This window comes from Aegilops tauschii, chromosome 3, assembly GCF_002575655.3.
Source record: "Aegilops tauschii subsp. strangulata cultivar AL8/78 chromosome 3, Aet v6.0, whole genome shotgun sequence".
NCBI classification, from domain to species: Eukaryota; Viridiplantae; Streptophyta; class Magnoliopsida; order Poales; family Poaceae; genus Aegilops; species Aegilops tauschii.
In genome coordinates, this window is record NC_053037.3 from 525,023,140 (window position 1) to 525,093,889 (window position 70,750).

The window sequence follows — 70,750 nt, forward strand, 5'->3', positions numbered from 1 at the left end:
GTTTATGTGGATGTCAACATCCCTCTGATTCGCTTTGTACACATTACTTTGAAGGAACGGAAGAAATATAGTGTGTACTATGAGAAGCTTCCTGATTTTTGCTATGCATGTGGACTGATGGGACACCTTGCTGATGAATGCGGTGATGGAGTTCATGATCCAAGTACCTTTGAATGGGGCGATTGGCTGTTATGGGAGCCAGAGATGCCTGCTACTCGGCCCTTTGGGGGTGGAGGGAGAGGAGCGGGAGGGGGAAGGGGAAGAGGCCGGACGGCAGGTGGAGAAGATAGAGGAGCGTGGGGAGGTAGAGGACCGGTGGGAGGAAGAGGAAGGAATGAGGGAGGAGAAGGAGTTTTTCACGCCCCGCATCAGATGGATGTGGATGAACGGGGCGCTCTGGTCGAGAGGGGAGGTGAGAAGGGGGCGAGGAAGAGGCTGGTGACTGCGGATGGAACGCTTCACATTGGGGGGCAACAGTTGAAGAACCTGTCGGGCAAGGTTGCGGATACGGTGATGATGATCGAAGGAACTACTCCATCAACTGGCCCATCTGCGGTGGTTACTACGCCAGAGAAAAATCACACCATAAAGAAGCGTCGTCAAGGAGGGGAAATAGGAGAAAGTTCGGAGCAAAACAGTGAGGCGGCCTCCCTTGAGGAGGGCCGCCAGTCAAGATGAGAACCCTATGCCGGAACTGTCGTGGGATTGGCGACCCCGCGACAGTACGTGAGCTCCGCGTTCTTGTGGAGGCTAGTGCGCCGTCGGTGCTTTGTATAGTGGAGACACAGATAGCAAAGAACCGAGTGGAGGGTTTGGCGGCTTCGTTAGGTTTTGATAGTAGCTTTGCAGTAGCAAGTAGTGGAAGGAGTGGAGGACTATGTATTTTCTGGAAATCAACTATTGATCTTGCAATAAAAAACTTTTCTCAATACCACATTGACTCATGGGTTTCTGAACCAGGCGCCGTGCAATGGCGTTTGACATGTTTCTATGGGGAGGCAAATAGGAGCCTGAGATATAAAACTTGGGACACGATGAGGAGATTGCGAGGAGAGAGTACCCTGCCTTGGGTTTGCATCGGCGACTTTAATGAGATTTTGCGCCAAGAAGAGCAGATGGGCCCAAACACCCGAGACAGCTCGCAGATCGCTGGGTTCCGGGAGGCTGTTGATGTTTTGGCTTGTCGGACCTGGGTTATAAGGGTTTGGATTGGACATTTGAGAAGCGGGTGACGGGTGGACAATATTGTAGGGTCAGGCTGGATAGAGCATTGGAAACATCTAGCTGGTCGAGCTTGTTTCCATTTGCTAGCGTGGAGCACCTGACAGCGGCGAAGATTGATCATAGTCCCATCCGATTGTTGAATGACTTGGAGGTTGGGAACCAGAGAATGAACATAAATAAACCATTTCGCTATGAGTGCGCGTGGGAGACAGATAGCCGCTTTGCAGCAACTGTGGAAGCTGCATGGAATGAAGATGGCCCTGCGGGTTCGGTGTCCGAGCTGGCAAACAAGCTGCATTATGTTTCTTCGGCCATGACGCGATGGGGGCCGCACACTTTTGGTTCTGTTCGTATGGAGCTGCGTTCTCTTCGCCGCCAACTAGCTTTGCTGCAAGAGGAACCGACACGCACGGGTCCCAGCCGGGAAGAGAAAGCTATCGAGGATCGAATGATAGAACTAGCCTATCGGAAGGAGATAATGGCGAGGCAGCGATCCCGCATCACCTGGCTTTCTGAAGGTGATCGGAATACATAATTTTTTCAGCGGAAAGCTAGCGCGAGAAGGTCTAAGAACAGAATAACACAGTTGAACCGGGAGGATGGCTCCGTTTGTACGGACAGGGATGAGCTGGCCAACATGGCAACGAAATTTTATGCAAACCTGTATACATCGGAGGGCACTATTGGCATGGAAGAGGTGCTATCACATATACCAGTGCGGGTGGATGGCACAATGAACTCAAGGTTGAATGAAACTTACAGCAAAGAGGAAGTAAAGGAAGCCCTCTTCCAAATGTTTTCGACCAAAGCACCGGGCCCGGACGGTTTCCCCGCCCACTTCTTTCAGAAGCATTGGGAACTTTGTGGGGATGAGGTAACAAGAATGATCATTCGAGTGCTCGATGGAGTAGATTCACCGGAGGAGATTAACAACACGTTCATTGTTTTAATTCCCAAGATAGCGAGCCCAAAAGTTTTAGGACAGTTTCGGCCGATAAGCCTTTGTAACGTGATCTACAAGATCGCCTCAAATGTCTTAGCAAACCGGCTGAAATCCATTCTCCCCGATATCATCTCTGAAGAGCAGTCGGCTTTCGTTCCTGGACGCCTTATAACGGATAACTTCATAACAGCCTACGAGTGCTTGCATTACATGAAAACCAGGAGGGTCAAAGGTAACAGATATTGTGCTCTAAAATTGGATATGATGAAGGCATACGATCGTTTGGAGTGGCCATATCTCGAGGCAGTGATGACCAAGATGGGATTCAGCCCTAGGTTCATTGCTACTGTGGTGAGGTGTGTGTCCTCGGTCTCTTTCTCTATTCTCTTTAATGGAGGGAGCTTGGATGTTTTCAGGCCTTCCCGGGGCTTGCGGCAAGGAGACCCTATATCGCCTTACCTGTTCTTGCTAGCGGCCGAGGGTTTATCGTGTTTATTGAAGGCGCAAGGGGCAGTGTGTGGGATAGAGGTTGCTCCAAATGCTCCTATAGTTAACCACTTGCTTTTTGTCGACGACAGTTTGCTATTTTTTGAGGCCTCCGATGAGAGTGCTACAAGAGTCAGAGATATACTAACAACATATTGCAACGCCTCTGGCCAAAGGATAAATCAGGAAAAGTCTTCCATCTTCTTCAGTAAAGGAGTGCCTGTTTGACAAAAGAGTCGATCAAGCAAACTTTGAATGTTCATAATGAATCTTTATCAGAGAAATACCTAGGCTTACCTTCGGATGTGGGTAGAGCAAAGGAAGGATCCTTTAGATATCTCAAGGACAGAATCTGGAAGCGAGTTCAAGGGTGGATGGAGAAGTGCTTATCAGCGGGGGGTAAAGAAGTGCTCATTAAATCCGTGGCGCAATCCATCCCTACATATTCGATGGCGTGTTTCAAATTACCACGGGGTCTCTGTGAGCATATCAATGGCATAATTCGGAAATTCTGGTGGGGAAGTAAGAATGGAGAGAGGAAAACAGCGTGGGTCTCATGGAGTACAATGACTAAACCGAAATACATGGGAGGTTTAGGCTTTCGAGACATCGAATTGTTCAACCAGGCATTGCTTGCTCGCCAAGCCTGGAGGCTATTACAGAAGCCTGAGACGTTGAGCGCAAGAGTTCTTCGAGCCCGCTATTACCCCAATGCAAATATCCTTGACGCTACCCTGGGTCTGGCCCCGTCTTAGGTTTGGCGATCGATTTTGGAAGGGAGGGATGTGCTGTCTTTAGGGCTGATCAAGAGAATAGGTGATGGTTCGACTACCCGGATTTGGTCTGACAACTGGATACCGAGGGACTATAAACTACGACCGATCTGCGCTTTAACAGCTAACCCACCAACTTCGGTGGTGGAGCTTATCAATCCCGTGACTCGCTCTTGGGATAGGCAAATGCTCTCGGATAATTTCATAGCACCAGACATTGAGGTGATTATCAATATACCCATCGGTAACCGCGTGCAAGATGACTTCTGGGCGTGGCACTATGATCGGCGTGGTGTTTTTTCAGTTCGTTCAGCGTACCGGATGATTACGGCTATCAAAGCTCAACGAGAAGATTGGCTAGAGCACCGATCTGGACACTCAAACGTTGCAGCTGACAGGAGCTCATGGACACAGTTATCGAAGGTGAAAGTGCCATCCAAAATTCGTGTTTTCGTGTGGCGACTCGCTCACACTTTGCTTCCCACGGGTCTGGTCCGGCACCAGAGGAAGATGGCAGACAATCCTATCTGCTCTATATGCAATGCAACGGAGGACTCATGGAGGCATTCACTTTTAAGCTGTACAATGGCCAGGTGCGTGTGGGCGCTGGGAGACGATGAGTTGCTCGAGCATGTGATATCGAACCAAAATGAGGATGCCAGGCTCTGGCTTTTCTGGCTCTTCGAGACCACAAACCAACATGACCTTGCTCGTGTTCTGGTGACCATGTGGGCGATATGGTGGGCTCGGAGAAAGGCTATCCATGACAATGAATTTCAGAGTCCGTTATCAACGATGTGCTTCATCAAGAGATATTTAGATGACCTTGAGATTGCAGATGTCAGGACATCAAGACCATTTTTAGGGAGGGCGGATCGGCCCCGTGCTAAAGCATGGTTACCACCTACGGGAGAGGCGACAAAACTAAATTTTGACGGAGCTCTTTCCACCTTGGGAGAAAGGGGAGCTGCTGCAGCGGTATATAGGGACAAGGCAGGAATCTATCTGGGAGCATCAGTAGTGGTGTATGATGGCATGATTGACCCAGCGAGCCTGGGGGCGCTAGCTTGTAGCGAAGCCCTCGCCCTTGCTCGGGATTTAAACTTGCAAGACTTGGAGATAGCCTCAGACTGTCAGGAGGTGATATCGCACATCAGAGATGGAGGGGCGCCGATCTATGCTCCTATCCTTAGGGAAATTCAATTTAGTAGGAATGATTTTACTTCTGTTACTTTCCGTTTTGAATATAGGAAGAATGATTTTGAGGCCGACTCGCTAGCTAAAGGAGTTGCGTCTCTTGCGGTGGGTCGCCATGTGTGGCTAGGGGTTTTGCCCGACATTGCTTGTATTCCTCAGATTTTGAGTCCTGAATAAAGCCCCTAGTTTACTCTCAAAAAAAAGGAGTGTGTGTGGTGTTTTTTTAGCAATGATGTGTGCAAACCATCGAGTAACTAAAAGATAACCCACGCGTTGCAGCGGATGCTAAATTTGGTACGTACATGGATAAAGATGGCTTGAGTGTCCAGCAGCCGGTCGTTGCTCAGAAGGAAGCCCACCTTCCTGTGGGGGTTGTAGACGAGATAACTTACGTTAATCTCGGTGCAGAGGTGATCGAGTCCGCCGACGAATCAAACGTCGAGCGACACTTGGTGCGGCCACAACGCCGACTCCTTGGGCTGGTACACGTTGATAAATATGTGATTTGAGGTGTAATCGGAGAGTGAGGGCTTTTGGTGGCCGGGCTACAGGCAGGCCGCAATCTGGGTCGTTCGTTTGGGCTTTGGGATTGTGTATCAGTCATTTCACAACATGTGTGTGGCAGGCCTAGTCTGGGAAATACGGTCCGTGATACATGTAGGGGTGACTCCTCGGCCTGGACCGACAATTTGGTACAGGACCGAGATTCCGAAACAGCACATGTTTATGGGCCCAGTCAGGCATGTGGAGCAGGTAGATCCACGCGTCTGTGTTTCCTCGTCATTACCCTCTCTTCTACACAAAGCTCGCATCCAGGGCTGCTCTGTTCTTTCACACGGGCGCGCTGCGACAGCGATTCCCCACCGGCGAGATGTCGACGGACGGTCTGGAGCTTAACGGGTAGGTTATTGTTCCTTCAAGTTATTTCTCATCCTAGCCAGCCCCGCCCCCCGGTAGGATTTCTCTTTTTTGCAAATCCATTCGCTGACGGCGCTAGGTTTGACTGCAGTAACTTTGGAGCCAACATCGCCGGATTGGAGTTTGATGTGTTCCCGGTGGAATCCTAGGATTCCATGAGTGCTCCACCCATAGAGCTCGAGAAGAACGAAGAATCAGGGCTGATCAAAGATGGGCAGAGATTCGAGGTGTGCTCTGAAGCTACAAGCGGCTGGACGAGGAGGTGCGTTCTTTTCCCCCCACAAATCATGCTCCATTTCGCATCTGTTTAGCTTGCCATAGCCTGTGTGTACACCCGGGTGATAGATTTGTTGGTAGTCCAAATGAAGTAGTTATTTTTCTGATACGTCTTGTTTGATTCATCTCAGTCGTAGTGAGAGGCAAGGTGCAATGGTTTCAGATTGAACATTTATCTGGTTCGTTTGTTGGATTATAGGGATTACTGAGACGAACCTAGGATGCGCACACAATATATGTGCTGATTGGATTATAGGATGGTCTTGTGGGCCTGAGCAGCTATCATCGGATTCTAGGAAATGGGTGTTTTGTGGATTTAGGAGGCTGGAAAAATTGTAGAAAAGGTTATGCTGGACTTGAGCGTGGATTTTTTGAATTGCATATCATGCTTTCTGACGGTGTCGTATAGAATGCAGTTGGGTAGACAGAAGTCAACTATGTGCTTGGTGAGTTTAAACATGGCGTCCTATGATTAGGCAAAAGTGGGACAGGTAGCTATGCGTATGTGGGCAAAACAGTTTTGTTTTTCTTGTTCTATGATGTTCTGCTGAAAAACTATAGAGAAAAATGCTGAATGTGTATGTAAACATGTAAACACCTGCTAGAGCAGATAGGAACCAATTGGACTGATTGTGGTTGTGTGGTTTGGCTTGCGTACGTAGAGCTGGGTTTTGGTGGTGACGGCAAAATTGCTATTGCAGCAGGCAGACGGTGCCCTATTTTGTATGTCATTTCCATTGCGTGGCTTTGTCTCTATGCATGCAGTGGCCCTTGTCGATATATGTTTTTTTAAGTGTCTAATGCTAGTATGTATGCTGACTCTTGTGAATTTTACCGGGTCGCAGAGTGAGGCTAGGGAAGGTACCTGATGAGAGGGGCATGAACCCGGACAGGAAGACGGCACTTGAGCTGTCTATCCGTGCTTTTGCCGAAAAAGGTGAAGGGCATGTCGTGAGTCCAAAAATTGGCACGGAGTTTGACTCGCTGGACGAGGCGTATCAGTTCTACAACGTATATTCATGGGAAATAGGGTTCGGTATACGGCTGGCAAATAGCAGGCTGAACGTGGAAAGAACAAGATGTATGCAAGAGATTGTCTGTGCGTGTGCGGTACGTCTATGAAAAAAAAGCCATTCTTATTATGCATCCAAGTATCGATCATTTCATTGAGGTTGACAAACATCTTCTTTTCATTTTCAGGGGTCCCCGTTGAAGGAGAACAGCCGTTCTTCGAGGTGTGGTTGCAGTGCAATGATAAGGCTGCTCCGATCAAAGGATGGCGGTTGGTACATATCAGAGCACAAAGCAGGGCACAACCATCCGCTTTCCATTACATGTGGACAGAAAATGCATTGGAAGTCGCATAGGCATATAGATAGATACACCAAGGATCTTGTGAAACAGCTCAGGGATAATAATGTTGGCCTCGGAAAGGTTTTCAGCATTATTGGTAGCTTATTTGGTGTCACGGAGAATGTGCCTTTTACAAAGAGGTCGTTGAAGACATTATGCAAGAAGCTCAACAAGGAGCAGTCGGATTTTGATGCTGTCAAGACTATGAACCTGCTTGGGGAGATGAAAGCTAACGATCCAGATTTCAACTACACCGTGCAGGTCGACGAGGAGAGCCGCATAAAGACACTTATGTGGGTGACTAGTAGGGGGTGCGATCAGTACAGGTGTTTCGGAGATGCAATAACATTTGACACAACCTACAGGACAAACTTGTATGATATGCCATTTGGTCTCTTTGTCGGCGTCAACAACCACTTCCAGAGCATAATTTTCGGGGGAGCGATGATGAGAGACAAGAAAGAGGAAACATTCAAGTGGATCTTCAGGGAGTTTGTCCGTATGGTGGGTGGGAAACACCCGCAGACAATACTTACAGGTTGGTGTGCCGGAAACTGAGTTTTGTTTCCATATCAGCATTAATCATGCCATTATTCACTGCACAGTTATGATTGTCTGATCCTTTCCCCATTTTGGTTTGTTGGGTTACAAATGCAGATCAGGCACGCTCCATGGAGCTGGCAATCGAAGTAGAGCTGGCAATCGAAGTAGAGCTGCCTAATACCGTCCACCGTTGGTGCAAATGGCACGTTTTGAAAAAATCTAAGGAGTCCATGGGTGTTCTTTGGAGCAAGAACAACGAATTCAAACTGGAATTTCACAAGCTTGTCCATCACATGATCACGGAAGAAGAGTTTGAGGAGGGCTGGAGACAGATGTTGGAGAAATACTCTTTGAAGAAACATCCTTTCTTGACGCAGATATATGAGGTCAGGCATAAATGGGCGAAGCCGTACTTTAGAGGGGTGTTCTGTGCCAGGATGACAAGCACTCAACGGAGCGAGAGCGCCAACCATCTGTTGAAAGGTTACGTGCCGCCAGGGTGCCCAATGCATCTATTTCTTAAGCAGTTTCAGAAACTGCAATTTGACAGAGAGGCGGAGGAGAGTTTCCAGGAGAAGAGGACGTCCCTGGTGAGTGTGTTGCGCTTTTTTCAATAACAAAGTTTATCTTGCTTCCTTACCATGATAATCACCTCGGCTTGTGTTTCGGATCGCAGAGCGGTGTGTGCCTCCGGGTCAATCTTCCAATTGAGAGGCATGCTAGCAAAGTTTACACAAGAGCTATGTTCGAAAAGTTTGGTGAAGAATTGTATAAGTGTGGGGCGCATGTGTTGGATGAGGTGGTGCCTAGGAGGGTTTATAAGTCGACCCATGTAGAAGCGGAAAAAAGGGAGAAATGGAGCAAAGTTGAATTCAAGATAGAAGTGGATGAAGACGAGAGTTTTTTCAGTTGCGAGTGCGGTTATTTTGAACATGCTAGGATAGTGTGTTGCCATGCATTGCAGGTGTGTCTTGGTGATCAACGTACCAGTTTAATTATGTTCCATTTGCCTTGTTTGCTAGCCGAGATGCAAATCTTACAAACATCCTTTCTGTCCCCCTGTTACAGGTGATGGTGCACTTCCGATTGCAGAAAATACCACAGAAGCATATACTTAAACGATGGACGAGAGAGGCGCGTGACATTCTTCCTGATCATTTGGTGAGGTATCAGAGAGACAGAGGACCGCCAGCTAGTGACACATTCAGACACCACACAATGTACATGAAAGCGCTTGAATGTGTCGTGCTTGGAGACAGCAATATTAAGTGCTATGATGAAAGAGGTACATGCGACTATGCTTCCGCTAAGCATTGATAAAGATGGAATGGGGCTTGCAGAGAGAGAAAAACAGAAGCAGAATGCAGTGCAGAAGGGCCATGCACCAACGGAGGGCGATACTGTGATGCAAAAACTTACAGGAGACGGTGAATCCAGTTGCTCTGTTGTTGGCCTGAATGAGAAGAAGAGGCGGAGGGGGAGGCCGACAAACTGCGGGGACAAGGCTCCGTATGAGCAGCAAGTTAAGAGGTCGCGGTTTTGCACTATCTGCAGAGAGCAGGGGCACAAGTGTACAACTTGTCCCCAGCGAGGCAATTTGCCGAAAGCTCCAAGGAAGTCGCCGAAATTCACGAACTGTGGTGTCGTTGGACATTGGCGCAATACTTGCGGCACTAAGAAAACAGGCCCATTTGAGCCGAACTTCCTGTAGGCGGTCTGATTTGCCTGCATCTGTTCTGTTGATTTATCATCTGTTTTTCCGATGTTTTTCAGACTCTATGTCATGTATGCTTGAAGTGAACTCTATGATATGTGACCAGCATTACTTATTGCTGAATGTATCGTTTAGTAAATCGGCTGGTGATGATGTATGTTCAAGAAAACAACATGCGCCGTCATGGTGACTTGATTTTTCCATCTGTGTTTGGTAGAACACAAGACTAACATGGGCACAGCTAATGGCATCTCTTGCTGGTGGAGGTGGTGAGAACATGATTGTGCAATTGGATATTGCACGTGATCAGTTGGTGATTTTTGAAGGCGGAGATGGAAACAGCCGAGTTATTCTCCAATTTGCTTTGCTTTAATATTGCTTGAGTCAACAAAATGTGCAAAGAAGGCGGCGCTGTTGTCATGTTTTGATGTGACAAAAAGGCTATAGTAGGTAGTTTGCGATAGGCTGCTCCATTGCACTCTGTCACCAGGCCACAGTGGTGAGCACGCGGGCGCTGCCTTGCACATGTGTGCCCGATGTATCGAACAGGCATTCATAGCTTGCATCAGGGCGACGTGGGTGGGGGTGAGTTCAAGGCCCCATTACAAGGCATGGGCATAGAGCTGGCTTGCTTTCTTGTGGAGAAAAAAATGTTTGATGAACGGATTTAAGAGTTGAGATCTCTATTGTTGAGATAAAAAGGCAAGAAAAAAAGTGTTTATGCGATAAGAATAATCTTTTCATAATCTATGTGCGTAGTTGGACGTGGGTGATGAATTTTTGCCCAACACTTTGCCCACACCGTGTGGTCTCTCTTTCTAGCGTTGTGGGTAGTAGCGCGAGCACGCATGCATCGGCAGGCGCCTGATTTGACTGGTGATGGAAGCGCTGCCCCCGAAACATTTTTCCCTTGAACTGATCTCGCTGGTTCATCACCGCGCCACCCGGGGCAGTGGTTGACAAGATCCATGGACAGGTGCACCACGCCGCCCATCTGTGCTGCACTTAATGGACGGGACATAACGTACTAGCTCTCGGTATAGGGGGTAGAGAACGTATGCGGGCTGCGTGGTTGATCCGGTGCCACCGAATTCAAACTCGCAACTATAGGTGATACGTAGACGATATTGTTCGAAATTTGAAATTCCTGTTTGGGAGGGAAACGAAAATTTTCGGTCCTCTATTTAAGGACGTGGCGCGGACACATGGGAAATCATTCAAGCAGCGAGGCAGGAGATGGTGCCCAACACTGACCACAACAGCGAGCACTCGCCAGCTTCCCAACTGACGGATGCAACGGGCTCAAGCTTGACAGTTGGGGGGGGGGGCAGGTTAGATCATTGATCTCACACTTGCACCATTTCCGTCCCTACGCATGCTTTTATCTTCTAACGTGTTCTTCCCATGCATGACCAGGTCCTTAGTGACGCTGTAGGGCTCGATGCTATCGTGTTCCATGATCCACCGTCGAACATAGAAGTAGCCAGTGATGAGGTTATTGGTTCATGCACAAACTTTTCATAAAAAAATGGTAATTCCGTGCGTGTGAAAAATGGTTGTAAACTGAATCGTGATGCTTTTTTGCAGGCTAGCATTATGGGGCAGGGCCCTCCGATCTCGATGGGTCAGCAAATAAATGAAGAGCTCGTAGGAAATGTGAGTGGTGTTTTCGTTAGCAATTTGGTTCTACCATAAGAATTTTGCTTGTGCCCCCGCAATGCAAGAAAGTTAACTGGAAAATGGAACTGTTTTTTAGCAGGTTGATCTCACCATCGAGCTGCCGTTTTGCTTCTGGGAAGAGGAGTCAGCAGACTACGGTCCTTGCATGGCACATGCAAAGCAAAGCGTTGCATGCGAGCTGGCTGATGGGGGCCACTTGTCAGCTACTGGCCCTGGCGATGATGGTGATGAAGATGATGACGCTGAGAGCCCTCCATGCAAACGTGCCAAGATGTAGATTAGTCTGAGAGTGAACATGTACCAGTTAGCCATTCTAAAAGTGATGTACGTGTGCGTTGTTAGTGTTTAGTTGATAATCATGTATTTATGGCATGATTTCATGTATCCAAGTTGTCAAGTGGTCCAGATTGAACACTTTTTTCTGGCTAGCTAAGTGTGCACTTGACATAAAAAAATTGCAATCTACCTTCCATCGTTGTGAGATTAGCTTACGATGATTAGTGGGGATGTTAATCACATGCGCTGCCGTGAGGTGTCTCTTTCTTATTTGTTGAGTGCATCTCGAGTGAATGAAAAAATCGGGCAACCCGCTTTGTGGCCGTGGATTGATGCAATCGTGGACACAATGGTGGCCACTTGGTTAGAAATCGTTTCGAGGCACATGGTGCTGTGAGACCGGGCAGGTCTATATATGTACTGCCAGGAGCGGGAATGCATTAAACAAAAGCATAGCACATCTCCCGGAGTTGGACAGAGGAGGAGGAACCCAAGGCTAGCACAGGTACTACTTGTTCGTCTTCCACCTCTTTCTCATTCCTCCATGGCTGCATTCTGATGTTCTGCTTGTTCTTATGATTTTGGTGTTCTTGGAACAGGTTGGGTGTGGAGATGGGCCGGAGACCAAGGTACTACTCGCCTGCGCCACCGCCTGATGTGCCGTCTTCCTCGACCATGGTGCCTACGAAGAAGGTGCCCGTCCTCAACACAGCCTACCACAGTGGTATGCTCCAATCGATCGCGGGGGACTGGAATCCCAACATGAAGGGTGTGTTTAGGGGAGCGGGAATGTACGAGTTGTGCAAAATCAAGATGCTAGGAAATAATAACCGCATCTTCTCCATGTCTCTCCTAGCACGCATAGACCCCAAAACCATGAAGATGGACATGGGGGACGGTAACTTTGTAGAGATAAATGGTAGAGAGGTTTCCAAATGCCTCGGACTAGACCCTTGTGGTAGGAAGATAGATATCCCCGGTGGTGCTTGCTTGGCAGACCGGGGAGCATTGCTAGCAAGATTGCATGAAATCCTAGACACAAAAATGCACAAGGCGTGCAAGATCCCCATTGTGAAAGTTAAGAATATAGTGCAAAATGCAAGCAAGGTAGCAATAGTTGGCGCCGAGAAAGAGCAGATGATGGCGGCGTGTACTGTCATTGCCGCGTCAACTTTTCTTGTTCCTAGAGGAGCCCATCCCAAAATATCGAATGAGCTGCTGCCCGTGCTTGCTGATCCAAATCACATATCGGACTACGATTTCTGTGATTATGTGGTCGAGGGGTTGAGAGAGGCTGCAACCAAGCTGAGGGAGGATCTTCTCCATGACCCTTCTCAGCTAATCCTTCAGGGATATCTACTCATACCGCAGGTTGGTTTTAGTGGTTGTTGCTTTTTTTCATTTTTCATTTTGTGAGCATTTGTTGTGCCCCCGCTAGCAATGACACGTTTTTGCTTGTTGTTCTTTGCGAAAAATGAAAACACAGATGATTTTCTGCGACTACCACGAGCATGGGATGCAAGGGCGTGAGGGTCTGCCGCTGCCTAGGCTGGCTCACTACTCGGACACGTTAATGAGGCTACTGATCAAGAAGCATGCAGCGAGGAACGGGGTGGACGCTGGATTTGAGGTGACAGAACCAAAAAAAATTATGTTCTTTGATTGCAAATTCTAACATTTAATGCAGTTGAAACTGCATGTTCATTAATTCATTACGATTGTTCGTCTGCAGGCTTCGGATGTGCCAAGATCTCCTGCATTTAATGTAGCTTCCGGGAGTGCAGCTCCAGCCCAAGCCTTGAACACACCAAGCCCTGGTGTGCATGCGCCGGCTGGTGGATTTGGCGTGGCCCATGTAAGGGTGGTGGATCCGCAGGTGTGTGCCAACTATCTTTTCTGTAACAGTTGTAAGGTCTAGCAGCTTTTGTCGAACCTTCCTTGAAAGTGTACTGACTTGTCTCCGGGTGTGCACGTGTAGATTCTAGCGGCGCTAAGGGAAGCAGTGGAGCACCAGTTCAGGAAACGTGAAGATGCATTTGTCAAGATGGTCGACGAGGCGAAAGAAAAGGTGTTGGAAGAAATACGAACAAAGATGGCTGCCAAACGACAGAGAGATCTAGAAGAAACTCTTGATGATTTCATGGAAAGGGTTAAGAGGCAAGCTCCGGTGGCTGCGGCATTCCCTAATATCGGCCAGTCATCGACTGTTCCAAGAAGCATGACAGGTACGCGTCTAAGCAAGCGTATTCCATGATTAGTTGTAGTATTGGTCTGTTTTGTTTAGAGGGTGGGGGCTCTGTGAAAAGTGTGCCATGCATGCAGCCTAGAGGAGGAGGGGGTGTCTGGGTGACCAGTTTGCATGGGTGTGGGCCAGGCATTTGCATGCACCAGAAAAACTAGTACGTCGGGAGCTCTGATTAGGCACTTGATGATAAATCGATTTGTTTTCTTTGGGACAGATATTGTGACGGATCTGGCGGCAACATCACGTGAGGCAGCACGGTCTCTCATGGCCGTTGTGGTCCGTAACGAGGGGGCGAGTGGACAATCTGGTGCGTTTGGTCCGGATTAAGGAAGCATGTTCTCCATTTTGTTTTACATACATTGAAAAAATCTAATTGTTAATTCTTGTTCCAGTGCCCGAAGCGGGCGCAGTTCCTGATCACGGCGCTAAAAAAGCAACGAATGTCTCTGCATGTGGCAAAGGTGGGTGCCGACAAAAGTGGCCCTTGCTAAACTAATTTTTTGTTTTGTATGCTTTGTGAATTGACTTGTTTCGCGGCGTGTTGTGCTTGCAGAACCTGTGGCCCCTCTTGAGCATGATGAGCCTATGGTGCCTGATGAAGAGCCGGAGGATAAGCCAATGATCGAGGATATAAAAGGCAAAGGGCCTGCCGTTCAATGTAAGTTATCCGTGTCGTTTAACTGCTAGTTGCACGCCAGGTGTGTTGCATGGGCTAACGTGTGCAAGTTTGCCACCATTCTGTAGTGCCGCCTCATAGATGCATGAGGCAGACTACCATGCATGAGGTCCTTGGTTGTGGTGCACGCGATCAAGTGGTGCCAGATACGACCATGGTGGAAGGTTTGTTTATAAAAAATGCAATCATCTGTTAAAAATGGTTGTTATTTACTGATAGAGTTAATGACTAACTGTGTGCACGTGTGCAGCTGCTGCGCCGGACCTGCCAGATCACCGTATTGCTACTGTCACGCCCATAGGGAACAAGAGGCTTGCCCTGCCTGGAGATGGCCAGCAGAGTAACCCACTTCCTCTAGGTGCGTTTCAAAAATCATCTGGGTGCACGCGTATTTGTTTTTTCGGTTGTGGTTGCCTGACATGGAACTCGTGTGTGCAGCGGTTGTTCCAGCGATGCCAGCCCCGCCACCTGCTCCACATAATTATGGGTTCTCGCCGTTTGAACTGGAGCTTCATCACTTCTTCTACCCGAACCACGTGTGCATGGATTTGTATGAGACTGTCGAAATGCTTAGCGAGCCATCTGAGCTTGGCAGGTTAGTTACCGTGTATTTGTTCCCCACATTTTCAAGCACCAGGGGTAAGCAAATGTCAAATTGGTAAACATGTGTGCTGTTTGTCGTGAGCAGGACTTGGTTCGAACACCTCTCCCCCACTGTGCTACGTATGGATGGTCACAAGATGAAGTACCAGTTCAGTTTGCATGGGGAAATGCTGTACACGGGATTCGATGCGTGGGTGTGCGGTTGGAACGAGAGGGAGAGTAGGATGATGGCAAGGGTCCACCTGCCTAATTGGAGGGGTTTGGTTCCTCCTGATGTCGTGGTTAGTTACTCTGTACGATAACGAAAATTGATCTGCTGAACATGTTGTTTATTATGGATCGTTATTCTGATGAGTCTTTAACTTTCTGTCTGTTTTTTTGGTTTGCAGCTCCACATGGACAACATCGATTCTGCTGAGACACGCGAGCTCTTGTTGGGGATGCTGGCTGCACCAAACCTAGGATTCCGTCTATCCCTGTGCCGTCTGGTACGTATACACGTGTACAACTCTATTACTAGCTGCAGGGCTGCATGGGTCAAGCTGACCAAGACTGTTTTGTGTGGTTTGCAGATCATGATGCCTGCGTGGCTCAGCCATGAGTGGAGCTTGTACGTCTGTGACATGGAGCGCACTATGATCACTGTGCTTGACCCCATGTACACGGAAATGACACGTCATGTGTACGAGATAAAGCACGGGAATACCATACGCACGGTGCTTAGAGGTCTGAAGATTATTGGTATGATGATGGATGATGGCTGGGAGATGGACATTACAAAATGGACGGTGGTGTACAACGAGGGCATGCACGTTGCATGCTGTAGGTGAGCATCCGTGCTTGTTCATCGCTCGTGTTCCTTCATTTGCATAATAAGCATGCAGCTAATAGACTTTGCTCCGTGTAACAACAATGTTGACAGTGGTGAGTCGCCGGGGTACGTTGCATACTACGCTGACAACTACAACGGTTTCGGCCTTGAGGAGGATGTTCAAGTTGTGAGTACTCTACATTAATTATTTCATTTCCATGATTGTGTCTGTTGCCACTTGCATAACATCATTTGCCTGTCTTGCTTTTCATGTGGGAGAACAGCATGGACTTCCACAGCGGCGGAAGAGAATGCTGTACGAGACCCTTGCATGCCAAGGCAACGTTGCTCCTCGCCCAGGCATTATGGAGATAGTTGAGGAACAGGAAGAGTAGATTCCGAACGAAGGTGTGCCATTTTTTGTAGCTGGCTTGCAGCCGGTTAGTTCATAGCAAGGTGTGCCATTTTTTGTAGCTGGCTTGCAGCCGGTTCTGTCATCCCATGAGTTGTACTGGACTTGGCACTTTGATTATCACTGGAACTCCTTAGTTGTAATTCTGTATGGCGTGTGTTGCCCTGCACGTGGACAACTGTGTTTTGGAATCAACCTTGATCAGCTTAATCCCCCTACATGCCTATGTGTCCGTGTGCAATTTTTTGTCTGGAGAAAATGATCATTGTAGACGAGTAGCGGGCGTGGCGTGAAATGTCATGTCACCAACGGCTATGGCAATCAATTATGCGTTGGCAGCTTGAGTCGTTGGGCACCCATCCTCTCCAGGAAAAGTAGCCGTTGGGGATGGCATGTGCTATATAATGCTCCACCCCTCCAAGCTGGCAACGGGCAGACCGGCGAGCCATGTCTTCTTCCAATTCTTCAAACTCAAGGGCGTCTTCTTCCTCAAGGCGTGCCCACGCTGCTAGCCTAAGGTCTCCGGTGAGGTACAGGGTTGGCCCGATGGACTACCAGCCACCTGTGCCTTGCAGGTGTAAGCTTAAGCCGAAAGCGGCCATGTGGATTTCCTGGAGCGACGACAATCCAGGGAGGAGGTACTACACGTGCGCCAGGGCAAGGGTTAGTATTTCGAAACCTCCATTTTCCTTTAGTATTGGTACTTGAGTTTTGGCCTGTAAGCTTGTCTCGTGGCAAATGTTCTTGCAGATGGGGGGTGCGAGTTCTTTGATTGGCACGATGATCCTATTGAAGATGAATACCTGAAACAACTGCTGATAGATCTGCGTGACAAGGTGCGTCTGCTGGAACGAATGAATGAAGAGCTCCGTTCGGAAGCGAGGGCGATGCAACATCTCGAAGAAAGCAGGCAGGAGGTTGCACAGCAAGTCCCAGAGCCAAACCTTGGCAGCCACCGCGGTGGATATGTGATGAATGTTGCTGTGTGCATTCTTCTGCTAGCACTTGTGTACAAGGTGTTCTGCATGTAGATGCAGATTAGTTGGAAGCAACTACGCAGCAAAACTCATCAGTTTGTGATGAGTTTTGTGATGGTTTATCTAGCTACGTGAGATGAAATAGTGTAATGCTCGAATTCTCATGCAGTACAAATGTGTCACAGAGGTGTCCTTGAGAAAAGAGGAAATGGTAACATGATTTGTTGCTCGTTTTAACATCTGCTCGTCCTCCGAACTGCCCTACAGAACAAGGAACGTTCCTTTGATTGCTTCGAGTGAATCGTGTGCCGCCTTTGTTTGGTTCCCTTGCATCTGCATCAGCTCGTAAATCATGAGGTTGCCGTGTGATTCCAATGTATCCTGGAAGGAGCAGAAATGTATTAGCACAGATAATTGAAAAGGAGTACATGGCTTCCGTGTCGTGGGCAAATATTTACTTTGGTCAATGGGATTTGTAGCCTGTCACCGTCGTAATTCCTTGCAAAGAACGTAGCGCCCAAGCCAGTTTCATCTCTGGGAATTGGGAAGATTGGCGAGGCGATCATTAGAAAAAATGGAGACATGAAAAACAAGATGGAAAAAAGCGGCCGTAGTGTAAAGTAAAACATACTTGTTTATTTTTTCCCGCATTATGATAGGAAATGTGCGACCCCAGTTAGTGGAGTCGCAATGCCAAGAGCTGAAGAAATTATGTAGACAGTTAAACATGGCAGCATGAAGTTTGTTGCTTACAAACTCATGCATGCTGACCCGCCGATTGCTATAACCAAAAGGTCCAACTGCTGGGTCTAACACGATGATGCGTTTCCGCATCATATCAAACAGGTAGACAGCCCATCCGTCTGGGAGTATAGCTGGGATAAACCACTGCACAATAAAAATTTGGTTACTTATGTTCAATCTTCAAAAAATGCCATGGCCAGCTGATGAAAATTTGTGTCGTACCATTCTGCACGAAGCCGGGTTGCAAACACCTGTTCCTTCTTGGAAACCCGTGCGGATAGATTGAACAGTCAATGGATCGGCGTTTGACAAAACAGTTGTCTGCGATCATGAGAACAAATGGGTCAATTTTATAGGATGAACTATGCAAATATGGAAAGGTAATATGCACGGTTAAGTGCAAGGCTGGTAGGGGTCTCACAGCAAAGTCAGGCTCTATGTACTTCCTCCAGATGTTACCGGGCGTGTCCTTGGAGCAAGACTGATCCAGTTGGGCAAGCCTCCGAAATATAGCAGTACACAACTCATGTGACATTGGTGCTCCAGATGCAAGTTGTCGCTGAATTTCAAACCCTTCGATTGATATTAACCTTGGTTTAAGATGTACAATCCAATTCCTATTGGAGCATTCAAAAAACGCATGTGGTTAGGATATACCAAGTAAAAATGTGGAGGGGCGATAGAATAGTTGATGTCTTGCGTTAATGTTTAACTTGCCTCTGCAAATTTGCCATGGAGGCTGCTGACATCCAGTCTCGTATAGCCCTAAGCGCGTTTTCTGGGGGTGGCGGGGGGACAGAACCGGCAACCCATGGGTCCCTCCCAAAGTTGCTCTGTGCAAGGTCAATCTTCACAGGTGCCCCGTCTGTTGTTGCACCAAACAAAATCGCCGTGGGGTGTGGCCGCATCTCGGCATAATAAGTGACAAGGATCGCCGTTAGATCATCATACATTGACATGATGCTGCTGGCAATCTCCATAACCGTCGAATCCTGTGCTATTGGTTTCTGTTTTTGACCAAGGCCGTCTTCTGCATTGGGGGAAGGTAAACAAAGCCTCTTCGACGGACCAGATTGTATACTTGATGATAAGCTTCCATCCCTTTTCCTCGAAATTGAACTACTGGCAGACAACGCACCTGTAAAAAATGTGTAAGAAAAGTTAGGGTTGTGCAGACGGAAAAATTGTTGCGGTGGTGATAAGGCACAGGGTGTGAAAAAAACACACCTTCATGCAGCCCTGGGGCTGGAAGGCGTGGTCCAATCTTGCTGACTAGTGGGGTGCTTAGCTGATCAGTTGATGGAGTGCGAGGCGCGGCGTGGATGGTTGTCTCTTCACTCTTCAGGATACACATTTTCCGTCCATGTGCCTTACAGCATGTACACATTTCTCCGAGGCACGCCATTAGCTTGTCAGTGAAGGTGAACATGTTCGATTGGAACGCTTGCCTCATTTCCGATATGTTTGCTAAGCCGCGTGCATTTTGTTCCCGTAGAAGTATGCCAAGCTTCTGAGGTGACTGTATTATTTAGTGCAAACATGAAAAACAAAAGTTATTGATCCGCGTACTTGAAGGGCGCTGGCTTCGTGTTAGAAAAAAAAATCTCACACAAGACACAAAAAATGTCTATCGGAATTCTTACTATGGTAGGGTACCGCGAGCGTATGTAATATGAAAATTCCTGCGGGCCATTTCTCGTGTAAGAAGATCGTAGCATTGGTGAGCATGGATTGTTTGCTCTTTTGGTGGCAATAGCAGGCCTAGCCATTTTTTCTGTAACGGTATGATTCCCAGCTGACTCGAGCCCCCCGACGGCCATACCACTCCTGACCTGTTTTTTGAAAAGAATGATGAGTATGACAGGGTGAAAAGGAATACACATTTGTTGTGTTGGGTGTGTATGCTGTTGCAAAAATGAAACCCATCTTCAACAAAATACCTTGCCGCCACTGAAAGTGACTTCTCCACCAGCGATGTTAACCGTGATTTGCTCAACCATCTTTTTCATTGACTCATAGTCGTACAGGCTTATCCTTGGTGTCACTCCTTCTGGCTTGTTCAGTACACTGAGCTCTAATCTGTCGAGGACAAAAACCTGGTTGCAGCAGAAAAATGTGGTCAAAAACAAAAACAAACATGAGAAAATGCATGATAAAAATGTTTACTCGTGACTCATGTAGGAGAAAATGCATGAAACAAACAAAACAGATATACGTGCCTGCAAGAACAGATGGCATCCGACTATATGTATAGTTGGGTTCCTCTTTGAAACATCGTTTTTGAACTTCTTCACTGCTTGGAGCAAATTTTTCAGTACGTAAGCCCCCCAGTTCCAATCTTTGATCTTGCTGACATCGTTCAGTGCTGCCCAGAAATCTACTGATATGTAGTCATGTTTGGCGGTCGGGGCGAGCACATGTCCAATGATGAAAATCACAAATGCAATTTTGAAACAATCCTTCTCTGTTTCTGTTGATTCTTCTGATATGGGTCCAAACAAGAATGATTCAGCGGCTTTGAGGCTGTGTGTGCCTTTCTCGCTAAATGATGCTGCTATCCGTGTGTACTCGATACAAGCTACAGATGGTTCAACGCCTTCACCTTCAATTGTTAGATTCCCACATGGGATGCCAAAAACATAGTTCAAATCCTTGTCAAACAAATCCAACACCCCCTGTGACTCCAGGTTCAAGGAGCAGGAATCTAAATCAACTCTATCCATCAAATAAGCACTGTATTTCAAGTTAATCTTATGCCATGACTTCAACTCTAGCATTCCTCCGAAACCGGTTTCCCTAACTAGCTCCTGCTTGAATTCACTAAACTGTGCTATTACTGAACCAGCCTTGAGCAGTGATAACCTAGAGGTGAAACATGGTGTGCCAGCTACTCCGGTTGAACAACCTGAACCATCACCATCGCTATTCCAATCTTCAGGAGATTGGGCGCTGTTTTCTACCCGATTGATAACCATCGTAGCTTGTACTCCACTAAAAGGAATTGACATTTTATCCCTCCCCGCCTGCCCATGAGACATATACGGCGACTTAGATTGGGGACGAATACAAGCAAAATAAGAGCAAAGAATGGCCATGCCGACGGCGAGAAAAATGAGATGTGGCAGGATTGGCGTTCGGTACCTCTTCCGTGTGGACCAGATCGCCGCCGACTGCCCTCGCGCAGCGCCGCCAGATGAGGGGGCTCGCCGTGGTAGGGCAACTCGGGTGCCGAGGAATAGGCTGCCGCACCTCGTTCAGTGGGAGCCAAGCTCCTTCCGGTGAGAAGAACAGAGGAACACAGAGCTGCGTTGGGTGGAGGGGGAGGTAGATGGCAACAGGGTGGCGTTGATGTGAGGGATAGTAATTTTCAAGACGTGACACGACTGTAAAGGTGGGACACATAGCACGGCTGGTAGCTGTACAGCGTCGAGAATCTCTGCTGCACTGGGAACTAATTAGAGACAACTTTACGTTTGCGTGCATGTGTACCGTGGTTAAGTGCGTGGTTACCTGATTGCTTATAAAAATTAACGAAATAACATGAAATTAAGTTCCGGTAATCTGCTACCTAATGCTATGGCACGTGTATAAAACGATCATTTCATTATGCAAGCATCTGATTAAACACCATCATCGACACGCATAAACCCAAAAAAGTCATTAGCGATGATTAATTATGGGCGCTTGAAACACTACTGCATGACTCCGCTGGTCATAGATGTGCCACGGTTACACTTCTGCATCCATTTGTTCTCATCTGGACACGACTCGGCCACGAGGGCCACAACCGCCTGGTACACATCTGCAAAAGTGTGGAGCATCAGTACTGCATCGGTCGAGACTTGTGCGTACATGTCAGAGCCCCTAGGTGCTTCGCATGTGGGGTGGCCAGCGCTGGACGAATACAAGCCAAAAATAAATGGAATACATCCACTATACACTGGCAGTGCGAATCTAGATGGTGGCGCGACGGCAGGGATAGCGGCCTGCCTGTAGCGCGGCCACCAAACGCATTTTTCGTTGTACAACCCCGCTATTTGAAAAAGTAACGAGACCAAAGACTAGTCCTTAGCGGTATATTCTTAGGGTAACGATTCTATTTCATCCGGCTGATAACTTTCAAGCATCCGTCGCCTCGTAAGTCGTATGATCCATTTGATCATGTGGATACATTATCGCTTCGGTCACATAGCCCCTTCCTGCCACATATCATCCGAACCATCCACACGCACTCAACTTTATCTCCTCCCATGCCCCAGCCATCTTCTTCCTCCCTCAATCCTTGTACGCACTTCATTCTCCCAAATCCAGTTTGCGAAGAGGGCCGAGGGCCAGGTGGAGCTTGCGGCATGCGCACGCTGCGGGGGCGCGACCGAGGCTGGGGCGCACACGAGTGGCAGAAAGGGGCCGGCCCTACCTTGGGCTTGTCCATGGCCATGGCCATGGCGGCTCGGCCCAGACGTGTGTTGTGGTATATGCAACAGTGACAATGTTGCAAACGGCGGCGGCAATCGACTGTGTTGCTCAACGTTGGCCCACAGCCGCGCTCGCCTCCCTCATCCATGGTCGCACTTGCCTCCCCATCCATGGTTGTATTCTTGTTCCCGCTGTAGGGAAATATTTTTTGCAACAGGACTCTTGTTGCAGTAATCTCTCTGCAACAGAGCTCATGTTATATAGATCAAACGGAAAAAGATGGTCCAAAAAAGGTCTGCAATATGGTCGTTGTTGCAAAAGGTTGAGCGCAACAAGGCTCGTGTTCCAGATATCGGAGGAAATATATGGTCTGAAAAAGTTTTGCAACAAGGTCCTTATTGCAGAAACATGAGCGCAACAAGGCTCATGCTGCAAATAAAATATCAGGGGGAAAATGGTCCAAAAAAGTTTTGCAACAAGGACCTTGTTGCAGAAGCATGAGCGCAACAAGGCTCCTATTGCAGAAATCAAAGGGAAAAACGGCTTGGGGAAGACCAACGGCTACTGAGGCGGCGGATCTTTTTAAATTATCCGCCAGCAGACGCGTAGCACTGCCCATATTCTTATAGAAGAAAATCTCTAAACACTGGTGGCAGAGCCGAGACTCGAGACCCGCCCCGTTCGCTCCTGGAATCGCTCCAGAGAGGCGATATAGGAGGCGATTTCTCTTGCTTTCCTCAACACCGCCGGCGACGATGGGTCCTCGTCGGCCTCCGTCTGCCGCTTTAGCGGCTTGAGCGAGCGCCGTGTCGAAATAATTTAATTCTGCTCTTCCTCCATCTCGGTGGTGCTTTAATGTGTGGCGTCGAGGAGCAAGTGGCTCGGTCTTGTTGCCGGTCTTCAGATTCGGTAAGGTTTTGTGTCTGATGGTCAGCGCTCAACACTCTCTCGGGTAGCGTTGGTGTCGGCTGTTGCAGTTGTGTTTGGTGTCTTGCAGTGGTGTGCGTGGATGGCGGGATGCAGCGGCATTCCTCTTCTTCGATCTCATCGAATGAAGTTGACGGCGCTGAGATCTAGCGGACACGGAGAAGAACCCCGCCGACGTGCCACAAAGTCTCGGTCTCGTCGCTTGCGGCGGTCCGTTTCATCGACTCGAAAAACATCCTTGTATGCAATGGTGCTCCTCTAGATCTTGGTATGAGGAAAGTTCCCCTCTTTCTTCGACGTTGCCTCAGCAGCGGAGGAGGACGATGGTGGGCGACGTTTTGGCGTGGCACAAGATTCTGCCAAAGTGAAATTCTAGTTTGACGCAATATTGCAAGACATCTATGTATGTCTCTTGCGATGACCACACGTGTACTCTTTGTAATATGTTTGTCTAATGAAACATATGTGTACTCGCCCAAAAAAATGAAATATATGTGGTTATTTAGAAAAAAAACAGGGCTAACCAACAGAGCGACGTTTGTTCTCGACAGCCCCTTATTTCATTGCGCGGTATTTAGTTCCGTCGTACATAGAGTAACGGGTTCGGATGCCGCTGCGATCAGACACCGGCCACAAAACCATGAAACAAACACGTCCTACATCTCACCGCCAACGTAATCTGCCTCGTCACTCAAAAAGTACAAGTAGAAGTAGTGATCCTCGAGAGGACGGTCCCGCGGCAGCGCACCCTGCTCCCTCGTCACATGCGAAGCGGACTCCCTGAACCTCCGGGCGCGCGCCCTGCCGTACGCGTCGATGTTCAGCTGCGAGGCCAGGAAGAGCTCCGCCTCCGCGACGAACCGCGCCGTCCGTCCATGGAGGAACGGCCTCGCGGCGTCGGAGAGCGAACGCACGAACTCCTCCCTCGCGCGCTCGGCGAGGCCTCCTTGGAAGCGTGCGGTTTCAAGGCAAACTCGATGACGCCGTGGACGTGGTAGACCACGGCGTCGACGTCCTCGTCCCGCGTGAGGGCCTGGATCTCTCGCCTCAGCCATGGCTCGAGCCACACGTTCCTCCGGAGGTACTTCCGCTGCTTCCAGTATTTCTGCATGCTCGGCTCGTCGCCTGAGACCTCTCTCGTGTTGTAGATTTGTGATATGAGCGCGTGCGCGTCTGAGAGGTGTCTCGTCTTCTTCTTCCCCGGGCGGTGCTGCTCCTGCTCGATGTGATGCTGCTGGAACGACTCGCCGTCGAAGGCGTGGATGATGGACGCGCTCTCGGTCTTGCAGAGGGGGCACCTCGCCGTGGACAAGGGTTCTTCCCGCTTGCTCGCCACGATGCTCACCCACTGCGTTATGCACCTGTAGCAGAACGAGTGCAGGCAGGCGTCGAGGTAGGCCTCGTCTTCGATGGCTTCGAGGCAGATGGGGCAAGCGCCCGCTCCCGCCGCCGGGTTGCGGCGGCCGCTGCCGGAGGGCGAGGTGGATGCGGCGGCCGCCATGCTTGGAACTGGAAGTCGAGACGGGTCGGCGCCGCCTTACGGTTTTGGGGCTTGTCTCGTCCCGGTTCTATGGATTTGTAGATAGTGCAGTCATATATAGGCGTGCACAACGCGAGAAAAAACAGAAGGCCGGACACGGATTGCGATACGACCACGACAAGGGAACTGATCGGCCAGTTTTAATCCTTGCCGCTGATAATTCACCCTAGGCCGATCCAGTGAATTCGCAGGCGCCGCCTTCCCCTGCGGCAAGGCAACCCGTCCCGTCTCCCAGCCTCTCCCGGTCTCCGCCGCCGGCCACCACAGTACCCCGCCTCCATCCCTTCTGTAACACCCCACCACACGCCAGCCGTCCGCTGCGGCCAACACTAACCTCGGTTGCCGTCGTCCCCTGCGACTTCCCCCGCCCGCACCCTCCCTAGCCGTCCGCTCCGGCCACCACCACTCTCCTCCGCCGCCGGCCACCATGACCATCGCTCTCCTTCGTTGCCACTACCTCTGCTTCGGCTATTATGCCTGACTGCGTTCGGGGCGAAATTAGGTCAGTTTGTTGATCCGATCAGCCATGAAGGACAAAAACGGCCTCAATGTAAGTGTTGTTCCTTTTGTGCCTGACTGATTGATGTTTGTCCTACACGTCAGGTTCATCCTCAAAATGATGATTATTTGTTGTTCGTTCCAGCTAAATCCGACGCAAGAAGAAACTCGCAACGCTGACAATGGAGACGGAGACAGGCTTAGCAAGCTGCCCAATGACCTTCTGCTCAACATTCTGGAGAGGGTGGACACGCTCGACGCTATAAGGGCCTGCGTCCTATCCAGGCAAATGCTCAAGCTCCCCGCTATGCTCTCACAGCTCTTCCTAAGTGCTGGTTCCATTCCAGGCCGCCATGATAAAGCTCGTGTTTTCAGTCTTCGTGAATTCCTCCAAATCAACCGAGCGGTGGCTCATGTGACTGATAACATCTTGAGCACAAGGTGCCCGGATATCACCATCACCAAACTCAAAATTAGATTTGTCTTGACGCAGCACGACTCTCCCACCATTTGCAGATCTGTTGCCCGTGCCATGTCAGCCCAAAAAGTTGCCGCGGCTGAATTTCAGATCACAACAGAGAAGGCTCGTAAGATCTGCTCTTTTGCAGATTTTCTCCGCTTTGGTAAGCAGTTCAATGATCTTATCGGTGCTTGTCCAGATGCATTTGTTGGCCTTAGGCACCTGTGGCTGCGCAATATGAGGTTTGGTGAACACGACATCCCCAGCATCCTCAGCACTTGCAAGCTTTTGGAGTCCTTCTGTTTAACCGATTGCGACTCAGCGATCTATTTTGTGCTGCAAGTAGAACATGCTCAACTTGTTGAGTTCGTGGTCGACCGGGGGAAATTTGAGAGAATTGAACTGACATATCTACCAAAACTTCAAAGGGTATACTGACCGGGGGAATTGAACTGCTATAATAGTTGGTACTCTTATGAAGATTTCCTGTATTTTCTTTTTGTACCACAGCTTTCGAAGCTCACACTTATGAAATCTGCCGGCCGTTTGCAAAAGACCCTTGAGTTAAGTCAGCTCCTTGCTAATGTTCCTTCCGTAAGCGATCTGCATCTGGATTTTGCAAGTGAAAAGGTACGAATTAGTCATTTGAATCATATATGCCCATTCTCGCTCTATATATTATATGCAGCAATAATAACTTGGGTGGGTCTTCTCCGCCAATTGAGCATGTAATTTATATGCAACTTGCATCGAGTTTGTTAATTGTTTTTTGTCTATCCCAGATTTGGGTTCTACCAAAATCCCCGAAGCTGCTTACTCCTGTGCTCAGCAAATTACAGCGTGTGAATCTGGGTCATCTTTCTGAAGGAAGTGATTTAGCTTGGACAATGTTTATTCTTGAAGCTGCATCGTCCCTAAAAGAGCTGTGCATTAGAGTATGGGATCATTGGTGCAAAAAGGTGACAGACAAAGAGTTACGGAAGAAATATGGTTTGTGCGAAAAGGCAGAGGTGAAGTGGAAGCCATATGCCCCTGATTTCAAGCACAAGAATTTGGCTAAGCTCACTGTCGGTGTCAAAACCGGCAGATCTCGGTAGGGGTCCCGAACTGCGTGTTTGAGGATCGAAGGTAACCGGAGACAGGGACACGATGTTTTACCCAGGTTCGGGCCCTCTTGATGGAGGTAATACCCTACTTCCTGCTTGATTATCTTGGATGAATATGGGGTTTACAAGAGTTGATCTAGCTCGAGATCGTAATGGCTAAACCCTAGATGTCTAAGCCTGTATGATTATGATTGCCTCTACTGACTAAACCCACCGGTTTATATAGACACCGGAGGGACCTAGGGTTGTACAGAGTCGGTTTACAGAGGAAGAAATCTTCATATCCGAATGCGAAGCTTGCCTTCCACGCAAAGGAGAGTCCCATCCGGACACGGGAGGAAGTCTTCTGTCTTGTATCTTCATGGCCCATTAGTCCGGCCCACGTTATATAGCCCGGACGCCCGAGGACCCCTTAATCCAGGACTCCCTCAGTAGCCCCAGAACCAGGCTTCAATGACGATGTGTCCGGCGCGCAAATTGTCTTCGGCATTGCAAGGCGGGTTCCTCCTCTGAATACTTCAAAGTAGTCCTCGAACACAGAAAACGTGTCCGGCTCTGCAAAACAGGCACCACACACAGCCGCAAAGATTATAATATTTAACAAGTCCCATCTACTGACAACTTTTGCAGTGAGACGCTACGTCCCTGCCCGGTCATTATTTCGAAGCGTTTTTAGCCTCCCGCTCCATGTTTCGAGATGCGGTTTTCATTGGCACGTCATATCGAAGCAGAGATCGTGTCCCCCTATCACGAGATTCTCATCAATACGGGTGTGGGTAATTCAACCGCACCGTCCGCACGACCCTTGGGGAATAGGCGAGTTTTAAGGCGAGTGGGGAGGCGCTTGATATTCGCTGCCTTTATAAGAGGATAAGGATCCACTCTTTCACCCACGCCTTCTTCCTCTCTGCCCATTCGCTCTCGAGCTCCAGCGCCCAAGCTTCCATCCTTTCCGCCCCCAAAAAGCACTCCGACCATGTCCGGATCTGGAGCGCAGGGCAAGTGGATGGCCTCCTCTCTCACGGAGGAGAACATCACGGAGCTCCGGGACGCGGGGTACTTGGCCCAGGAAATCGCACACCGGCTTCCGGCCGAGGGGCAGATCGTCCCCACCTCGGAGCCCAACGAGAGGGTGGTATTCATCCCCCACTACATCCGCGGGTTAGGATTTCCTCTCCACCCCTTCGTCCGTGGACTCATGTTTTACTACGGGCTAGATTTCCACGATCTAGCCCCAAATTCTTTGCTCAACATCTTGGCATTCATTGTCGTGTGCGAGGCCTTCCTCCGCATCCCACACCACTTCGGATTATGGTTAAAGATCTTCAATGTGAAGCCGAAAGTGGTGGATGGTCAACATGCAGAGTGCGGAGGCGCCATGGTGAGCAAATTGTCTAACGTCACATGGCCCACAGGCACCTTTGTGGAGACCGCCAAAGGGTGGCAATAGCAGTGGTTCTACGTCACAGAACCCCGCGACACCACCTGGGCCGCGGCTCCCGAATTCAAGTCCGGGCCCCCAATGCGGCTTACCTCCTGGCTAAACAAGGGCCTGGACTGGGCGTCATCGGACGAGGTGTCAGCGCTGCAGACGCGCATTAAGAGCATGGTGGACAAGAACATCAAGCTCGTCAATGTGATCCAGGTGATGCTTTTTCGCCGGATCCTTCCTTGCCAAAGCCGGACTTGCCATTTGTGGGAGTTCGATCCGGCCAAGCACCAGACCTTGCAACAGTTCTTCGGTGTCATGCACGAAGGTATCTGGAAGGTGCTTTTCAAGGCCAATCAGTCATGGCCGAAGACGACCGAGGACCGCGGCTATGACCTGACTCATCCAGCTAGTCCAGTAAGTTCTTCATATTTCAAGGTGTATCCTCTACCTGTGCATTCAATGAAGATGTCCAAGCTTCTCCATTTGTCTTTTCAGGGCTGGATAAAGAAGGTGGAGCGGATCCAGTGTCCGGCTCCGCTGCCTGAAAACCCAGCTATCCCACTTCTGACGAAGATGCTGGTTCCGGCGCCCTACAAGGCGCCGCAGAAGAAGGGCCAGGAGGCAAGAAGCGGCCTCTGCCGTAAAGGCACTTCGGACGCACCGTCTGAAGATGCCGAAACCCACTCCTCCCCCGCCGAGAACGACGAGGAGGAGGAAGAAAGCAATCCCCCCCCCCCCCCCGAGGGGGGAAGGAAGAAAAGGCGGCCTCCACAGATCTGGAGGCAGAGGCGGAGGCGTCCAAGAAAGGGAAGGTCTCCCTTGCGGATAATTCTGCATTGAACACCGATAGGAGCTCTGAGTGGCGTCCCAGGAAGAAGCCCCTGGCCGAATCGTAAGTACTCAAAGGCACTTATGCACATATATATCCAACTCCTTTACTTCGTGGTTTTAACATGTTGAATCATGCGATATAGTCCGGCTCACGCCCACCCCCAACGATCATCATCTTCGGGGAATTCGCTGGATCCAAATGTGATGGACAGCGAGTGGCCTCCGCCCCCAAGACTGCGGACGACGCTGAAGTGTGGTCCCGAAGGACCCTCCCAAGCCAGGGAGAGGTACAGGAGGCCGTCACGGTGGCGCCAGAGGGTGATACCTCGGCCGTCGGACACATGGGGGAGCAGACCCCCCTAGAAACTAGCAATGGGGGCCATACCCAATTCGGCCCCCAACCGAATACTATTTCGGAGGCCCATACGGCTCCGGAATCAGGTAAGCAGCCTCCTTCGAAAGAAGGAGGTGCACCTATTTCGCCAGTGACCTCTGTCCACCTAGAGGCACCGGATACTCTACTGGAAGCGCTTCAAGGTGCTTCCATTGTGGAAGAACACCGTATCCTTATGGGTACGGTGGTTGAGAGGGTTCAGTCCACTAAGAGCGGACTGAACGAAGCCCGCGTCAGCCTTCTAACAGGCTTTGAGGTATGTGACGTAATTATGCAAAAAGAATGCCATAGTATAGACAGTAGCCCCTGAGACTTTGTCCGGCGTTCGAAAAGAAAGGTCGGACAAAGGATCGAATAATTTTCGCAGGAGACTAATCATACGTGTCTATGTGAATAAGCAGGCGTCGATGCTGGCTGCGACCTCCCATTCTGCCAAAGTATCCAAACTGAAGCAGAGGCTGGAGCAGGCCGATGAAGAGCTCGGTCGTGTCAAAAAACAACTTGAGGACAAGCAAGGTATGCAATGGCCTATTCAGATCTAAAATGATATGAATTGTTTGTGTTGATCGTGTTATTATGATGTTTCATAGGAGCTGCGGCCGAGGTGGAGTCCCTCAAGAAAGCGCTGACCGAAGCCCAGAAGAAAGCGGAGAAGGAACAAGCCGCCCGCAAAAAACATGCGTCAAGGGTCGGGGAGGTTCAGCGCTACCTCTTGAGCACTGCGTTGGTTTTCCCTTGAAGAGGAAAGGGTGATGCAGCAAAGTAGCGTAAGTATTTCCCTCAGTTTTTGAGAACCAAGGTATCAATCCAGTAGGAGGCTACACGCAAATCCCTCGTACATGCAAAAACAAATAAGAACCTTGCAACCAACGCGATAAAGGGTTGTCAATCCCTTCACGGCCACTTGCAAAAGTGAGATCTGATAGAGATAATAAGATAAATATTTTTGGTATTTTTGTTGTATAGATTGAAAAGTAAAGATTGCAAAATAAACGGCGCCAGAAATCGCTAGTTGTTGGGAGATTAATATGATGGAAAATAGACCCGGGGGCCATAGGTTTCACTAGTGGCTTCTCTCAAGATAGCATAAGTATTACGGTGGGTGAACAAATTACTGTCGAGCAATTGATAGAAAAGCGCATAGTTATGAGAATATCTAGGCATGATCATGTGTATAGGCATCACGTCCGCGACAAGTAGATCGAAACGATTCTGCATCTACTACTATTACTCCACACATCGACCGCTATCCAGCAAGCATCTAGAGTATTAAGTTCATAAAAACAGAGTAACGCATTAGGCAAGATGACATGATGCAGAGGGATAAACTCAAGCAATATGATATAAACCCCATCTTTCTATCCTCGATGGCAACAATACAATACGTGTCGGTTCCTTTTCTGTCACTGGGATCGAACACCGCAAGATTGAACCCAAAGCTAAACACTTCTCCCATTGCAAGAAAGATCAATCTAGTAGGCCAAACCAAACTGATAATTCGAAGAGACTTGCAAAGATAACAAATCATACATAAAAGAATTCAGAGGAGATTCAAATATTGTTCATAGATAATCTTGATCATAAACCCACAATTCATCGGATCTCGACAAACACACCACAAAAAGAATTACATCAAATAGATCTCCAAGAAGGTCAAGGAGAACTTTGTATTGAGATCCAAAGAGAGAGAAGAATCCATCTAGCTAATAACTATGGACCCGAAGGTCTGAGGTTGGCTACTCACACATCATCGGAGAGGCTATGGTGTTGATGTAGAAGCCCTCCGTGATCGATTCCCCATCCGGCGGAGCGCCGGAAAAGGCCCCAAGATGGGATCTCACGGGTACAGAAGGTTGCGGCGGTGGAAATAGGGTTCCGTGGTGCTCTCGGATGTTCACGGGGTATATGAGTATATATAGGCGAAAGAAGTCGGTTGGGGAGCCACGAGGGGCCCACGAGGGTGGGGGCGCGCCTACCCCCCTGGGCGTGCCTCCCTACCTCATGGCCGCCTCGTTGCTTCCTTGACATCCACTCCAAGTCTCCTGGATTGCGTTTGTTCCAAAAATCACTCCCCCAAAGGTTTCATTCCGTTTGATATTCCTTTTCTGTGAAACACTGAAATAGGCAAAAAAAAACAGCAATTTGGACTGGTCCTCCGGTTAGTAGGTTAGTCCCAAAAATAATATAAAAGTGTATAATAAAGCCCATTAAACATCCAAAACAGATAATATAATAGCATGGAACAATCAAAAATTATAGATACGTTGGACACGTATCAAGCATCCCCAAGCTTAATTCATGCTCGTCCTCGAGTAGGTAAATGATAAAAACAGAATTTTTGATGTGGAATGCTACCTAGCATAATTCTCAATGTAATTTTCTTTATTGTGGCATGAATATTCAGATCCGAAAGATTCAAGATAAAAGTTTAATATTGGCATAAATAATAATAATACTTCAAGCATACTAATAAAGCAATCATGTCTTCTCAAAATAACATGGCCAAAGAAAGTTATCTCTACAAAATCATATAGTCTGGCTATGCTCTATCTTCATCACACAAAATATTTAAATCATGCACAACCCGGTTTCAGCCAAGCAATTGTTTCATACTTTAGTATTCTCAAACTTTTTCAACTTTCACGCAATACATGAGCGTGAGCCATGGACATAACACTATATGTGGAATAGAATATGGTGGTTGTGGAGAAGACAAAAAGGAGGAAGATAGTCTCACATCAACTAGGCGTATCAATGGGCTATGGAGATGCCCATCAATAGATATCAACGTGAGTGAGTAGGGATTGCCATGCAACGGATGCACTAGAGCTATAAGTTTATGAAAGCTCAACAAAAACTAAGTGGGTGTGCATCCAACTTGCTCGCTCACGAAGACCTAGGGCAATTTGAGGAAGCCCATCATTGGAATATGCAAGCCAAGTTCTATATGTAAAATTCCTACTAATATATGAAAGTGATAACATAGGAGACTCTCTATCATGAAGATCATGGTGCTACTTTGAAGCATTGGTAAAAGGATAGTAACATTGTCCCTTCTCTCTTTTTCTCTCATTTTTTTGGCCCTTTTTTTTGGCCTCTTTTCTTTTTATTTATTTATTTATTTTTTAGTCCGGAGTCTCATCCCGACTTGTGGGGGAATCATAGTCTCCATCATCCTTTCCTCACTTGGGACAATGCTCTAATAATGATGATCATCACACTTTTATTTACTTACAACTCAAAAATTACAACTCAATACTTAGAATAAAATATGACTCTATGTGAATGCCTCCGGCGGTGTACCGGGATATGCAATGAATCAAGAGTGATATGTATGAAAGAATTATAAAGGTGGCTTTGCCACAAATACGATGTTAACTACATGATCTTGCAAAGCAATATGACAATGATGGAGCGTGTCATCATAAACTGAACGGTGGAAAGTTGCATGGCAATATATCTCGGAATGGCTATGGAAATGCCATAATAGGTAGGTATGGTGGCTGTTTTGAGGAAGGTATATGATGGGTGTATGATACCGGCGAAAGTTTTGCGGTATTAGAGTGGCTAGCAATGGTGGAAGGGTGAGAGTGCGTATAATCCATGGACTCAACATTAGTCATAAAGAACTCACATACTTATTGCAAAAATCTACAAGTCATCAAAACAAAGTATTACACGCATGCTCCTAGGGGAAGGGTTGGTTGGAGTTAACCATCGCGCGATCCCGACCTCCACACATACGGAAGACAATCAATAAATAAATCATGCTCCAACTTCATCACATAACGGTTCACCATACGTGCATGCTACGGGAATCACAAACTTAACACAAGTATTTCTCAAATTCACAACTACTCAACTAGCATGACTCTAATATCACCATCTTCATATCTCAAAACAATCATAAAGAATCAAACTTCTCATAGTATTCAATGCACTTTATATGATAGTTTTTGTTATACCTATCTTGGATGCTTATCACTTTAGGACTAAAATTTTAACCAAAGCAAATTACCATGTTGTTCTAAAATACTCTCAAAATAATATAAGTGAAGCATGAGAGATCAATAATTTCTATAAAATAAAACCACCACCGTGCTCTAAAAAGATATAAGTGAAGCACTAGAGCAAAATTATCTAGCTCAAAAGATATAAGTGAAGCACATAGAGTATTCTAATAAATTTTAATTCATGTGTGTCTCTCCCAAAAGGTGTGTACAGAAAGGATGATTGTGACAAACTAAAAAACAAAGACTCAAATCATACAATACGCTCCAAGCAAAACACATATAATGTGGTGAATAAAAATATAGCATCAAGTAAAGTTACCGATGGACAAAGACGAAAGAGGGGTTGCTTTCCGGGGCATCCCTAAGCTTAGACTTTTGGTTGTCCTTGAATTTTACCTTGGGGTGCCTTGGGCATCCCCAAGCTTAGGCTCTTGCCACTCCTTATTTCATAATCCATCAAATCTTTACCCAAAACATGAAAACTTCACAACACAAAACTCAACAGAAAATCTCATGAGCTCCGTTAGCGAGATAAAACAAACCACCACTTTAAGGTACTGTAATGAACTCATTCTTTATTTATATTGGTGTTAAACCTACTGTATTCTAACTTCTCTATGGTTCATACCCCCCGATACTAGCCATAGATTCATCAAAATAAGCAAACAACACACGAAAAAAGAATTTGTCAAAAACAAAAGAGTCTGTAGTAATCTGTATCTAACGCAAACTTCCTGTAACTCAAAATTCTACCAAAATAGGACGACCTAGATAATTTGATTATTAATCTACTGCAATTGGAATCAGTATTTTATCACGTTCTGGTGATTTTTAACAATTATTTTCGTGAGCAGAAAGTTTCTGTTTTTTTCAGCAAGATCAAATATTATCACCCAAGAAGATTCTATAGGTTTTACTTGGCACAAACACTAATTAAAACACAAAACCACACCTAACCAGAGGCTAGATGAAATATTTATTACTAAACAGGAACAAAAAGCAAGGAACAAAAATAAAATTTGGTTGCCTCTCAACAAGCGCTATTGTTTAACAAAAAGCAAGAATAGATCTAAGTATCATAATAATAATGGTAAGGCAAATCGCGAAAACTCCTCTCATATTCCCTACGTTCAACAGCAAGTTTTCTTTGCGGTAGGCAAAAATAATCAAAAGGGCCAAATTTAATGGGACAAGAGTCCCCAAGATCAAGCTCGGGAGGTATGGATTTCTCCTTTGGCCCCTTATATTGCACAACCAATTCATCATTATAAGCATTCTTTTGGCAAAAAGTCACAAGCCTTTGTTCAAGAGAAAAACCTAACCCGTTATTATGAATAGCAAAATCATCATTGAGTCAGAAATTCTATCAACTAGAACATCGGTAGGAACCTTCTTTCTAAGGTTTTCATTGTAAGCAACATGATCTAAAGATCGTAAGCGCATTAAGTCTTCTTGATTAAAAAGGATAGCTTCTATGGGAGGACGACCAGCGTCCACCCTATAATGCGCAAAAATTTCATTGGCTTCTATTATTATAAATCTAAACTCATGTGCCAAAAAGATAGTAGTTGCTCGCTTAACAGAAGAGTGCTCAATATTGGAAAATTCTAGTTTGTATGCAAGTATGCATATGAATAAACTGTCTTTCAAGTTCAACTACGAGCAAAGAAATAGCATCCGCAAGACTACTTGTTTTAAGAAGAATAGATCCACCCATAGTGCGCAAAGCACCGGCACAAGTAAAGAAATCTTGAATAACTCCTTTTCCAATAATATTACCACTACTGATTCGAAACTTTTTAGTATGTAAGATAGTGGGTTCTTCAGAAGGATCATCAAAAACTTCAAAGTTTCCCATGTTATTACTATTGTCCTTATCAACGATAACCTCCCCAGTTTTAGACATAAAGGCAGCAAAAACCACAAGGAGCAAGTGAAGAAGAGGCAAACGGAAAAGAGGGCGAATAAAACGGCAAAGGTGAAGTGGGGGCGAGGAAAACGAGAGGCAAATGGCAAACAATGTAATGCGAGGGATAAGAGTTTGTGATGGGTACTTGGTATGTCTTGACTTGTGCGTAGACTCCCCGGCAACGGCGCCAGAAATCCTTCTTGCTACCTCTTGAGCACTGCGTTGGTTTTCACTTGAAAAGGAAAGGGTGATGCAGCAAAGTAGCGTAAGTATTTCCCTCAGTTTTTGAAAACCAAGGTATCAATCCAGTAGGAGGCTACACGCAAATCCCTCGTACCTGCACAAACAAATAAGAACCTTGCAACCAACGCAATAAAGGGGTTGTCAATCCCTTCACGGCCACTTGCAAAAGTGAGATCTGATAGAGATAATAAGATAAATATTTTTGGTATTTTTGTTGTATAGATTGAAAAGTAAAGATTGCAAAATAAACGGCGCCAGAAATCGCTAGTTGTTGGGAGATTAATATGATGGAAAATAGACCCGGGGGCCATAGGTTTCACTAGTGGCTTCTCTCAAGATAGCATAAATATTACGGTGGGTGAACAAATTACTGTCGAGCAATTGATAGAAAAGCGCATAGTTATGAGATCTAGGCATGACCATGTATATAGGCATCACGTCCGCGACAAGTAGATCGAAACGATTCTGCATCTACTACTATTACTCCACACATCGACCGCTATCCAGCATGCATCTAGAGTATTAAGTTCATAAGAACAAAGTAACGCATTAGGCAAGATGACATGATGTAGAGGGATAAACTCAAGCAATATGATATAAACCCCATCTTTTAATCCTCGATGGCAACAATACAATACGTGTCGTTTCCCCTACTGTCACTGGGATCGAGCATCGCATGATTGAACCCATAGCTAAACACTTCTCCCATTGCAAGAAAGATCAATCTAGTAGGCCAAACCAAACTGATAATTCGAAGAGACTTGCAAAGATAACCAATCATACATAAAAGAATTCAGAGGAGATTCAAATATTGTTCATAGATAATCTTGATCATAAACCCATAATTCATCGGATCTCGACAAACACACCGCAAAAAGAGTTACATCGAATAGATCTCCAAGAAGATTGAGGAGAACTTTGTATTGAGATCCAAATAGAGAGAAGAAGCCATCTAGCTAATAACTATGGACCCGAAGGTCTGAGGTTGGCTACTCACACATCATCGGAAAGGCTATGGTGTTGATGTAGAAGCCCTCCGTGATCGATTCCCCCTCCGGTGGAGCGCCGGAAAAGGCTCCAAGATGGGATCTCACGGGTAGAGAAGGTTGCAGCAGTGGAAATAGCATTTCATGGTGCTCTCGGATGTTCACGGGGTATATGAGTACATATAGGCGAAAGAAGTCGGTTGGGGGAGCCACGAGGGGCCCACAAGGGTGGGGGCGCGCCTCCCTACCTCGTGGCCGCCTCGTTGCTTCCTTGACGTCCACTCCAAGTCTCCTGGATTGTGTTTGTTCCAAAAATCACTCTCCCAAAGGTTTCATTCCGTTTGGATTCCGTTTGATATTTCTTTTCTGCGAAGCACTGAAATAGGCAAAAAACAGCAATTTGGACTGGGCCTCCGGTTAGTAGGTTAGTCCCAAAAGTAATATAAAAGTGTATAATAAAGCCCATTAAACATCCAAAATAGATAATATAATAGCATGGAACAATCAAAAATTATATATACGTTGGAGATGTATCATTCAGCAGGAGCTCGAGGACGCCGTAAAGAAATGCGAGTCCTTGGAGCGCAAGATTGCTGACCAGGAGTCCGTTTCGATGTCAAAACCGGCGAATCTCAGGTAGGGGGTCCCGAACTGTGCGTCTAAGGCGGATGGTAACAGGAGGCGGGGGACACGATGTTTACCCAGGTTCGGGCCCTCTCGATGGAGGTAATACCCTACTTCCTGCTTGATTGATCTTGATGATATGAGTATTACAAGAGTTGATATACCACGAGATCATAGAGGCTAAACCCTAGAAGCTAGCCTGTGATTATGATTGTTGTTGTCCTACGGACTAAACCCTCCGGTTTACATAGACACCGGAGGGGGCTAGGGTTACACAGAGTCAGTTACAAGGGAGGAGATCTACATATCTGAATTGCCAAGCTTGCCTTCCACGCAAAGGAGAGTCCCATCCAGACACGGGACGAAGTCTTCAATCTTGTATCTTCATAGTCCAACAGTCCGGCCAAAACATATAGTCCGGCTGTCAGAGGACCCCCTAATCCAGGACTCCCTCAGTAGCCCCTGAACCAGGCTTCAATGACGATGAGTCCGGCGCGCATATTGTCTTCGGCATTGCAAGGCGGGTTCATCCTCCGAATACTCCATAGAAGATTTTGAACACAAGGATAGTGTCCGGCTCTGCAAAACAAGTTCCACATACCACCGTAGAGAGTATAATATTCCACAAATCTAATCTGCTGACAACTTTTCATAACGTGACATCACGCCATGGCCCGGTCATTATTCGAACCATTTTTCTCAACCAGCTACTGCACATATTGCGAGGCGGTTTTCTTGGCACGTCTTGTCGAAGCAGAGATCGTGTCCCCTTATCACGGGATTCTCATCAATACGGGTGTGGGTAACCCAACCGCGCAATCAATTACGGCGCTTGGGGAATAAGCGAGTTTACCAGGTAGGTGGGGAGGCACACAGTTTCCTCCGCCCTTATAAAGGGATAAGGATTCCTCTTTTTTACCCACGCCTTCTTCTTCCCTGCCCATCCATTCTCGCGCACTCGAGCCCCAGCGCCCAAGTTCCTATCCTCTCCGCAAAGCCATTCCAAACATGTCCGGAGCGGGGGGCAAGTGGATGGTCTCCTCCATTATGGAGGAGAACATTACAAAGCTCCGGGAGGCCGGATACCTGGCCGCAGACATCGCGCACCGGCTCCCAGACGCGGGGCAGATCGTTCCTACCCCCGAACCCCACGAAAGGGTTGTATTTCTTACCCATTTCATCCGCGGGCTGGGATTTCCCCTTCACCCATTTGTTCGCGGGCTCATGTTCTACTACGGGCTGGATTTTCATGATCTGGCCCCTAATTTCATCCTCAACATCTCGGCGTTTATCGTCGTGTGCGAGGCCTTCCTCCGCATCAAGCCCCACTTCGGCCTATGGCTGAAGACCTTCAACGTTAAACCGAAGGTGGTGGTCGGCTAGCAAGCGGAGTGCGGAGGCGCCATGGTGGGCAAAATGCCCAACGTCACCTGGCTCGAACGCTCCTATGTGGAGACCGTGAAGGGGTGGCAATCGGGGTGGTTCTACATCACCGAGCCGCGTGACACCAACTGGGTGGCGGCCCCCGGATTTCGATCCAGAATCCCCATGCGGCTCACCTCCTGGAAAGAGAAGGGCCTATCCTGGGGCTCATCGGTGGAGCTGACCGGACTCCAGAAATGTGTTAAAAACATGATAAGCAAGAAAATCAAGCTTGTCAACGTGGTCCAGGTCATGCTCTTCCGCCGGATCCTCCCGTGTCAAAGACGGGCATTCAATATGTGGGAGTTCGACCCGGCCGAGCACCAGACGCTGCGAGAGCTTTTCGGCACAACGCACAAAGACGTCTAGAAGGTGCTGTTCAAGGCCGCCGAGGTACCTCCTCCCCTTACCGAGGATCGCGGACTCAGCGCAAAGCGCCCTGCCAATCCGGTAAGCTCCTTATATCTCACAAAATGTTCCTTTCCCAAGTATAATTGTGTGAGGGATCTGAGTCTCCACGCCGTTTTAATAGGACTGGGTAGCGACAGCGGAGCGGATCGATTGTCCGACTCCACTGCCGGAAGATCCAGCACAGACTCTCTTAATGGAGATGCTGGTTCCGGCGCCCTATGAGGCGCCGGAGAAGAAGGCCAAGGAGAATGCCGCAGGGACCAGGAAAGGTCTCCGGCGCAAGGTTGTATCGGAATCATCGTCCGATAACTCCAAGGCGCCCTCCTCCCACGAGAACGAGGAGGAGGAAGGTCCCCCCCAGCCGGGGGAGACAAGAAAAGGAAGGCCGCCCCATATGGGGAGGCCGAAGGGTCCAAGAAGGGAAGGACCCTCCTTCCGGACTACTCCACAACAGCCGCTTACAGCGACGAGGAGTGGTTGCCCAGGGACAAGCCCCTGGCGAAGTCGTAAGTATCTAGATACCATAATAGTTCTTGGTATGTTTTATTTTATTGCTTCTTATCATGCCGAACATGATCATGCAGCCCCTCCAAAGCCCATATCGACGTATCCTCTTCGGAGGAGTCTTTGGGCCCGTCGGAGATGAACAACGATTCACTCCCGACCGCCTCCTCCCCCCACCCTACGGACGACATCGAGGTGTTGTCTCAAAGGGCACTTAACCAAGGGGAGACAGTTCCGGAGGCGCCCCAAGGCGACATTCCAGGCGCTGGGCGCATGAGGAGCAAGATTCCCATGGGCTCCAATGACGGGGGCAGCAAGTTTGGCCCCCCGCCGAATACTGTGCCGGAACCTCAAGTGGTTCCGGACTCTGTCAGGCAACCCCTCGCTAAGAGGGGCAAGCCGTCCGTGCTGATGGCCTCTGTCCATCCAGAGGCATCGGACAATTTGCTGGAAGCGCTTCGCGGCGCTTCCATCGACGAAGAGCACCGCACTATCATGAGTGCAGTGGTCGAGAAGGTTCAGTCCACCAAAAGTGGGCTGACTGAAGCCTGTGCCAGGCTTCTAACAGACTTTGAGGTAAGTAATCAAATTATAAGAAAATGTTACAGCATAGACAGTAGCCCCTGATGCTCTGTTTGGCGTTCGCAAAGAAAGGCCGAACAGAGGATCAATAAAAATCACAGGAGTCTAATCAGAGTATGTCTATGTGCATGAGCAGGCTTCGCCGCTGGCCGCTGCCGCACGTACTGCGGAGGTCTCCGTACTGAAGCATGACCTTGAGTGGTCCAAGAGCTCGGCCTTGCCAAGAGGCAGCTCGAGGAGAACAAAGGTAAGTGATACCCCGTCTGTGTATCGATAAAAAAAGAAGATGGTTATTAAATCATAGGATCGTCATGAATTTTGCTAGGGGCCACGACCGAAGTGGCGGCCCTGAAGAAGGCGTTGTCCGAGGCCGAAGACAAAGCGGCCAAGGAGTGCACTGAGCGCGAGAAGCATGAGGCCCGAGTCGGCGAGGTTCAGCAAGAGCTCCAGGATTTCGTCAAAACATATGAGTCCTTGGAGCGTGACTCTAAGACGCAAGGGTTCGAGCTTGCGAAGGCCCTCGAGAACGCACAAAATGCCAAGGCCGAAGCCCAAAAGGCCCTTCAGGATATTGAGGCAGTCAAGAAGATAGCGGCGGGTAAGGCATTCATTATGCAAAGCAAGCATGTGAAGGAAACTTTCCTTTTACTTACCCGAATTCGGAGCTCTCCAGGAGCGTTTGTAGATCTGCCCAGCAGTGTGTCGGATGCCGCGGAGTTCTACCGGGTCGAGGAAGGGAGCTCGACGGAGAAGTTGTTCTGGTCTCAATATGCTAGGACCGAACATCCGATGCCCTTGAGCGACCAAGGCGGCCGAACTGGCCATGAGGGGCCTCATAGTCCGGATGTGGCCTGGCGAGCCCCTGCCTGGCAGCTATTTCGGCCTGGTAAGGCGACTTGTGAACGCCTGCCCACGGCTTGAAGTCATAAAGTGGTCCGTCTGCATTGAGGGTGCGCGCAGGGCTTTTGCCCGGGCGAAATTGCACTGGGCTAAGATGGACGCCAAAAAGCTGGTGAAGGAGGGGCCGCCGGAGGGCAAGGAGCATCGCCATCCCAAAAAGTGTTATGACAGTGTTCTGAAGGGTGCTCGCCTTGTGGCGGAGGAATGCACTAAGGATGTAATATTTGAATGAATGTACTCATGTGATCCTGTAATATGAAACTAGTTCATGTGCGCTATATAACGCTTGCTAATTTAAAATATTACCTTCGGTGCAGCCGTTTATAAAATTTGAGAGTTGGCGAGTCGTCGGCTTCTGCCCCCATGTAACTAGTACTGAGGTGTTCGGGATAAACCTGATCACTCTTTATCCCAGTTTTGGGTCCTTCGAAGGAGGTGTTCAGCACAATGAACCAGGCAATCGGACTATAAAGCTTTATCACTCTCACTTAGCCATAGAAGTCTACAATTTTAAATTTTGGTGAAGCCCCTAGTACTCGCAAGGCCGAACTTGGGGCGCTATGTACGCCTAAATCGGACAAGGCCGACTCCTCGCCCGAAGCGGAAAAAATCTTTAAGGATTTGAGACCTCTCGAACAGCGACCAGCTCTCGCCTCATCATGACAGTCAGTTTTCGGCTTTCTCTACTGAGGTGTTCGTCCGGAAGAACCGGGACACAATCGCAGTAGTTCTCCCAGCGCTACCTTAGCCGATATAGTGGAACGTAAAGTACCAAAACATGGGAGCCGGGAAAACCCAACTATTGACCCAAGACATGATTCGGAGCTGATGCATATAATGCTATAAGTTCGGGGTGCCGCACTGTCGAAAGTGTTCGGACTTTTCTTGCTGTGTTATGGGGTACATTGAAGCCCCTGGCGCACTGGACGTATCAGAATGTACGGGTGCAATTTGTCGTAAATAAGCAGACAGGGAAAAAATATGAAGTAGTGCAATAATGAGCTAATGTTGTACATTGTTATTTAAATGATACGTCAAAGCGTATGCATACATGTAGTGCAATAAGTAAAAAAATAGGACTATTTGACATGTCCTATCCAAGGGCAAACTGTGTGTGGGTATGCAAAACAGGTATATCGATCGTTATCAGAGACCACCTGTGGATTCCCTTGTATGTCAAAGCTTCTAGCTTCCTTGGTGTTTCCTTCCCGTGACGGGTCCGATGATCAGACGATCGGAGAGGGCCTTCAGAGAATAGGGGCCTGAAAGGAAGAAAATGTTAAAGGTATACAGGTCCTGAAACGGTTGAGCCGCATTGTGGGCCGTGCCATGTCCGTGCCTCCGCCTATGCCCATGGTATCTTGAGTGTGTAATTATGTACGCGCGGCGCAAATTTCGCCGCTTGACTGGGACTAGGACGGAGGCCGAATTGCTAGGCGAGCTCTAAACGTGCCTGGCGATCCTCTTGCAGGGTGCTCCGGACTCGCTTGAAGGTGTCCGGGGTCTTTTTCGCCGAATTGGCGGTTTGCCTCATAAGGCTGCTTTGCGCTTCTGCTGCGAGGGCCGCAGTGTGCTCCTCTGTTCGGAGCGAGCGTTCTGTGTTTCCATTAACTGTTATAACCCCGCGAGGTCCTGGCATTTTGAGCTTGATGTATGCGTAATGCGGTACCGCATTGAATCTGGTAAATGCGGTTCGTCCGAGCAGTGCGTGATAGCCACTGCGGAAGGGGACGATATCGAAGATTAACTCCTCGCTTCGGAAGTTGTCCGGAGATCCGAAGACCACTTCCAGTGTGATTGAGCCCGTGCAACAGGCCTCTACACCTGGGATGACACCTTTAAAGGTGGTTTTGGTGGGTTTGATCCTCGAGGGGTCTATACCCATTTTGCGCACTGTATCCTGATAGAGCAAGTTCAGGCTGCTGCCGCCGTCCATAAGGACTCGAGTGAGGTGAAATCCGTCAATGATAGGGTCAAGGACCAATGCGGCAGAACCGCCATGACGGATACTGGTCGGGTGGTCCCTGCGATCGAAGGTGATCGGACAAGAAGACCATGGGTTGAACTTTGGGGCGACTGGCTCCATCGCATAGACGTCCCTTAGTGCGCGCTTCCATTCCCATTTGGTAATATGGGTTGCGTATATCATGTTTACCGTTTTCACTTGGGGAGGAAATTTCTTCTGTCCTCCTGTGTTCGGTGGCCCGGGCTCCTCCTCGTTGTCGTTGTGCAGCCCCTTTTCCTTGTTTTCGGCGTCCAACTTGCCGGCCTGTTTGAACACCCAGCATTCTCTGTTGTTGTGGTTGGCTGGTTTATCGGGGGTGCCGTGAATTTGACACGAGCGATCGAGTATGCGGTCCAAACTGGATGGGCCCGGATTGCTTCTTTTGAACGGCTTTTTCCGCTGACCAGATTTAGAGCCACTGAATCCGGCATTAACTGTCGTTTCTTTGGCGTTGTTGCCGTTGTTGCGGCACTTGTGTCTGTTGCGATGCGGCCTGCCGTTGCTATCTTTGGCATCCGAATTGCCAAGGTTTCTTGATGTGTTGTTGCTGCGAGCCAGCCAGCTGTCCTCGCCCGCACAAAAGCGGGTCATGAGTGTCGTGAGGGCTGCCATCGATTTCGGCTTCTCTTGGCCGAGGTGTCGGGCGAGCCACTCGTCGCGGATGTTATGCTTAAATGCCGCTAAGGCCTCGGCATCCGGACAATCGACAATTTGGTTCTTTTTAGTTAGGAACCGAGTCCAGAATTTCCTGGCTAATTCCCCTGGCTGTTGGGTTATGTGACTCAAGTCATCGGCATCCGGTGGTCGCACATAAGTGCCTTGGAAGTTGTCAAGGAACGCGTCCTCCAAATTCTCCCAACTGCCAATGGAGTTTGCCGGCAGGCTATTGAGCCAATGCCGAGCAGGTCCTTTGAGTTTTAACGGGAGGTACTTGATGGCATGTTGATCGTCACCGCGGGCCATGTGGATGTGGAGGAGAAAATCTTCAATCCATACCGCGGGGTCTGTTATACCATCATATGATTCAATGTTCACGAGTTTAAAACCCTCCGGGAATTCGTGATCCATTACTTCATCAGTGAAGCATAAGGGGTGTGCGGCGCCTTTGTGCCGGGCTATATCATGACGCAGTTCATACGAGTCTTGTCTGATGTATTCGGCCCGGCCGGATTTGCTTTTAGTATATCCGGCGTGACGGTCGTCGTCACGCGTTGTTGTGGCGCGCCCCCGTGATCCGTAGATCGATCTTGCATGTCCTGCTTTGTTTTCCAATACGTCTCGCAGGTCCTGCGTGTTACCCCGGGCCTTGGTATTTTTGTTTAACTGGCGATGGGGTGTGGGCTGGACTTCGGCCTGATATGCCGCTTTGTCTCGGCCACGAGGTGGCCGGTCAGCCGCATCATACGCTGGGAGCGTAGGTTTTAATGCTTCCTCCTCGAGCTGGGGTAGCAACCAGCGCTTTGGGTAACTTTTGTTGGGCGCTCGAGTTCGTATTCCTCGGCCGACAGGACCTTGGTCCATCTATCCGCTAGCAGATCTTGGTCAGCTTGAAGCTGTTGTTGCTTTTTCTTAGGCTTTTTGTTGTGGCTATAAGCCGGCGCTTGAAGCGCTCCTGCTCGACGGGATCCTCAGGCACGATAAATTCTTCGTCGCCGAGGCTCACCTCGTCTTCGGAGAGAGGCATGTAATTGTCGTCCTCTGATTCTCCGTTTGCTGCCTGTTCCTTAGGGCTAGCTGGCCCATCCTCCCGCTCGGAGCCTGGCTGGAGGGGATTGTCTTCGTCTTCGGCACTATCTGCAGCGTTATTGTCTCTTGTGTCGGTATCACCGCTTTTGCTATGGCGGGGCTTAGAGCGGTGCCGTTGACGCCGGCGCTTAGATTGCTTCTCGAGGGGATTATCCTCTATTGCCTTATTGCCATCGCTTTCTTTGGGGGTGTCCACCATGTATATATCATATGATGAGGTGGCAGTCCAGCGTCCTGTGGGCAGTGGTTCCTGTTCGTCTCCTACATCATCGTCCATACCGTCGATGTCTTCGAAGCCGAAATCGAGCATGTCGGTTAAGTCGTCGACAGTGGCTATTAAGTGGGTGGTGGGTGGGGGACGAATTTCTTCGCTGTCCGTTTCCCACTCGAGCCGGACATAGTTCGGCCGAGGGCCTTCTGACAAGGAGAGAGACCTTAATGAATTTAGCACATCGCCCAGGGGCGAGTGCTGAGAGATATCCACGGAGGAAAACTCCATAATCGGCGCCCAATCAGATTCGATAGGCACGGACGCAGGCGGTTCGGAGCCCGTGGCCGGGGACGAATCCAAGTGTCCGGCAACACAGGTCCCGTAGGAGGTGAAATCAGTATTCGGCTCTATCACCACTGAGTGGGCGGCCTCCGTGGCGGGGTCCATCCACCCGTCCTCGGACGGCGCACTCTGCTCCGGATTTAGGGCCGGAGTAGCCACAGGTGTGATCTCCTGAACACCGTCCGACGGCAGAGTTAGGTCATGCTCGTCGTGACTATGCGGCGCACCTGACATAGGCTCGAATCCATCAAAGATCAAGTCTCCGCGGATGTCGGCCGTATAGTTTAAATTTCCAAACCTGATCTAACGGCCAGGGGCGTAACTCTCGATCTGCTCCAGATGGCCAAGCGAGTTGGCCCGCGGTGCGAAGCCGCCGAATACAAAGATCTGTCCGGGGAGAAAAACCTCACCCTGGATCACATCGTTGCCGATGATCGAAGGAGCCATCAAGCCTTATGGTGACGACACAGTGGAACTCTCAATGAAAGCACCAATGTCGGTGTCAAAACCGGCGGATCTCGGGTAGGGGGTCCCGAACTGTGCGTCTAAGGTGGATGGTAACAGGAGGCGGGGGACACGATGTTTACCCAGGTTCGGGCCCTCTCGATGGAGGTAATACCCTACTTCCTGCTTGATGGATCTTGATGATATGAGTATTACAAGAGTTGATCTACCACGAGATCGTAGAGGCTAAACCCTAGAAGCTAGCCTATGATTATGATTGTTGTTGTCCTACGGACTAAACCCTCCGGTTTATATAGACACCGGAGGGGGCTAGGGTTACACAGAGTCGGTTACAAGGGAGGAGATCTACATATCCGAATTTCCAAGCTTGCCTTCCACGCAAAGGAGAGTCCCATCCGGACACGGGACGAAGTCTTCAATCTTGTATCTTCATAGTCCAACAGTCCGGCCAAAGCATATAGTCCGGTTGTCCGAGGACCCCCTAATCCAGGACTCCCTCAGTCCGAACTTGCTAAGGCCCGCCAAAGCGCACAAGAGGCCCGGGTTGAAGCCCAGGGCGCCCTCCGGGAAATCCAGGAGGCCAAGCAAATTACGGCGGGTAAGGCCTTTATCATGCAGAGCAAATTTGTGAAGAAAAGGTACCTCTTACTGACCCGGATTTGGAGTTCTCCAGGAGCGTTTGCGGATCTGCCTCGCAGTGTTGCTGACGCTGCGGAGTTCTTCTGAGCCGAAGAGGGGAGCTCAATGGAGAAGCTATTCTGGTCGCAATACCTTGCGCCAGAGCATCTGGTGCCCCTTAGCGATCAGCTGAAACAGCTGACCGAACTGCATAGGGTGGCCGGATTGGCCATGAAGGATTTGATAATCCGTCTATGGCCTGCCGAAGCCATGCCCAGCAGCTACTTCGGGCTCATGAAGCGGCTGGTCGATGCCTGCCCTCGGCTTGATGCCATAAAGCGGTCGATCTGCATCGAAGGTGCACGGATGGCCTTCGCTCGTGTCAAGGTGCAGTGGGCGAAGATGAACGTCGTCAAGCTCGCGACCGAGGGACCGACTGCGGGCAAAGAGCACCGCACGCCCGACCGGTATTTTGATGCTGTCCTGGAAGGATCCCGCGTAGGGCCAGTGTGCGAAGGACATTATTTTTGAATGAATGTATTCATGTTATCCAGCCCTGTATTATGGAACAAAGCCTATATGTAATATATTGCTTGTTGTTGTGTGAAAATATTCCCTCCTGTGCGGCCGTTTATTAAATCTGAGAGTTGGCCAGTCGTCGGCTTCAGCCCCCACGTAGGTAGTACGGGGGTGTTCGGGTTGGAACCTAAACACACTTGACCCAAGAGTTTGGTCCTCGAAGGAGGTGTTTAGTGCAGTGAACCAGGCAATCGGACTACGTGGCTTTATCACCCTCACTTAGCCATAGGAGTTTGACAATAGGAGTGTAGGCGCAACCCCTAGTTAGTATTTGTTTATCCGGACTAGGGTGCTGTAGACACCTGATCGGGTAGAGGCCGATCCGTCGCATAATGCGGAAAAAAAATCGCAAAAGACTTATGTTTAGCCACCGAATAGCTGAACAGCTCTCGCCGCATCATGACAGTCAGTTTTCGGCTTTCTCTACTGAGGTGTTTATCCGGATAAACCAGGAACACAATCGCAGTAGGTCTCCCTTTACTACCCTAGCCGATAAGACGGAACATAAGGTAGCAAGCATAGGAGCCGGGCAACCCAACTATTGACCAAAGACATGATTCGGAGCCGATGCATATAATGCTATATTCGGGGCGCCGAATTATACTGTAAAAATTGTTCGGACTTGTTGTAAACGTATGGAGTGCAATGGAGCCCCTGGCGAGTTAAGTCGTACCAAAGTGTACGGGTGCAATCGATAAAAATAGTGAAATATAACGAAGGAGTAAGCGAGTGCCACATATGTTGGGCCGGAAACTGTTTCCATTATAGTCTGATTGATACGTCAAAGCGTATTTGTACAAATAATGCGATAAGCAACAGGGCTATTTAACATGCCGAGACCAAGGGGAAGCTGCGTGCGGGTCCTGAAAACAGGTAAAGTGGTCGTCAAGAAGATCATTTGGATATTCTACCACACGTCTATGCTGCTTTCCTCCTTGGTATGTGATCCTTCGGAAGGATCGACGATCGAGCCTTCGTGAGGGGCCCGTGGAAAAGAAACCTGAAAAGGATAGAAAGGAAAGGGAAAGTATGAGTGTCCAGATGAGGTCGAGCCGTATCGTGGACCGTGATTGAGTTATGCCTCCGTCTTTGCCCATGGTATTTTTAGTGCGTAGTTATGTACGCACGGTACGTGCGCCGCAATTCGATCGGGGCTGAGACGGAGGCCGAATTGCTAGTCGAACTCCTAACGAGTTGGACTGTCATTCTGTGGAGTAGTTCGGACTCGTTTAATAGTGTCCGGGGGCTTGGCCGCCGAATTGATGTTCTGCTTGATAAGGCCGCCCTGTACCTCCGCTGCCAGGGTCGCGGTGTGCTCCTCGGTACGGAGGGAGCGTTCCATGTTTCCGTTGACTGTTATGACACCGCGTGGTCCGGGCATCTTGAGTTTGAGATAGGCATAGTGTGGCACCGCATTGAAGCGAGCAAATGCGGTTCGTCTGAGCAGTGCGTGATAGCCACTGCGGAAGGGGGACGATGTCGAAGATCAAGTCTTCGCTTCGGAAGTTGTCCAATGATCCGAAGACGACTTCCCATGTGATTGAGCCCGTGCAACGGACCTCTACTCCTGGTATTACTCCTTTAAAGGTAGTTTTTGTGGGCTTGATCCTTGACGGATCGATGCCCATCTTGCGGACTGTGTCCTGATAGAGCAGGTTAAGGCTGCTGCCACCGTCCATGAGGACTCGCGTGAGGTGGAATCCATCAATGATTGGGTCGAGGACCAGTGCGGCTGAGCCGCCGTGGCGGATACTGGTCGGATGGTCCCTGTGATCGAGAGTGATCGGGCAGGATGACCATGGATTGAATTTTGGGGCGACTGGCTCTATCGCATAGACGTCCCTGAGCGCGCGTTTGCGCTCCCTCTTGGGGATATGAGTAGCGTATATCATGTTCACCGTTTTGACTTGGGGGGAAATTTCTTCTGTCCCCCTGTGTTTGGTGGACGGGGCTCCTCGTCATCGTCCTCACTTGGCGACCCCTTCTCCTTATTCTCGGTATTTAACTTACTGGCTGTTTAAAGACCCAACAACTTTTGTTGGTATGATTGGCGGGTTTATCGGGGGTGCAGTGGATCTGACATGGTCGATCGAGGATTCGGTCCAAGCTGGATGAGCCCGGATTTCTTCTTTTAAATGGCTTCTTCCGCTGACCGGACTTGGAGCCACTGAATCCGGCGTTGACCGCCGTGTCATCGGTATTGTCACCGTTGTTTTGACGCTTGTGCATGTTGCGTCGGGGCTTGCCGTTGCTATTTCTGGCTTCAGAGGTGCCAGGTTCGTCTGCACTGTTGCTGCTACGGGCTAGCCAACTATCTTCGCCCGCGCAAAAGCGGGTCATAAGTGCCGTGAGGGCTGCCATGGACTTCGGCTTTTCTTGGCCAAGGTGCCGGGCGAGCCATTCGTCGCGAATGCTATGCTTAAAGACCGCTAGGGCTTCGGCATCCGGTCAGTCGATGATCTGGTTCTTTTTAATTAGGAACCTAGTCCAGAATTTCCTGGCCGACTCTCCGGGCTGTTGAACTATGTGACTTAAGTCATCGGCATCCGGAGGTCGGACGTATGTACCCTGGAAGTTGTCGCGGAAGGCGTCTTCCAAGTCCTCCTAGCTGCCAATGGAGTTTTATGGCAGGCTGTTTAACCAGGGACGAGCTGGTCCCTTGAGCTTTAGCGGGAGGCATTTGATGGCATGGAGATCATCACCGCGGGCCATGTGAATATGGAGAAGAAAGTCCTCAATCCATACCGCGGGATCTGTTGTTCCATTATATGATTCGATATTCACGGGTTTAAACCCTTCTGGGAATTCGTGCTCCATTACTTCGTCATTGAAGCAGAGGGGGTGTGCGGCGCCTCTACATCAGGCCAAGTCGCGACGCAGCTCGGATGGAGTCCGCCTGCGGTTTCGGCCCGGACGTGGTTATGCTTGTCGCGCCCGGCTGGATAGCCGCCCCCGCAATCCGTAGATCGAGCTGGTCTGACCTGCTCTATTTTCCAAGTCCTGCCATAGGTCATATGTATATCCCTGAGTTGTTGTGTCTCTACTTTTACGGCGAGGTAGTACAGGCTGGTGTTCGGCTTGAGTTGCCATTTTGTCAAGGCCACGTGGTGGTCGGTCGGCCGCGTTACGTGATGATGGTACGGGCTCCAGCACCTCGTCGTCGAATTGGGGTAGCAGCTTACGCTTCAGGTAACTCTTGGTTGGGCACCCGTGGCCGTATTCCTCGGCTGCCAGGACATTAGTCCACCTGTCGTTGAGCAGATCTTGATCAGCTTGAAGCTGCTGCTGCTTCTTTTTCAGGCTCCTTGCAGTGGCTATTAGCCGGCGCTTAAAGCGCTCCTGTTCGAGGGGTTCCTCAGGCACGATAAAGTCTTCGTCGCCGAGGCTCACCTCATCCTCGGAGAGTGGAAGATAATTATTATCCTCTGAGTCTTTGTTTACAGCCTGTTCATCAGGGCTAATTTGCCCATCTTCCCGATCGTCCTGTTCGGAGGTTGGCTCGACGGGGTCTTCTTGGTCTTTGGCGTCATCCGGAGTATTGTTGTCTCCGGTGCCGGTATTGCCGTCTTTTCCACGGCGTGATTTAGAGCGGCGCCGCTGACATCGGTGCTTTGGTTGTATCTCAGGAGGTTTATCCTCAACTGGATTTTTCTCGTTATCGCCGTTACCCTCTTTGGGTGTATCCACCATGTACACGTCATACGAAGAGGTGGTCGTCCAGCGTCCGGTAAACGACGGGTTTTGGGCCTGCTCTTCTCCGGCATCGTCGTCCATACCGTCGATGTCTTTAGATCCGTAATCGAGCATGTCAGTTAAGTCCTCGATAGTGGCTATGAAGTGGGTGGTGGGTGGGACGTAAAATTCCCTGCTCTCAGCCCCTAGTCCGGGCTGGGCGCAGTTCGGACGTTGCCCCTCTGTAATGACGAGGGATCGCATTAAGTCCAGAGCCTCGCTTAAAGGCGAGGTTTGGCTAGGGGAGGAGAATCCGTGGAGTACGGCGGGAAGGAAACTCCTTGGCCGAGCTCACACGATGCTGACTCCGAGGGTTCGGAGCCAGTGTCCGGAGAAGAGTCCGGCTTCATGAAGATTGCTGGTGACACTACTTCCTTCGGCTCTCCCGTACTAGGCTCAATAGCCGCAGAGAGTCCGGCGGGCTCGGGAATCCCGTCTTCGGACCTGGTGATGCGCTCCGGATCTAAGGCCAGAGCGGAGGTTGGGGTCACGAACCCTTGGAAGATCAAGTCTCCTCAGATATCAGCGACATAATCCAGACTTCCAAAACTAATCTGGTGACCTGGGGCGTAGCTGTTGATCTGCTCTAGATGGCCAATCGAGTTGGCCCGCAGTGCGAAGCCGCCGAACACAAAGATCTGGCCGGGGAGAAAGACCTCCCTCAGGGCAGCATTGTTGTAGATGACTAATGGAGCCATCAAACCTTCTGACGACGACACAGCGGAACTCTCAATGAAAGCACCAATGTCGGTGTCAAAACCGGCAGTTCTCGGGTAGGGGGTCCCGAACTGTGCATCTGAGGATCGAAGGTAACCGGAGACAGGGACACGATGTTTTACCCAAGTTCGGGCCCTCTTGATGGAGGTAATACCCTACTTCCTGCTTGATTATCTTGGATGAATATGGAGTTTACAAGAGTTGATCTACCTCGAGATCGTAATGGCTAAACCCTAGATGTCTAGCATGTATGATTATGATTGCCTCTACGGACTAAACCCTCCGGTTTATATAGACACCGGAGGGACCTAGGGTTGTACAAAGTCGGTTTACAGAGGAAGGAATCTTCATATCCGAACGCCAAGCTTGCCTTCCACGCAAAGGAGAGTCCCATCCGGACACGGGAGGAAGTCTTCTGTCTTGTATCTTCATGGCCCATTAGTCCGGCCCACGTTACATAGCACGGACGCTCGAGGACCCCTTAATCCAGGACTCCCTCACTCACCATCTATGGTTTCCAACCCGACAATAACTTTGTGACCTACATCAGGCGTGTTGTGGAAGCTGCGCTTAATATGGCAGAGATATCTCTGCATGATAGGAAGGTGTGTGGGCGTTGTAGTGACCTGGATCCTGCGATCAAGGGCAAGGTTTGTCCATCAAGATATCCACGAACCACTGAGGAGAGGAAGCGGACAACCGAGGGGTTGGGTTTGGTTTCGCGTGTTGTGATTCACTTTGTGTCCTAAATGAATAATGATGTACTTTGAAAATCACCTATCCTATCATCTTTTACTTGGAAGGAGTCCCTGAACTCCATAGTTCTGTCGTTACCAAGTATGTACTCTTGCTTCCCTTTCAGTTGAAGCTTGTACCTTGAAAATCGCCTGTCCTAATTGTGGAAACATTTATTAAGTTTGTAAAATATATCCGCGGCACCTTTTTATGTTAAAACAAAATGTTCGTGATTAGAGATTACATTGTGACCCATTGCCAATCGACCTATGCTTTCTGAAGATATTATTTTGAACCCTTTCTGAACATGTTCCCCAACGTAATGTGTTGGGAGGCGACAATGGCAGGGATTTGGTGCCCGAGGGGCTGTGGAGGCAATGTGTTGGGAGACGACAATGACAGGGATTTGTGTCCGGGGGGTTCTGGAGGCTATTGTGAGAAATATTTGATAGAGAAGCCGCTGAAGGGCGCATGACAGATTCTAGATATGGGCCTCAACGGTAATACTCATGATGATTATGTCTGGGTGATAGTGCAGCATGACATCCGGCAGCCGCTCACTAAGTTTGTAAGCATCGTTCGAGCAAAAATAAGTGGCAGTTGTACCTTGTCAGATATGAGAAAACCGGCGAGATCTTGCAAATTGTGTGGCTTAGTTGGTAACGAGTTCAATAAGTGTGAGACTGAAATATATGAGGAGAAAAGCAAGAAATATGGTGATTGGCTTTATGTTGATCCTCCGAACAGGCCACGTCCTGATGTGAGCAGAAGGGAAAGAACAGTAGCCTTCCGGGACGTCTTATGCTACCGCTTCTTAGGACATGTTTGGTTGCTCGCATCAAGCCCAACTAGGCACGCACGGGAAGAAAACATGTTGTTGGTTGCCTGGACTACATTAGATTCGTTGCCCGCACGAACCTTAAAGCACTCCTCACACATGCCCGTTTGGAACGGCTGAATCGGCCGTTTCCACCGAACCAGACTCGAGCGATGCATGGGAGGGGACCGCAACGCTGACCTCCTGGGTCCACGGAGATGGCGGGAGCTTGCGCACGTCTCCGAAAAATCGGCGGGAGGAATTGGCATCACCTCCCATTGAATCGGTCGCCCTATATAGCCCCCCTCACCTCACCGCCAAAACTCCAACCGCCGCCCCCCCTCTCGAGCTTTCCCTCCGGCGCTCCTGCTCCGGCCATCGGTTGACGATGGCGGTGATTCGACTTCTCCGCTTCTCCGATGTGTGCAGCACCTCCGTCGCGGCTGCTCCAATGGCGTCCGTGAGTTCAGTCACCCCCTTCTCTCTACTAGTTCTAGCTAGCTATGTGAGCATCTGGTAGGGTTTATATCTATGACCATGTTGTAGCATTGTACATCGTCTATCTGTGTGAGTGTGATGTTCTGGTAGCTACTGGTGATGGATTTGAAGCATGCTAGGGGTTGTTTCCATGTTGGTAAGGATTGATAGCTAGTGGTGATGATGGATTGGTAGTATGCTTGATGTGTAGTATGCTAGTATGCAAGTATGTGTGCTAGTTTGTTGAACTCTTTGCTATGATTTGAGCTATTGTGTTGAACTAGATCATCCGTCTGTTGATACGTCTCCGTCATATCTACTTTTCCAAACACTTTTGCCCTTGTTTTGGACTCTAACTTGCATGATTTGAATGGAACTAACCCGGACTGACGCTGTTTTCAGCGGAATTGCCATGGTGTTATTTATGTGTAGAAACAAAAGTTCTCGGAATGACCTGAAACTCCACGGAACATATTTTTGGAAAATATTAAAAATACTGGAAGAAGAATCCACGTCAGGGGGGCCTCCACCTGTCCACGAGGGTGGAGGGCGCGCCCCTGCCTCGTGGGCCCCCTGACGCTCCACCGACCTCAACTCCAACTCCATATATTCGTGTTCGGGGAGAAAAAAAATCAGAGAGAAGGATTCATCGCGTTTTACGATACGGAGCCGCTGCCAAGCCCTAAAACCTCTCGGGAGGGCTGATCTGGAGTCCGTTCGGGGCTCCGGAGAGGGGAATCCGTTGCCGTCGTCATCATCAACCATCCTCCATCACCAATTTCATGATGCTCACCGTCGTGCGTGAGTAATTCCATCGTAGGCTTGCTGGACGGTGATGGGTTGGATGAGATTTATCATGTAATCGAGTTAGTTTTGTTAGGGTTTGATCCCTAGTATCCACTATGTTCTGAGATTGATGTTGCTATGACTTTGCTATGCTTAATGCTTGTCACTAGGGCCCGAGTGCCATGATTTCAGATCTGAACCTATTATGTTTTCATGAATATATGTGAGTTCTTGATCCTATCTTGCAAGTCTATAGTCACCTACTATGTGTTATGATCCGGCAACCCCGAAGTGACAATAACCGGGACCACTCCCGGTGATGACCATAGTTTGAGGAGTTCATGTATTCACTATGTGTTAATGCTTTGGTCCGGTACTCTATTAAAAGGAGGCCTTAATATCCCTTAGTTTCCATTAGGACCCCGCTGCCGCGGGAGGGTAGGACAAAAGATGTCATGCAAGTTCTTTTCCATAAGCACGTATGACTATATTCGGAATACATGCCTACATTACATTGATGAATTGGAGCTAGTTCTGTGTCACCCTATGTTATGATTGTTACATGATGAACCGCATCCGACATAATTCTCCATCACTGATCCAATGCCTACGGGCTTTTCACATACTGTTCTTCGCTTATTTACCTTTCCGTTGCTACTGTTACAATCACTACAAAACCCAAAAATATTACTTTTGCTATTGTTACCGTTACTTCCATATTACTTTGCTACTAAATACTTTGCTGCAGATACTAAGTTATCCAGGTGTGGTTGAATTGACAACTCAACTGCTAATACTTGAGAATATTCTTTGGCTCCCCTTGTGTCAAAACAATAAATTTGGGTTGAATACTCTACCCTCGAAAACGGTTGCGATCCCCTATACTTGTGGGTTATCATCTGTACATGTGGCAGTGCTCTTCATACTATCCATATATAGTGTTCGTTCAAACTGTCCATGTTTAGTGTTAGTTCCACTATTGATGTGTAGTGTATGCCACTCCTGCTGATACGTACGCTTGTAGGACATGAGCACGCAAGAGTTTAGTCAGGCCCTTGTCATGTCCCAGAGCCAGTTCGCGGCGTCCTATGTCGAGGACTCCCAGCCTCCCATCGGCCAAGTGCTTCCTGATTCTGATGTTTTCTAGGTGTCGGCTATGGTTCCACCATATGGAGTTCCACATGCCATCCTTCTTATCCTTTGCGGCTGCCTTTTGAGAAGCAACATGAGCTGCATCATTGGTCTAAGTAAGCATGTAACTCCTCATGCCAATGGCGAACTAGTGGTGGTTGGATAACATCCTCTTTTGGATGTGGTGGTAGGATGACACCATAGTAGTGGCGGGATGAACTTGTTATGTTGTATGATCATGCATGCTTACTTATGTTTCATGTCTACTGTGCTCCATTGCTTGCTGCTTGAATTGTTGCTCTTCTGCCATGCTAGGACAATGCTACCAGTAGGAGACCACGCGCGAGTCCCTCGTACCTACACAAACAAATAAGAACCTTGCAACCAACGCGATAAAGGGGTTGTCAATCCCTTCACGGCCACTTGCAAAAGTGAGATCTGATAGAGATGATAAGATAATTTTTTTTCGTATTTTTATGATAAAGATTAAAAGTAAAGATTGCGAAATAAAAGTAGACCGGAAACTTATATGATATAGAGAATAGACCCGGGGGCCATAGGTTTCACTAGTGGCTTCTCTCAAGATAGCATAAGTATTACGGTGGGTGAACAAATTACTGTCCAGCAATTGATAGAACTAAGCATAGTTATGAGAATATCTAGGCATGATCATGTATATAGGCATCACGTACGCAACAAGTAGACCGACTCCTGCCTGCATCTACTACTATTACTCCACACGTCGACCGCTATCCAGCATGCATCTAGAGTATTAAGTTCATAAGAACAGAGTAACGCATTAGGCAAGATGACATGATGTAGAGGGATAAACTCAAGCAATATGATATAAACCCCATCTTTTTCTCCTCGATGGCAACAATACAATACGTGTCATTTCCCCTACTGTCACTGGGATCGAGCACCGCATGATTGAACCCAAAGCTAAGCACTTCTCCCATTGAAAGAAAGATCAATCTAGTAGGCCAAACCAAACTGATAATTCGAAGATACTTGCAAAGATAACCAATCATACATAAAAGAATTCAGAGGAGATTCAAATATTGTTCAGAGATAATCTTGATCATAAACCCACAATTCATTGGATCTCGACAAACACACTGCAAAAAGAGTTACATCGAATAGATCTCCAAGAAGATCGAGGAGAACTTTGTATTGAGATCCAAAGAGAGAAAGAAGCCATCTAGCTAATAACTATGGACCCGAAGGTCTGAGGTAAACTACTCACACATCATCGGAGAGGCTATGGTGTTGATGTAGAAGCCCTCCGTGATCGATGCCCCCTCCGACGGAGCGCCAAAAAAGGCCCTAAGATGGGATCTCACGGGTATAGAAGGTTGCGGTGGTGGAAATAGGGTTTCGTGGTGCTCCTGGATGGTTTCGGGGTACGTAGGTACATATAGGAGGAAGAAGTAGGTCGGTGGAGCCACGAGGGGCCCACGAGGGTGGGGGCGCGCCCAGGGGGGCACGTGCCTCCCTGCCTCGTGGACTCCTCGTTGATTTCTTGACGTCCACTCCAAGTCCTCTAGATCGCATTTGTTCCAAAAATAACTCTCCCGAAGGTTTCATTCCGTTTGGACTCCGTTTGATATTCCTTTTCTGCGAAACACTGAAATAGGCAAAAAAAACAGCAATTTGCACTGCGCCTTGGGTTAATAGGTTAGTCCCAAAAAAAATATAAAAGGGTATAATAAAGCCCATTAAACATCCAAAACAGAATATATAATAGCATGGAGCAATCAAAAATTATAGATACGTTGGAGACGTATCAAGCATCCCCAAGCTTAATTCCTGCTCGTCCTCGAGTAGGTAAATGATAAAAAAAGAATTTTTAATGTGGAATGCTACATAGCATATTCTTCAATGTAATTTTCTTTATTGTGGCATGAATGTTCAGATCCGAAAGATTCAAGATAAAAGTTTAATATTGACATAAAAATAATAATACTTCAAGCATACTAACAAAGCAATCATGCCTTCTCAGAATAACATGGCCAAAGAAAGTTATCCCTACAAAATCATATAGTCTGACTATGCTCTATATTCATCACACAAATTATTTAAATCATGCACAACCCCGATGACAAGCCAAGCAATTGTTTCATACTTTTGATGTTCTCAAACTTTTCAATCTTCACGCAATACATGAGCGTGAGCCATGAACATAGCACTATATGTGGAATAGAATGGGGGTTGTGGAGAAGACAAAAAAGGAGAAGATAGTCTCACATCAACTAGACGTATCAACGGGCTATGGAGATGCCCATTAATAGATATCAATGTGAGTGAGTAGGGATTGCCATGCAACGGATGCACTAGATATAAGTGTATGAAAGCTCAACAAAAGAAACTAAGTGGGTGTGCATCCAACTCGCTTGCTCACGAAGACCTAGGGCAATTTGAGGAAGCCCATCATTGGAATATACAAGCCAAGTTCTATAACGTAAAGTTCCCACTAGTATATGTAAGTGACAACATAGGAGACTCTCTATCATGAAGATCATGGTGCTACTTTGAAGCATAAGTGTGGTAAAAGGATAGTAACATTGTCCCTTCTCTCTTTTTCTCTTTTTTTTTATTTGGGCCTTTTCTCTCTCTTTTTTATGGCCTCTTTCTTTTTTCTTTTCGTCCAGAGTCTCATCCCGACTTGTGGGGGAATCATAGTCTCCATCATACTTTCCTCACTTGGGACAATGCTCTAATAATGATGGTCATCACACTTTTATTTACTTACAACTCAAAAATTACAACTCAATACTTAGAACAAAATATGACTCTATGTGAATGCCTCTGGCGGTGTACCGGGATATGCAATGAATCAAGAGTGACATGTATGAAATAATTATGAATGGTGGCTTTGCCACGAATACGATGTCAACTACATGATCATGCAAAGCAATATGACAATGATGAAGCGTGTCATAATAAACGGAACGGTGGTAAGTTGCATGGCAATATATCTCGGAATGGCTATGGAAATGCCATAATAGGTAGGTATGGTGGCTGTTTTGAGGAAGGTATATGGTGGGTGTATGATACCGGCGAAAGGTGCGCGGTATTAGAGAGGCTAGCAATGGTGGAAGGGTGAGAGTGCGTATAATCCATGGACTCAACATTAGTCATAAAAAACTCACATACTTATTGCAAAAATCTATTAGTTATCAAAACGAAGTACTACGCGCATGCTCCTAGGGGGATAGATTGGTAGGAAAAGACCATCGCTCGTCCCCGACCGCCACTCATAAGGAAGACAATCAATAAATAAATCATGCTCCGACTTCATCACATAACGGTTCACCATACGTGCATGCTACGGGAATCACAAACTTTAGGACAAGTATTTCTCAAATTCGCAACTACTCAACTAGCATGACTCTAATATCACCATCTTCATATCTCAAAACTATTATCAAGTATCAAACTTCTATATGATAGTTTTTTATTACACCTATCTTGGATGTTCATCACTTCTAGGACCAAAATTTCAACCAAAGAAAATTACCATGCTGTTCTAAAGGACTCTCAAAATAATATAAGTGATGCATGAGAGATCAATTATTTCTATAAAATAAAACCACCGACGTGCTCTAAAAGATATAAGTGAAGCACTAGAGCAAAATTTTCTAGCTCAAAAGATATAAGTGAAGCACATAGAGTATTCTAATAAATTCCGATTAATGTGTGTCTCTACCAAAAGGTGTGTACAGAAAGGATGATTGTGGTAAACTAAAAAGCAAAGACTCAAATCATACAAGACGCTCCAAGCAAAACACATATCATGTGGTGAATAAAAATATAGCTCCAAGTAAAGTTACCGATGGACGAAGACAAAAGAGGGGATGCCTTCCGGGGCATCCCCAAGCTTAGGCTTTTGGTTGTCCTTGGATTTTACCTTGGGGTGCCTTGGGCATCCCCAAGCTTAGGCTCTTGCCACTCCTCGTTCCATAATCCATCAAATCTTTACCCAAAACTTGAAAACTTCACAACACAAAACTCAACAGAAAATCTCATGAGCTCCGTTAGTGAAAGAAAACAAAACACCACTTTAAGGTACTGTAATGAACTCATTCTTTATTTGTATTGGTGTTAAACCTACTGTATTCCAACTTCTCTATGGTTCATAAACTCCATTACTAGCCATAGATTCATCAAAATAAGCAAACAACACACGAAAAACAGAATCTGTCAAAGACAGAACAATCTGTAGTAATATGTATCTAACGCAAACTTCTGTAACTCATAAAAATCTACCAAAATAGGAAGACCTAGATAATTTGTTTATTGATCTACTGCAATTGGAATCAGTATTTTATCACATTCTGGTGATTTTTAACAATTGTTTTCGTGAGCAGAAAGTTTCTGATTTTTTCAGCAAGATCAAATAACTATCATCCAAGAAGATCCTATAGGTTTTACTTGGCACAAACACTAATTAAAACATAAAAAAAATCTAACCAGAGGCTAGATCAAAGATTTATTACTAAACAGAACCAAAAAGCAAGAAAATAAAATAAAATTGGGTTGCCTCCCAACAAGTGCTATCGTTTAACGCCCCTAGCTAGGCATAAAGACAAGGATATATCTAGGTATTGCCATCTTTGGTATGCAATCCATAAGTAGCTCTCATAATAGATTCATAAGGTAATTTAATTTTCTTTCTAGGAAAGTGTTCCATGCCTTTCCTTAAAGGAAATTGGAATCTAATATTCCCTTCTTTCATATCAATAATTGCACCAATCGTTCTAAGGAAAGGTCTACCAAGAATAATAGGACATGAAGGATTGCAATCTATATCAAGGACAATGAAATCTATGGGCACATAATTCCTATTTGCAACAATAAGAACATCATTAATTCTTCCCATAGGTTTCTTAATGGTGGAATCCGCAAGATGCAAGTTTAAGGAACAATCATCAAATTCATGGAAACCTAATAAATCACACAAAGTTTTTGGAATCGTGGAAACACTAGCACCCAAATCACACAAAGCATAGCATTCATAATCTTTAATTTTAATTTTAGTAGTAGGTTCCCACTCATCATAAAGTTTTCTAGGGATAGAAACTTCCAATTCAAGCTTTTCTTCATAAGATTACATTAAAGAATCAACGATATGTTTGGTAAAAGCCTTATTTTGACTATAAGAATGCGGAGAATTTAGCATGGATTGCAAAAAGGAAATACAATCTATTAAAGAACAATTATCATAATTAAATTCCTTGAAATCCAAGATAGTGGGTTCATTGCTATGTAAAGTTTTGACCTCTTCCATCCCACTTTTACCAATTTTTGCATCAAGATCTAAAAACTCCGAATCATTGGGACGCCTTTTAGCTAAAGTTGACTCATCTCCAGTCCCATTATTATCAAGATTCATATTGCAAAACAAAGATTTAATAGGGGACACATCAATTACTTTTAGATCTTCATCCTTATTATCATGAAAACTAGAAGAACACGCTTTCACAAAGCAATCTTTCTTGCACGCATCCTAGCGGTTCTTTCTTTGCACTCATCAATGGAAATTCTCATGGCTTTGAGAGACTCATTGATATCATGCTTAGGTGGAATAGATCTAAGTTTCAAACAATCAACATCAAGAGAAATTCTAATCACGTTCCTAGCCAATTCATCAATCTTAGGCAATTTTTCTTCAAGCAAAGCATTGAAATTCTTTTGAGAAATCATAAATTCTTTAACACTAGTCTCAAAATCAGAGGGCATCTTATTAAAATTTCCATAAGAGTTGTTGTAGGAATTACCATAATTATTAGAGAAATTACTAGGATATGGCCTAGGATTAAAATTTCCTCTATAAGCGTTGTTACCAAAATTGTTCCTACCAACAAAATTCACATCCATAGATTCATTATTATTCTCAATCAAAGTAGACAAAGGCATATCATTGGGATCAGAAGAAACACTCTTATTAGCAAACAATTTCATAAGTTCATCCATCTTTCCACTCAAAACATCAATTTCTTCAATTGCATGAACCTTTTTACTAGTAGATCTTTCAGTGTGCCATTAAGAATAATTAACCATAATATTATCTAGGAGTTTAGTAGCTTCTCCTAAAGTGATTTCCATAAAAGTGCCTCCCGCGGCCGAATCTAAAAGATTTCTAGAAGCAAAATTCAATCCGGCATAAATTTTTTGTATAATCATCCATAAATTCAAACCTTGTGTAGGGCAATTACGTATCATTAATTTCATTCTCTCCCAAGCTTGTGCAACATGTTCATGATCAAGTTGCTTAAAATTCATAATATCGTTTCTAAGAGAGATGATCTTAGCGGGAGGAAAATACTTAGAGATAAAAGCATATTTGCACTTATTCCATGAATCAATATTATTTTTAGGCAAAGATGGAAACCAAGTTTTAGCACGATCTCTAAGCGAGAAAGGAAATAGCTTCAATTTAACAATATCATTATCCACATCTTTCTTCTTTTGCATATCGCACAAATCAACAAAGCTATTTAGATGAGTAGCGGAATCTTCAGTAGGAAGGCCGGCGAATTGATCTTTCATGACAAGATTCAGCAAAGCAGCATTAATTTCACAAGATTCAACATCGGTAAGAGGAGCAATCGGAGTGCTAAGAAAATCATTGTTGTTGGTATTGGCAAAGTCACACAATTTAGTATTATCTTGAGCCATCGTGACAAGCTAGCAATCCAACACACAAGCAAACAAGAAGCAAGCGAAAGAAAAAGCGAACGGAAAGAGAAGGCGAATAAAACGGCAAGGGTGAAGTGGGGGAGAGGAAAACGAGAGGCAAATGGCAAATAATGTAATGCGAGGGATAAGAGTTTGTGATGGGTACTTGGTATGTCTTGACTTGTGCGTAGACTCCCCGGCAACGGCGCCAGAAATCCTTCTTGCTACCTGTTGAGCATTGCGTTAGTTTTCCCTTGAAGAGGAAAGGGTGATGCAGCAAAGTACCGTAAGTATTTCCCTCAGTTTTTGAGAACCAAGGTATCAATCCAGTAGGAGACCACGCGCGAGTCCCTCGTACCTACACAAACAAATAAGAACCTTGCAACCAACGCGATAAAGGGGTTGTCAATCCCTTCACGGCCACTTGCAAAAGTGAGATCTGATAGAGATGATAAGATAATATTTTTGGTATTTTTATGATAAAGATTAAAAGTAAAGTTGCAAAATAAAAGTAGATCGGAAACTTATATGATACAGAATAGACCCGGGGGCCATAGGTTTCACTAGTGGCTTCTCTCAAGATAGCATAAATATTACGGTGGGTGAACAAATTACTGTCGAGCAATTGATAGAATTGAGCATAGTTATGAGAATATCTAGGCATGATCATGTATATAGGCATCACGTCCGCAACAAGTAGACCGACTCCTGCCTGCATCTACTACTATTACTCCACACATCGACCGCTATCCAGCATGCATCTAGAGTATTAAGTTCATAAGAACAGAGTAACGCATTAGGCAAGATGACATGATTTAGAGGGATAAACTCAAGCAATATGATATAAACCCCATCTTTTAATCCTCGATGGCAACAATACAATACGTGTCGTTTCCCCTACTGTCACTGGGATCGAGCATCGCATGATTGAACCCATAGCTAAACACTTCTCCCATTGCAAGAAAGATCAATCTAGTAGGCCAAACCAAACTGATAATTCGAAGAGACTTACAAAGATAACCAATCATACATAAAAGAATTCAGAGGAGATTCAAATATTGTTCATAGATAATCTTGATCATAAACCCACAATTCATCGGATCTCGACAAACACACCGCAAAAAGAGTTACATCGAATAGATCTCCAAAAAGATCGAGGAGAACTTTGTATTGAGATCCAAAGAGAGAGAAGAAGCCATCTAGCTAATAACTATGGACCCGAAGGTCTGAGGTAAAATACTCACACATCATCGGAGAGGCTATGGTGTTGATGTAGAAGCCCTCCGTGATCGATGCCCCCTCCGGCGGAGCGTCGAAAAAGGCCCCAAGATGGGATCTCACGGGTACAGAAGGTTGCGGCGGTGGAAATAGGGTTTCGTGGTGCTCCTGGATGGTTTCGGGGTACGTAGGTATATATAGGAGGAAGAAGTAGGTCGGTGGAGCCACGAGGGGCCCACGAGGGTGGGGGCACGCCCAGGGGCAGGCGCGCCTCCCTACCTCGTGGCCTCCTCGTTGATTTCTTGACGTCCACTCCAAGTCCTCTGGATCACGTTTGTTCCAAAAATAACTCTCCCGAAGGTTTCATTCCGTTTGGACTCCGTTTGATATTCCTTTTCTGCAAAACACTAAAATAGGCAAAAAAAACAGCAATTTGCACTGGGCCTTGGGTTAATAGGTTAGTCCCAAAAATAATATCAAAGTGTATAATAAAGCCCATTAAACATCCAAAACAGAATATATAATAGCATGGAGCAATGAACAATTATAGAAACGTTGGAGACGTATCAGACAAGTGCTATGTGGTGTTCCGAGGGAAGGTTCCAGGGGTTTACAGTTCATGGGAAGCATGCAATGAACCGAGGGCATGGCGGCTGTCAGTGGGTCGTTCTCGGATGTGTCGACCTCCTCATCTATGTCCTCGATCTCATCCACGGGTTCTTCCAAGATGCTGGTTAGATCCTCGACGTTGGCCACGAGATGGGTGGTGGGTGGTTCGAACAAACTGAATTTTCCCAGGGACTCCTAGATTCGATCGTACACCAAGATCGGGCCATCCGAGATTGCAAGCTTCTAGAACCAATCTGATATCGAAATCAGGGGCATCGGCTTTGGAGCAGACGTCGTACGTCCCTCTTGGGCCAGATAGGACTTCGGGACCAGGTAAGCTTCCTTGAAGTGGGATCTAACATCAACCTTGGGTTCTCACGCTCTTTAGTGGCTTGATCTGACGTTGGGGCCAGGAGAAGCGACTTCGAGATCGGATGTGACACCGACCTCATGAAGGGGTTCTCACGCTCCTCTACGGCTAGATCCAGCGCCGGGTCGGAGGAAAGTGGATCGTGTTGTTCCCGGGGTTGGCATGACACCAAACTTGAGAAGACCACCTCACAGCGGATGTCCACGGTTTACTCCTTGTTGCCAAACCAGATGGTCCGACCTGGAACAAAGAACTCGAACTAGCCGAGGTGGCCACCCGAGTTGGCGACGAGGGCAACACCGTCGAAGACAACATCTAGCCCGACACAAGGATTGTGATGGTGCCAATCTGAGCATTGAACTTGACTCCCATCACTCCGCGACGATCACCTAGCAGGACCTGCATGAGTGACCACGAACAGGGCTAAATCCGACAGGTTTCGGGGTAGGGGATCCTAAGCTAGGCTTCTAGAAATGGTGGTAATAAGAACACATGATTTTAGCCAGATTCAGGGTCTCCGAGGAGATAATACACTACGTTTTGTATGTGTTTATTGTGTTGGAGTAAGTACAAAGTACAGGTAATCTACCAAGAGATTGTATGATGTCTAATGTCTTCTCTACGAGTTTGGCCCCTCGGTTTATATAATATACCGGGAGGGGGGGTCCTAAGGTACATGATCCTAGTCAACTACGAACAGGGGGCAGAGTCCTCCACGGATCCAGCTTCTTGGAGTATACGTCAAGTCTTCTGCAACCTTCTAATTATACACCATGGGCCACCCGATGTGGCCTAGGCGGTCGAAATCGGCATGGGGTCTTCAGCCAGGCCCACCAGGCCGGGATTCAACATGATAAGAGGCCCCTAGCCGGGACAACATCAGTGGTGTTCTAACTAGAACAAGATTATTGTCATGTGTTGCACTACTGGTGGGCTAACAAAAACAATAATCACGACATGCACATGGTGCATAATTAAGCAAGGACTTGAACGGTATTAAATTATTAAATAAACAAAAAATAGTGTGTTATGTAAATATGCTCCCGATGGCCTCTTATTTTTGCTTATTTGGTGTCACACTTATGATATAGTCTGAGGTAAAACACTCGAACTGTCCTAAGTGGCATGCCAGCCTAATATTGCCAGACAGAGGGAGGGCAATATAAGCACCGAAGACTTGCGCGGTACCATCAACTCTAAGACTCATTTTTATGACTAATATGTGGCTGATATGCATTTCTTCTAGACCTTAGCGTCTCCTGCTACCGGATGGCATCGACCAGATGTTGTCGTATCACATCGGCGGAGGTTTTGGTGGACAAAGCAACTAGCATTTTCTTTCTTGCGAAGCACGCGGCACTGTGCTTGCACACATGTTCTCATTAAATTTACGTACCCATTAATCTTGACTCCCGTTGCAACGCACAGATATATGTGCTAGTTAACAGTGAAATGTGTTTCTATTGTTCATCTATTTTGGACGTTTAAAATATAATTGATAGATAGGTAGATTTAATCCAAGAAAACCCAAGAAAGGTCTAAATATAGGTCGACATGTCTTGTGGCTTTGAGCTGCTCTACTCCTCAAGAGAATCAAAATACAGCCAAATACAATTGGCGAAACACATCGAAACTTGTTTGTGCAGAAAAGGATGGCGATGTGTACGAGCAATCGATCAGGCTTCACATGACACCACAGGAAGTAAATAAACCAGAAATGAAATCCTTGTGAAAAGGAGTTTCTCTTTTCCACGGAAAGGAGTACGGATTAGACAATGAATTCAATCTCTATCGGTGAACACTTGTAAACACGAGGAATATTCAGCTAGGGTAGTCGCCAACAAAAACATGTTGGGCATGTGGACCTCTGCTTCTCACCGGCAAGTTTGAAAAGCAGGACAACATTTTTTTTTTGTGGATCACTGAAATTGACTGGCTACGATGACCGCTGACAGGTTAACATCAGCTGAAATCACACCAGTGCATTTCTCCTCTCTTCTTTTTTACTTTCTTTCAACCCTTTTTTAGCAATTTTTCATTTCTCTCTTTTTATACTTTTTAAAACCTTGTTTTTACCATTCTCATTTTTTTCTTTCTTTTAACCTTATTTTCATTTCTACTATTTGTTTTCACTTTTTAAACTTTTTTCTAGCATTGCTGGTGTGCAAACGAGAAAGAATCCGGTTCCATTCCTCCCCTTCCTTTCTCCACCAAAGGCACCAAACGATAGAATCCAATGGGCAGAATCCGGGTGTCCCCGCGCGACACACAACCCCTTCCTCGCCCCGAATCTTCCCTTTCCCTTCCCCGCCCCACACGGCACAACAGCACCAAGCGCTCACCTCCAAAGGCCCCTATCCTGCCGCTCACGCCCCACGAACCCATCAAACCCTAGCGTCATCACCCCCCTCGAGATGGACGGCCGGGACGCCACGGCGGACCTGCAGGAGTGGGAGCTCCTCCTCGCCTCCCCCACCGCCGCGGCGGCGCCCGGGCCGTACGCCGCCGGCGGGGAGGCGGTGGTGGAGGACGACGCCGCCGGGGCCATCAAGTACGACTACTTCGACCTCGGCTCCGACGCCAAGTACGCCAGGAGGGCGTCCCTGTCGGCAGGGGCCGAGGAGGAGGGTAAGGAGGAGGAGGGGACGGACGAGGAGGCCGGCGAGGCGAGCTGGGTCGAGCCGCACCCCGGCGCCCTCGCCTTCCCCGCCCGCGACCGCGCCGCGCTCTGGTCCGACTCGTCGTCGGACGGCGAGAGGCGCGAGGACGCCGAGGCGGCCGAACCGCTGGTGGAGACGCCCCGGGCGGCTGCGGCGGCGGGGGCGGACGAGGGGGCGGTGGCGAAGGGAGGGCCCGCGGCGCGGTGGTGGAGGCTGCCCGTGGAGGTGCTGCGGCTGTGGGCGGCGCGCGCGGCGAGGAGCGCCTGGTCGGTGCCCGTCGCCGTCGCGCTGCTCGGGATCGCCGTGCTGGGCCGCCGCCTGTACCGGATGCGGCGGCAGAGCAAGGCCGTGGCGCGCGTGCGGCTCGTCCTTGACGATAAGGTCAGGCCCTTTGCCCCTTTCAGCCCCATGTCGCGTCCCAATCGCTTGATCTTGCGCCGCTGTGCTTGCGTAGGCGTCTCACTCGTGGGTCTAGTGTTGCTGAGACGTTGCGTCGTGTATCACCTTTAGAACCTGCCACTGCCGAGCTTAGCAGCAGGCAGCTGCACGACGGACAGCCAGGTGCTACTGACATACATGATGTAAGAATAGTGTCACCTTAAGGAGAAATTCTAGGGAAGCTCCTTGTAAAATTCGTTCTAGGAAGCTCCTTGTATTGTTTATTAAGCTGAAGGTAGAGCATTTCATGGATTTGCTTCCTCGCAAAAAGGAAAATAACAACTCTGGTTGCTTCTGTTGCCATGTTTTGTTGTGTGCTCAGTCAGGAAATGCATGGCGGTAGTATATTTAAAGATGACAATAGTTAATACGCGATGCTATGTGAATTGTGGCTGGCAGTTGAACTGATTGGATTATTGGATTGATGTTGTTCTTGACAGTTGACACTATTATATACCTCAGCATTGCTTATCCATGTGTGAATCTGCAAAAATTGCATATTTGTGTTGCCATCTTCTTTATTGCTGAGTATTTATATTTTCATCGTCCCTGCAGAAGGCATCTCAATTCAAGGCCCAGCCGATGTTACGGCGAGCTCCGATGATAAAGCCTATGCTTCCTGGCAATGGGGTGACCCCATGGCCCGTCCTGGGGCACCTGTGAGATGTGAGATCCGCTACATAGAGCTAGAAATACAGTTGGCTTGTGAGCATACTATGCAGTACCCTGCAGATTTATCATACCCTACTTGAAGTGCCTACTTGTGAAAGACAAAATGATGCTTAAGTGACTCATTCAGTAGATCTTTTCTGCTTGATGTTTGTAATGCACCTGTGTGTATATTTTTCTTCTGTTGCCTTGTTTTACCTGATGTGCTTGAACAATGTGGCTGTGTATATATGACACAAAGTATCTAAATATGGTTGTAGAATGACAGTTTGAAACTGCGGCGAGCTTCCTTTCAGCACCACATTTCTCTTGTTGATACTTTTCTCACTGGAAAATGGTGTTGGCTGTGAATTCAGCACACCTAGAAAGGGTAGCATTATCTACGAAATCAGCTGATGTTTCTGAGTGAGAGGCACCTCCTGTTATTCCTATGCATTTTCACCAAATGATTGATAATATGGCCTCATTGGCTTGCACCATTGAGAAAGCAAGCAAAAAAAAATTTAGGATGAGGAAGCAAGCAATTTGATGAGACACAACCTAGGGGAAAGAGAACAACAGAGTCAACATGGAACTAACCCAGATATGTTATCAGGTTCGATCGTAGTTCCAGGTGACATTTTACAACTTGAGGACCTTATGAGCACATTTTGCATCAGAGTGGTCGTGCCGGAGTGGTTATCGGGCATGACTAGAAATCATGTGGGCTTTGCCCGCGCAGGTTCGAATCCTGCCGACCACGATATTTTTGCCATTTCTTTACAGGGTCAAGTTATAGTAGAATTGTAAGCATTTTTCCACTTTACTTTCCTGCAACAAAGAAATGATCACCATCGTCTCAAAAAAAAAATGATCACCATCATCTCAAAAAAAAAGAAAAAAGAAATGATCACCATATATTGTGTTTCTTTGTTGCGATTACAAGAACCCTGACACATAATTTGAAGGGCGCCGGTGCGCCGGCCCAAATTTGGCCCGGTCGCACCATAGTAGAATTGTAAGCATTTTTCCACTTTACTTTCCTGCAACAAAGAAATGATCACCATCGTCTCAAAAAAAAAAATGATCACCATCATCTCAAAAAAAAAGAAAAAAGAAATGATCACCATATATTGTGTTTCTTTGTTGCGATTACAAGAACCCTGACACATAATTTGAAGGGCGCCGGTGCGCCGGCCCAAATTTGGCCCGGTCGCACCATAGTAGAATTGTAAGCATTTTTCCACTTTACTTTCCTGCAACAAAGAAATGATCACCATCGTCTAAAAAAAAAGAAATGATCACCATCGTCTCAAAAAAAAGAAAAAAGAAATGATCACCATATATCGTGTTTCTTTGTTGCGATTACAAGAACCCTGACACATAATTTGAAGGGCACCGCTAGGCGCCGGTGTGCCGGCCCAAATTTGGGCCGGTCGCACCGCAGCCGTGCGATCCCGCAGGCAGGAGCCGTCCGATCCTCGCTCCCCATGTCATCCCATTTCTTCCTCCCCGCCGTTTCAGCGCGACGTTCCTGCCCCAGCCCCCGTTGTGCGTGTGCGCCGGTGAGATGCGAAAGCACCCGCGTCCTTTTCCTCGCCGTCGCCGCTCGTCGCAGCACCCGCGTTCTCTCCCCCTGGCCGTTCGCCGCTCGTTGCCATCGCCACTCGCGCGCCCACAGACTCCGTCCTCGGTTGAAGCTTTTTTAACCTCTGGTTGAAGCTTTTCCTATGCCGATTGAAGCTTTTTTCCCTGGCTGAAGCTTTTTCATGAGGATTGAAGTTTTTTTAACCTCTGGTTGAAGCTTTTTCTATGCCGATTGAAGCTTTTTTCCCGACTGAAGCTTTTTCATGAGGGTTGAAGCTTTTTCAGCTATGCCTCTTGAAGCTTTTTACGCTATGCTTGTTGAAGCTTTTTCGGGCATCAGTGGTAACTTCTCGTAGGTCAGTTGAAGCTTTTTTCCATGTCAGGCTGAAGCATCGACGTCGTCGTTGCCATGCATGTACCAAAAAAAGTCATCGGTAGTAGCAAAAACAGGATATGGTTGTAGCAAAACAGGATGTGGTTGCAGCAAAAATGCACTACATTCCCGTGGTCACCTTGGTCACCATGGTCACCATTGAGGCGGGGGGGGGGGGGGGGGGGGAAGCCGGTTCCAGCAAACCGTGACAATGGTTCCAGCAAAAAAGAAGCTGGATGTAGCATTATTTTAAGCTGGTTGTAGCTCTGTCGGCTGCCGGTCACAGCTCGTCCTGGGGGATATGATGTTTCGCCGGGGGGTTGAGAGGGTAAAAGGGGAGGGAAGAGCATCCTGGTTGTTGCCGTTTTCTCCTTCCGCCGTAGCTCGCCCAAGCAGCAAGGCCCCATGCCGGCCTAATGCGGTGGGCGAAGATGGAGGACGAGAGGAGTTGCAATGGCATCGTGCGTCGTGGGGTAGAAGAAAGGCAGAGGGGAAAAACGATTCGTATGGGAAAAAGGATAAGGTAGCCTACGAAGCGCTCGTGGTCGTGGGAGACGCACGATCGAGATCGATCACGCGGCTCGCGCGCGACCGGCCCAATCTTCGGCCGGCGCGCCGTGTCTAAACGATTCCCTAATTTGAATGATATAGCTCGTTCGGATCCTGCTGACCACGTTTTTTTATTCCAGGAGGGTCAAATTATAGTAGATGTGCACACATTTTTTCCTCATTACTTTCCCGCAACAGAGAAATAAA

At 47.7% G+C, this 70,750-nt stretch overlaps 3 protein-coding genes, 1 non-coding gene and 2 pseudogenes across 4 annotated transcripts; 4 read left to right on the plus strand and 2 right to left on the minus strand.

Annotated features, from left to right (window-relative positions):
* Window positions 1-5,397: 5,397 nt before the first annotated feature.
* LOC120976910 (protein FAR1-RELATED SEQUENCE 5-like) lies at window positions 5,398-9,657 on the plus strand. Its single transcript, XM_040404576.2, has 7 exons — window positions 5,398-5,523; window positions 5,633-5,803; window positions 6,663-6,927; window positions 7,018-7,708; window positions 7,828-8,303; window positions 8,390-8,677; window positions 8,782-9,657. The coding sequence occupies exons 2-7, from the start codon at window positions 5,697-5,699 to the stop codon at window positions 9,028-9,030; spliced, it is 2,076 nt and encodes a 691-aa protein (XP_040260510.1). The 5' UTR covers window positions 5,398-5,523; window positions 5,633-5,696; the 3' UTR covers window positions 9,031-9,657.
* A 7,587-nt stretch (window positions 9,658-17,244) lies between these two features.
* LOC109773657 (uncharacterized) lies at window positions 17,245-21,228 on the minus strand. Its single transcript, XM_073495967.1, has 10 exons — window positions 20,993-21,228; window positions 19,792-20,874; window positions 19,495-19,683; window positions 19,079-19,370; window positions 18,569-18,989; window positions 18,273-18,468; window positions 18,074-18,172; window positions 17,739-17,995; window positions 17,566-17,641; window positions 17,245-17,488 (listed from the first exon to the last, which is right to left on the minus strand). The coding sequence occupies exons 2-10, from the start codon at window positions 19,858-19,860 to the stop codon at window positions 17,369-17,371; spliced, it is 1,719 nt and encodes a 572-aa protein (XP_073352068.1). The 5' UTR covers window positions 19,861-20,874; window positions 20,993-21,228; the 3' UTR covers window positions 17,245-17,368.
* A 2,622-nt stretch (window positions 21,229-23,850) lies between these two features.
* On the minus strand, window positions 23,851-24,695 carry LOC109773659 (uncharacterized; annotated as a pseudogene).
* A 565-nt stretch (window positions 24,696-25,260) lies between these two features.
* On the plus strand, window positions 25,261-52,213 carry LOC109773660 (uncharacterized; annotated as a pseudogene).
* Window positions 52,214-66,532: 14,319 nt separating this feature from the next.
* Window positions 66,533-68,330, plus strand: LOC109773648 (uncharacterized). Its single transcript, XM_020332349.3, has 2 exons — window positions 66,533-67,329; window positions 67,942-68,330. The coding sequence occupies exons 1-2, from the start codon at window positions 66,703-66,705 to the stop codon at window positions 68,047-68,049; spliced, it is 735 nt and encodes a 244-aa protein (XP_020187938.1). The 5' UTR covers window positions 66,533-66,702; the 3' UTR covers window positions 68,050-68,330.
* A 385-nt stretch (window positions 68,331-68,715) lies between these two features.
* TRNAS-AGA (transfer RNA serine (anticodon AGA)) lies at window positions 68,716-68,797 on the plus strand. Its single transcript has one exon. It is a non-coding gene; the product is annotated as a tRNA-Ser (tRNA).
* The last annotated feature ends 1,953 nt before the right edge of the window (window positions 68,798-70,750 follow it).

What these genes read in the sequence shown, in the direction of transcription:
- LOC109773648 (XM_020332349.3), top strand. Translation starts at nt 66,703, where the DNA reads ATGGACGGCCGGGACGCCACGGCGGACCTGCAGGAGTGGGAGCTCCTC. An exon ending in GGCTCGTCCTTGACGATAAG is followed by an intron (nt 67,330 to 67,941) that starts GTCAGGCCCTTT and finishes TCGTCCCTGCAG; the next exon opens with AAGGCATCTCAATTCAAGGC.
- LOC109773657 (XM_073495967.1), bottom strand. Translation starts at nt 19,860, where the DNA reads ATGAAAAAGATGGTTGAGCAAATCACGGTTAACATCGCTGGTGGAGAA. An exon ending in GCTCGCGGTACCCTACCATA is followed by an intron (nt 19,371 to 19,494) that starts GTAAGAATTCCG and finishes TAAATAATACAG; the next exon opens with TCACCTCAGAAGCTTGGCAT. An exon ending in ATGCGGGAAAAAATAAACAA is followed by an intron (nt 17,642 to 17,738) that starts GTATGTTTTACT and finishes CCCAATTCCCAG; the next exon opens with AGATGAAACTGGCTTGGGCG.
- LOC120976910 (XM_040404576.2), top strand. Translation starts at nt 5,697, where the DNA reads ATGAGTGCTCCACCCATAGAGCTCGAGAAGAACGAAGAATCAGGGCTG. An exon ending in ACAAGCGGCTGGACGAGGAG is followed by an intron (nt 5,804 to 6,662) that starts GTGCGTTCTTTT and finishes ACCGGGTCGCAG; the next exon opens with AGTGAGGCTAGGGAAGGTAC. An exon ending in TGTGTTGCCATGCATTGCAG is followed by an intron (nt 8,678 to 8,781) that starts GTGTGTCTTGGT and finishes CCCCTGTTACAG; the next exon opens with GTGATGGTGCACTTCCGATT.